This window comes from Triturus cristatus, chromosome 6 (genome assembly GCF_964204655.1).
Source record: "Triturus cristatus chromosome 6, aTriCri1.1, whole genome shotgun sequence".
Lineage (NCBI taxonomy): Eukaryota > Metazoa > Chordata > Amphibia > Caudata > Salamandridae > Triturus > Triturus cristatus.
In genome coordinates, this window is record NC_140589.1 from 1,064,389,563 (window position 1) to 1,064,461,651 (window position 72,089).

General features: G+C 44.6%; 1 protein-coding gene across 1 annotated transcript; it reads right to left on the minus strand.

Moving 5' to 3' along the window:
- Nucleotides 1-14,988: 14,988 nt before the first annotated feature.
- On the minus strand, nucleotides 14,989-53,985 carry LOC146820990 (N-acetylglucosamine transporter UNC93A-like). The gene is made up of 9 exons (XM_085611900.1): nucleotides 53,873-53,985; nucleotides 51,985-52,169; nucleotides 35,422-35,603; nucleotides 28,734-28,957; nucleotides 21,903-22,025; nucleotides 20,238-20,449; nucleotides 18,555-18,690; nucleotides 17,187-17,318; nucleotides 14,989-16,442 (listed from the first exon to the last, which is right to left on the minus strand). Exons 2-9 carry the CDS (start codon nucleotides 52,072-52,074, stop codon nucleotides 16,177-16,179), a joined length of 1,365 nt encoding a protein of 454 aa, XP_085468026.1. The 5' UTR covers nucleotides 52,075-52,169; nucleotides 53,873-53,985; the 3' UTR covers nucleotides 14,989-16,176.
- Between the last annotated feature and the right edge of the window lie 18,104 nt (nucleotides 53,986-72,089).

Sequence of the window (72,089 nt, forward strand, 5' to 3'; positions counted from 1 at the left end):
ATACAATCACCCTCAACATCTTTTGGTCTTGTTCCGACCCAACAGACCCTTCTGGCAAATAAGATTTTCCCATCCAGACCAGTGTGGATAGGTCTGTTTTTATTTAGCCAGAAGGTCACTTTATTTTTAAGTTCAGGGTAGGATTCAGATTTGTCGTCTTTTAATTCCGGGACACCAGTTAATACTGCTACGTAAGGGAGAGAAGCTGGGGGAAGATGGATGTGAACATTTGGAGGTTTCGCTAGATCAATGTGAGTTGAACTGCTGGGTCCTGCCTTCACACCCCTGCTTATCCTAATAGGATTCTCCGCAATGTCGTTACCCCCAAGTTTGCTTCTAGTAAGACTTGTCCGTAGTTTAGAGTGACAGGTATGAGCCGGGGCAATAAGTGGGTCAGTCCCTAACCTATCACTGATGGTTACAACAGGGTCAGCAGCAGGGATAGTAATGGTATTTGTTATGGGTGCTGCCATAGCTACCTGGTTAGAGTTAGGATTATCTCTCTCTCGCGTAGCAAGTTTGATGACATTTTTTAAGGAGCAGAAATTGTCAAGCATCGTCTGCTCGAGGCGTTCAACTTTTGTATTAATCAGTTTGACCCTCTCAACCAAAGGGAGTAATAATGAGCGTACTATCTGCTCGATTTGGAAGGTCAGCTCATCAGATTTCAGCTGGTCAAGGGAGTTCTTATTTCCCACATTGTTAGTTTCACAATCCCTCACAGGTGAAGTGCAGGAGACATTTTTTGGATTGGCACTCTTTTTAGGGAATTTCGGCTGCCTCCCACCTTGAATATCCTCAGCTCTTTTCCTTTTAGGATTAGTCGTACTTTTAGATTTGGGTTTCTTACTAGCTCGAGTCTGAGGATATATTATATTGGGTCTAATAGAATTTTCATCTACAGAAGCGACCTCACCGGAGGCCTCAGAAATCCTTATACTGTTATGGTTCATAATGGGACTTGCCTCGAGATCCTCGAGCTGAGACGGATTATCCACCACAGGCCCGTCTGGTCTAATAGGAGATCTAGCTACTGCTAAAGGCCCAATAGATGAGCGTCTTGTCAGTGCTGGTTCGGTAGAGAGTCGCCGCTCAGTAATGGCAATTTCATGCTCTAAGACTGAGACGGCTCGCGTTATAAACTGGTCAAGGGTGCCGGTAATTGTCCCGCCCCCCCCCGTGCGTTTACCCTTTCCTGCCATTACCCTATCTGCAGTAAAAATAAATGTAAATGTATGTGTCTTGTAAATACGAATCGAAGAACTACACTAAAATATTAGACTATGATGGAGAAAGGTAATATAAACTAATTTAAACAAAGAATATAAACATTTATATAACCATAATAATAAATTTATGGATACATCCGTGTACGCTAATTTTAGAACCCAGAGAATTCACAAAATGTACTTTACAATTAGAGTTTGGTATGTGAGACAAGCATACGGCCTCAAAAGGTTTCGTACACCAGTGAAACACAATCCCAGAGTCACAGCAAATGGGGATAACACACCCCGTATTAGTCACAGTACCTTTAAGGATGGAACTCAGGTCAAAGAGGGGGGGCCCAGCCCAGCCTCTTCCTGGCGATGACGGGCGCGAGACGGGTCCGCCCTTGGCCCGGGCTTCGCCCAGGCGCGGCCCGCGCGCGTCCCGCGCTGCGGTTCTGGCGAGGAGCTTAAATCCCCTCCCCGGCGCCGATTGATGACACTGCTGCAAGGTGCCCGGGGCTGGGGATTCTGGGTAATGGAGTCCGTCGGAGCCTCGTACCTCTCACCAAATGCTGGTGGACAGAACCTCTTGGGAGGGATTCCCCCTTCAAAAGCAGCCAATTCCCTTGTGGCAGCACAGAGCACAGGAACCTTCGCAAGTAAGTAAATATCAGAGCGCGTCCCGCGCTTTGGTTCTGGCGAGGAGCTTAAATCCCCTCCCCGGCGCCGATTGATGACACTGCTGCAAGGCGCCCGGGGCTGGGGTTTCTGGGTAATGGAGTCCGTCGGATCCTCGTACCTCTCACCAAATGCTGGTGGACAGAACCTCTTGGGAGGGATTCCCCCTTCAAAAGCAGCCAATTCCCTTGTGGCAGCACAGAGCACAGGAACCTTCGCAAGTAAGTAAATATCAGAGCGCGTTCTTAACAATAAGAAGCAGCGCAATATCACACTATAGGGCAATACAATACAGCGGGACGCCGCAAACAAGTCTTACTTGGGTGTCTCACAGCCGATAGACAAGAGGGGTAGCCCAGCCCGGCCTCTGTCGGCCTTGGACGGCCGTAGACGGCCCGCCCTTTGCCCGGGCTAAGCCCGGCGCGTCCCGCGCCGCGGGAGGCGCGAGGTGCTCTTGAGTCCGCTGCCCGAGGGAGGGGCTGCTGCAGGTGTCACTCTGCCCCCAGGGTCTGCTGGTACGAGTAGTTCTCAGGGCTCTGCCAACAAGTGAGGTAGCACTCCGTGCGCTGCGCGTCCCCAATGGCTCTAACATTGACTGACTTTTTATCTAAATCTGTAAATATTTTTTTTGTTTTATCTGGGTTTCAGTTTTTAAATTCGTTTTTACATACTGTATGTTTTGGCAATGTTCTTTTATAGTCCACGGACCAAAATAAAGAAAGATTGGATTGGATTGGAAAATGATTACTTTTGTTTGAACTTTCAGCAAAAGATGCTGCCATAATCTTGTTTGTCCAGCGAACCCCATGTTGTGTAAAATAAAGACTTTAATGTTTCCAGAAGAAGAGGTTATTATGTGAAAAATGAGCTTTTTGTAAAATGGTGTAAAGCCATAAGTCTTTGAAGCATATCTTTAGAAGCAGCAAGTGCCCATTCGGAGACCTGGGTTTACCAGGCGAGAGAGGAAGGGACAGTAGGTAATATGATATGGTTGATTTCTACAATAGCCAGTTTCCAACAGTATTATTAAATACTAAAACCTTGTTATTTGTTTCATGGAAGCGAAAAGGCCAAGACAACACAGAAGGCCTAATTCATAAGTGGTAAGTGTCTAACATTACAGTCTTCTGTAATGTATACACATTTACCTCTGAAAAGAATAATTTATTTTATTGTTTTAAATAACTTGGTGCAAATATTTGCATATTGATGCAGAGAAGTTCTCACCTTATCCTACAGTGAAAGTGCTAACTGCTTCACTCACGTAAGGAAACTTTCAAAGGAGACCCTTAACTGCAGATTTATTTTCTTGTATCCATGAATCGGGTACAAGCCATAGCAGGGTTTTCCAAAGTCAGTCCTGGATGGCCGTATGAATGCCAGATATTTAAGATAACTACATTTATCTCAATAGGGAAATGCTCAAAATCTGCCGTGGCTCTGGCCCTCCAGGACCGACTTTGGAGAACCCTGGACTATAGTCACCCTGGCCGTTTTGGCCCTACCATTAACCCCTTGGCTGCGGCGGGAATTCCGCCGCAGCGCTGGGGGGGGTTTGGGGGCAGCGCGGTGGCGCTGTGCTCATGACGGAGCCACTCCGTCATGAGCCACGGTTGAGCTGTGCTCATGACGGAGTGGTTCCATCATGACTCCGCCCACTGCGCTAATCGCCCGCACAGGTGGGGAATCAGCGCAGCGTGGGAGGAGCGGCGGCCAACGGCCGCAGAATGACGGAACCACTCCATCATGAGCACACGGCACCCGTGGCTCATGACGGAGTGGTTCCGTCATGAGCGCTGAAAGGGTTAAACACATAAAGATTACTGCTACTAAAGACCATTACCTCCTCCTCCATCTTCCCGGATACAATCCTAACCTGTGAGATTCCATCTCTGTCCTGCAGCGCCTGTTTCCTAGCTAATCTGTAAATCCTCCCAATGTGGCTGCTATTACCCAGGAGTCAGCAGAAAAGTGAGTTTTACCAACATCACTTCCTGTGATTTCATTTCTGTGTCCTGTTACCCTAGCTGATGCAGGAAAGTATTAGTTTGTTTTTATGTTCATATTATTGGTATGAAAGCTTGCTTTTGCAGCTTTATTAGCCGTTTGATGTTCTGCCCAACAATGCCTCACTCCAGCAGGTGGGGTAGACATGTCATGTTACACATGCCGGAAACCTGCTTTAGCAGCTTTTCAGGTCTGGTGCACTGGGCTGTGTGTGAGCGGCATGAGGCTGGGTTTCATATGCGCTTAGTGGACTAATCTATCATGGGGCATCTAAGTACCCTGGAATACTCTGGTGGGATCCACTGTTGCTTAGTAATCAGCTGAAAACAGGAAGTTTCAGTCAGGTTTAAAGCTGTGGTGGCACCTGGCTTTGGCTGGCGTTTTGTGGTGTAACTCCAACATTTGGCACAATGGAGAAAGAGGTTGAGAAGGCTCTAGGATCCTCACCAGGTCCCCCATCGTTGGCTGCCATACAGTTAATGATTGAGCAAACCATTGAAGCGGCATTCAGGGCCAGGAAGGGTACTCCACCAGCAAGGTGCCTCATTTACAGGCAATGGTTGACCCTGATGGTTTTACAGAGGAAGACCAAAAAAGAGGCTGGTTTATTCAAGGGTTGAACTTTCTGATTTATTGCAGCACAAAAGAGATAATATTGACCGTACTGCATCTTAGCCTGTGGTTGGAGAAGAGGATTTTCTTATTCAATACATACCCCCTGAATCTGATGCATGCAGCTGTCATGCATGTATTAGAGCATGAAGAGAGAGATATGGAGGAATCCTTTTTGCCCCATTTCCTGGCAGGGCGAGACACATTGGATACATTTGCTGAAGATTTTTCAACTGTGGTTAAAGTGGACAACCTCAATGCGAGAATATGCTCACATGGAAATATTTTGGTCGAAGATGCCTCTCATCTGGAGCTGGTCGATAATAAGGATGGAGGGGGTGGTCAACTGAGATACAGTCTCTAATTTTTCCCTCAGACTAAATACCTATACTACTTATACGGTGCAGTCCCTCCTGAAAGATGTTCATCACTTGGCTGACCATATGTTTGAGGGAGCAGACTGTTCATCTCTCATGAGTGTAATGGAACAAGTTTGTTTTTTATTAGATTTATTGTTCAATAATCTTTATGCTTCCGCTGTGGTTCCAGGGGCAGCAGTTTCAGCACGCCATCATCACCTATGAATAAAAAGATGGAAAGCTCTCTCTTTTTTACATTTTATTATTATTCATAGGAATGGAAGGCTTGTAGTTAAAAGACAGGCACTAGCTGATTACCTTGATAGCATCATAGGAAAAAGATGGGAGGCTAGTAAACTAGCTCATTATGAATATTGAGAAGGATGTGGGAAGCTCTTGGCTTGGAAGACTCGCATTAATCAGAACAAGAATTTAATCAAGGAAATTGTTGACGTTGAATCAGGGGAGGTCTGGATGGAGAATTCTAAAATAGATTCAGCCTTTGAGTCCTTCTTCCAAGCTTTGTATACAGAGGACCAGGTAGTGTCGGACCCCCAGATAAAAGAGTATACCGATAGCATAACAATACCATCACTGACGGTTGAGCAAGCTTTAGGGCTAAATCAAAGCATTACTTTAGAAGAATTAGAGACCACCACGAAACGCCTAAAAAGAAGTAATGGAGCAGGGTTAGATGGTATTCCCAATGAGCTTTAAATTTCGCTTGCTGAGGAAATTGCTCCGGTTCTGGTGAGGCTGTTTAACGGTATTTTTTTGGATGGCCTCCCAATTCCTAAATAATGGGTTGAGGCTGCTATCAGCTTCATCTTGAAGCCCAGCAAAGATCCTAAAAAATGTGAGTCTTATAGGCCCATCTCCTTGCTGAATTGCGACTATAAAATATACCCACAAATTTTAGCTGGGAGATTAAATCACGTAATGGGCTCCCTGATTCAACCTGATCAGAAGGGGTTGTTAAGGGTGGTCAACTTCATGATTTAACTCATGAGTTGATCGGTGCTATTGATATTGCCTCCTTAGAAAAGCTACCTCTTACCATCTTGCGTTTGATGCAGCTAAAGCCTTTGACAGGGTGCACTGGCCTTTTTTACACCATAAGATTCACATTTATGGGCTATAGGACACATTCACTAGGGCTGTCACTAACATCTATAAAAAACCCACAGCGAGGATAGTGGTTAATGGGAATTTAACCAAGTCAATCGAATTGGAGCGGGGAACTAGACAAGGTTGTCCACTTTCCCCGTTACTCTTTGACTTGTATATCCAACCCTCAGTATATAGTATTAGGGCCAGTCAGATCTTCGCTCCGTTTGAATGAAATGAGTAGGTAATAAAACTAGCCCTTTATGCTGATGATTTGATGATTTTTACGAGGGAGAGTCCCAGTATCCTACCGAGTTTAGAGCAGTAGTTGATGGAGTTCGGGAAGGTTTCTGGTTATTTAATTAGCCCCCAGACAACTGAAATTATGTCCTGGAATTTGCACGCAAACATTCCATTGGTCAAACAACAAATTAGATACCTGGGTGTACAGATAATACATGACATTACTAGGTTAGCTCAGATAAATCTTGAATCAAAAATAAAAGAGGCAGGAACACTATTAAGATCTTGGAGTAGCCTTCCACTTTCCATATTGGGCCTTTCTAATTTGGTTAAAATGGCTATCCTGCCTAAATTCACTTTTATTTTTGATATGATCCCTTTATCCTTTAACTATAAATTTTTTAAATCAATACAGAGTGGCATATCTAGCTTTCTCTGGGCTAATAAAGTGGTGACGATCTCTTGGAGGAAATTGCGGAACACTAAGTTAGATGGGGGTATAGCAAGTTCTGATTGTCGTTTCTATTTCTGGGCCTTCCAATTAAAAAATTTAAGATCTCTCCTGTTTGATTCCTCTTGTTTTCCCCCCTTCCTTCAGGCTTTGTCCAGAAATGTACCTTTGGTTGGAGATGGGTTTCTTTTAAAGTTCGGCCATCCCAAATTTCAGGTCGGGAAAACTCTTAAGATCCCGTACTTCATTGCTGGCGCCCCTATTTGGAACTCTCCTGGTACGCCTTTGTGTCTTAAGGATAGTTTGTCAAACCCATTACTGGAAGAAGGCATTAAGAAATGGGGCCAATTGTTGCAAAACAATAAATTATTATCTTGGGACTACTTAAATAACATCTCAAACCAGAGGTTATCCAGATTCAAATTCTACTAACTGTCTAGTTGGGCTGCAAAGATCGGGACGGAAGGGGATGGGGATGATGAACATGAACATGAAAATGTCCTCTTGGGTCCGCTACACCAACGTAAAGAAGTTTCCAAATGGTACTGGTTGCTAACGAAAGGGGAGCCCTCTCCAACACCGATGGAGGAACCCTAGAGAAGAGACCTGCCTTCGATCGACATAGCAACTTTACGGCAAGTCTTGATGTGCACTTTATGGAGTATTGTTAAAGCTGCTCCCCTAAGAGGAAATCATTTGTTTACACCCCACAGGGCATACAGGACCCCCAAGAGATTGGCAAAGCTGGGAGGTGAAGGTGTAAAGCTCTGTTTGTGTGGTCGGTAAAATGTGGACGATCTGCATATGTTTCGGCAGTGTTCTCAGATTCAGGGCTTCTGGCACAATGTTGGTAAGACCTTGTCAGAGATTTTGGGCCAAGAAATTGAGGTAAGCCCGGTTTTGGTTATTTTTGGAGTTCTCTTAGAGGGGAGTACAAGTAGTAAGTTTTCTAAACTCCAATCCTCGCTGCTATTTATTTTAATCCTTCTGGTAAGGAGAAAAATTTCCTTAAAATGGGTTTCTCCTCAACCTCCAGTATTTTTTTATTGGGTTGCTTCTGTTAAAAGGGTATATAAGTTGGATCATTGCTGTTTTTCGAAAAAAAGAACTAGATTTTTGGTGGCCTGGGTTTACTGGCTTAGTAAGTTTGACAATTTATTATCTCAATAAACCACAATGATTATTAAATAAGTGAGATTATGGGAAGAAGGTCGAATTGGGGGAAGTGGATTTAAACTCAATCCTCCTCTAACTAATAGTCTTGCGGTTGGCCATTCTAGGAACCCAGGAGGTGACAAGGATACCGGTGAGACCGTGGCCTTCCTCTGAGGGAAGCAGGAAGGAGCCTATATCCGTTTAAGGACAATCTGCTTATTTATAAATGAGGACAAAAAAAATATAAAAAATAAAAAAAAGATGGAAGGCTGATTCGTTCAAAAATCCATCTTCCTGAAGTTACCATTTGATTTTACCAAAAGACTTCTGAAAATCAAAGCTGGTTACTCCAGTCAAGACCTTTTCTTAAGGAAGGGGTTTTGCTTACAAGAGGGAGTTCCCTTCAACTGCAGCTACAGGGGGCAAACAGCCCTTTCAAGGATGGGGTCGTGGCCAGGGGACTCCATATCCTGACAAATCCTGATCCCAAAATTATTCTTCCTCCTCCGGCTTTACAGCTCCTTCTAAGAAATGACTATCAAGGAAAACAACCAGTGGGGGGTCATGTGTCTTATTTCAAGGGCTTTTGGACTCAATTATGGACCATAGGGCAATCAGTCTGGTAGTAAAAGGGCATCATTTGAGTTCACAGATCTGCCTTCAGACCATTTTCAGTTTACCACACTTCCAAGTGATCGACAGAGAAAACTTGCTTTCTTGCTTGTGAAAAATGCCATTTGCCCGGTCTCACCCCTCTAGCAGAGCAAGGGGTATTACTCAATACTCTTTTTGATACAGAAGCCTTTAGGCGAGTCTTGCCCTGTGCCCAATCTCAAATGTCTCAGCAGCTTCAGTATGTTCAAGATGACCTCACTGCTGGGGATATTTCCACACCTCTCACAAGGAGATTACCTGGTGTCCTTGGACATGAAAGATGCTTACCTCCATCTTCACATTTTTACGCTTCATCAAAGGTTTCTGCAATTTGCTGTGGGCCAACAGCATTATCAGTTGCAGGTCCTTCTATTTGGGTTAACCATAGTCCTAAGAGATTTACAAACCTCTTAGCTCCGTTGCTGGGTATTTTACAATCTAAAGGTATCCAGGTTTTTCCCTACCTTGATGACTGGTTAATTGATTCTTCTTCAGAACTAGGGTTTTTCCATCAATTTTCGAGAATCCACAACTCATTCCGACTCACTCTTCAGCTCATCAGCGCCCCATTGGGCCATCATGTCTTGGCCCATTGGAATCCAGTATCTCAGAACTACAAAGCACAGATTCAGCTACGCCACAGGTAAGATTGGTTCTTCAGTGGTGTCTCTGTCTAAAGGAATCTTCACACAGGACACCAGTTAAGACAGTCCTCTCCAGTGGTCATTTCAACGGACGCCAGAAAGATAGGAAGGGTGGGAGTTCAGGGGTCCTCCACAGCCCAGTGCAGATGGATGTGTCAGAAGTCTCAATGTTGGTTCAGTTGGAGGGAATTGATGGCTGTCAGTGCAGCTCTGTGGTTCTTTCTCGCTCAGATCAGGCAGCAAATGGTTTGCATTCAATCGAGCAGTCAGGTGTTGGTAGCCTATGTTACCATCAGAGGGAATGATCCTTTCTATTTATCCTCTCTCCAGGGAGATATGTACTTGGAAAGAGTCCAATCTCCCTTCTCTGAAGGCAGTATTTCTTCCAGGTAAGGAGAACGGCCTGCCGATCACCTGAGCAGACTTTTTCCATCCTCGGTGTCCCTTTGTCTCTCTCATGCAATACTTCTGGAAATTTGTCGCTGATTTGGTTCTTCGCGGTTGGACCTATTTGGCACTAAGGAGAATGCTCTTCTTCCTCACTTTTGCTCTCGGATACTGGCCAGGGAGACATGGGCAATAAATGCGTTGTCTGTAAAATTGCCTCTGGCTCTTCTATACTGCTTCATCCTATTGCTCTGATACCTCAGGTTTTGTAGAAGATTCAGAAAGATCGGGCTCAGGTCCTTCTGGTGGTGCCAGGGTGGTCATGAAGGCTGTGGTTTCCAGTATTGATACAAATGTCAACAGTTTCTCCATAGGTGTTTCCTTTACAGCCATCCCTCTTTTGTCAGCCACAATCATCTCAGGAAGCTCTCAGACATTTGAATATGGATGCATTGGAGGCTGAACAGGAGCTCTTAATAATAAAAGGTTACTCTTCAGAGGTAGCAGAAGCTATTCAGCAATCAAGACGCCCATCTACTCGGATATCTCAGAATTGCCATTGGCATATTTTGAAAAACTGTGTCTTTCTAAGTGCTTACAAGCTAGGTTTTGTGATTCAATTAAGATTCTTGATTTTTTACAGGATGGGTTTAGCAGTCTCAATCATCAGAGAAGGGGTTGCCCCTTTAGCCTCATGTCTTTTACACCGATTTTTTTTTTATCCAGCCAGTTTTTGCGCATTCACCAATTCCACTATGGGATCTTCCTGTAGTTTAAACTCATCCTCCTTTTGATCCCCTTGGTTCAGTTGATCTCAAACTTTTGGCACTAAAGGTGTTGTTTTTGATTGCCATATGTTCTGGAAGGCAAGTGGGAGAGTTGTGGGCCTTGTTTTCAGTCTTCCCTTCCACTTGTTTTTTTTCTAGACAAGGTGGTTCTTTGTCCCAGTCTATCCTTTTTACCAAATGTTCTTTATACTTTTCACTGTTCTCAGGATATTGTCCTCCCAGTTTTCTTGCTGAGCCCTCCTCAGCTTGTGAAAAGGTTACTTTATACTTTAGACTTATGAAGTCTGTTATTTTCAGAGATTGGCTGCATTTCACAAATTCAATGCATTATTTGTCACTGATTACTAAATGAGGGCTCTTGTCCCTCCACATTGACCCAGTTTAGATAGATTAAATCCACTATTATTATGTGTTATGAGTTGACTCAGGTTCCTCTCTCTTCAGTTTTTAAGAGTAGGTCCATTAGGGGTTTCTTAGGATCATGGGCCACTAATATGGGAACATACTTGCAGGACTTTTTCTGTGCTGCCACAAGGCAATCTCCACATACGTTCCTTTCCCAATATTGATTTCAGTTGGGGGGGGGGGGCTTTTCTTCTTCTGTTAGGGATTGTGTATTGTCTGCGGTGTTAAACTTATCATTTGCATGTTTTGATCTTTGTGGAGATGTTATCCTGTATTAAATAATTAATTTGCATCCATCAAGTATTGGTGTGGCTGTTTGCTGCACAATCAATCTACAGCTGCTTGGGTGTTATCTCGCAGGTAATGACTATATTGGGGAAAATGGATAAGGAAGTAATGACCTGGCTACTTTCTGATAATTTTCATACCTCCTGGTCCAAATCTTCCCTGAAACAGTCATGTATTAGGGAGGTGGGATTTATTATATTATGGAGGTTTGGTTTTGTATGTAGCTTGTAAAATGGACCAGATGTGATATCAGTGATCATCCTTTTCTACTGACTACTGGGTAATAGCCATATTGGGAAGATTTTCGGGTCAGTTAAGGAACAGGTTCTGCAGAAAGGAGATGGAATCACACAGGTAAGGACTGTATCGGGAAAGACTCGAAGTGATGAAGATTACCCGTAAGTAACTGGGACATGTGTTTGATGACTGAAGAAACGTTCTGTCCCTATTACTGTTTGTTTTCCAAATGTGTTGTATAAAGTATTGCAATTTAATGACCCTTTGCTTTTGGAGCAGTACAATTTAGGCTCCACCTTTCTGTGACACAGAAATTAATGATATACTTATAACTGACATTATATTCACTGCGTGCCTTCACTTCATTAATGTGTGTGAAGCATGCATTAATGAAATGTAGTTATTATAGGGATTAGAAATGTATACACATAGACACTAATGTTAAATTTAAGATGTAAGCATGAATTCTTTATTCACTTTCTTATGCTTATACTTCAAGTTATGTGTTCATATGTAAAAATGTATTTATTTATTTACGTGTCTTATAGAGTGCCCAAATCACCCCCAAAAAGGGGTATCTCCACGCTATGGAAGTGCTATTAGGTCAGCATAGGGATACTGAAGAAGAGTTAACAAGTCGACGAGGGAATCTGGAAAAGTTTGGTTTTGAGAGACCGATGGAATTGCAAATAGTTAGTGCATTCACGAAGATGAAGAGGAAGTTGATTCCAGTATGAGGGGGCCAAGTGGTAAAAGGTTCCGACCCCCCCCGAGTGATTTCTTTATCCGAGGGACCACGAGAAGTGATTTAGTTCCGGATCGGAGTGTTCTAGAAGGCTGATACCATATAAGTCTGTCGCTGAGGTAGCTGGGAGCATAGCCGTTAAGTGCCTTATGTACCATACAGTAAATTTTAAAACAAATCCGCTTACGAACAGGCAGCCAATGTAGTCCCTGGAGTAGGGGCAAGGAAGCGGTTCTGGCTAGAGAGTTGGAGACCAATCGGGCGGCAGTATTTTGAACCACCTGGAGTCTGCTGAGTGATGCTTATTTGGCTGAGATTAGGAGGGCATTACAGTAGTCAAGGCGACTAACTACAAGAGCCTGTAGCAAGGTTTTCCTGACTGTCAAACTGAGGAAAGGAAAAACCTTCCTCAGGAGACTTAATATATAGAAACAAGAGCTCACGGTGGCTGTAACTTGCTCTTTCATAGGGAATTTCTGGTCTAAGTATACACCTAGATTTTTCACCACTGCTTTTGCAGTAGGAGCGGGCCTAAGTTGTTAGGCCACCAATCTGGGGACCAGAGTAAGGGTGCCTCTCTGAAGAGCATAATTTCCGTTTTACTGGCATTTAGCTGGAGAAAGTTGTTTCTCATCCATTTCGAAATTCAAGTTATACCTTCAGAGAAGGCCGACTGAGTATTGAAGGAATTTCTGTCAAATGCCATTAGGAGCTGGGTGTCATCCACATAAGAAACAGGAATGAAGCCCAGGTTCCTAAGAAGATATGAAAGAGGGGCCACATAAATGTTAAACAATGTGGGACTTAAGCAAGATCCCTGGGGTACGCCTTTGGTCAACTTTGCTGTGGGTGATTGGAAAGTGCCCAGATTAACAATTTAAGTGTGGTTATTTAGAAATGTTGACAGCCACTGGTAAGCTAGATTTTGGATACCAACATTTCTTAATCTAGATAATAAAATGGGATGGTATTTTGTGTCAAACCCTGCTGACAGATCTAGCAGCACTAACAGTACTGCCTGTCCATTATCTAGGAAATGTCTACGGTTATCTGTGACTGCAATTAATGCTGTCTCCGTACTGAATATGAGACGAAAACCAGACTAGGAAGGATCAAAGCCTCCTGTTGCTTCCATAAAGTCTGAAAGATGTTTGTTTACATATTTCTCCAGGAGTTTACTCAAGAAGGGTAGCAAAGAAATAGGGTGGTAATTAGATAGATCTTCCGGAGGTGCATTCGTTTTTTTCCTGATTGGAATTATTTGGGCAGCTTTCCATTAGGAAGGTAGTATGCCCATGGTCAGGGAGGTATTAAGGATAGGGCCGATCAGGGGAGGCAACTGCTTATGAAGCAACGAGGATACCTTAGTGGGTAGAGCATCCTGAGGTGAGCCAGATTTTACGGTTTTCATGAGGGATGCCACTATCTATTGTAAGTGGGGGAAAGAAATCCAAAGTATTGCAGAGTGAGGATGTGATGGATAAGAGGCAATATTGTTTTGCTGGGGGTCCTTATCTTTAGTGATGCTGGCATATATGCTCTCAATCTTCTGGGTAAATTGGCTAGCCAGTTTATCACAGAGGTCCTGTGATGGTGTTACTTCATTATGGCATGCCTTTGGGTTTGTGAAAGAGTTGAGAATACAATATAGAGCTCCTTGGAGGATTTTCCTGCCTGATTCAGTTGGGACCAGATATGAGTCCCTTTTTGCATTTATTCTTATAGTTGTATGTGTGAATGTATAACCATGCATTCAAAGTGCTAATTAAATGCTTATTTTAACTTAGCCTGACTACAGGCCTCAATAGAAATGTATTTTGCTTTCCCAACATGTTCTTTTTTTATTTGCACTTGTATTATCATGATTCTCATTAGCCAGAGAAAGGCTTATTGTTTGTAATAGACTGCTGATAGTCAGGCCCGGAGGGAACAACTTGGCAGAGAACATGGAAAATTAATGGTTGAAAGAGGACGTCTGTTCATCATGTGCCAGGATGGAAAGATGTTCAAGTTTGAGAACTGCAGTCCTAGTTCAATGCAATGGGAAACTGAAAAAATGTTGCATTTGCACTCGAGTAACAATTTGATTGGTCCCTGGTGTTGTAAAAGGAGATAAGGACGTTTCTGAATCTTCTGTTACTTTTAATATGGTGTTCTCACAGTTGGGAGACACAGAAATTCCCTTTAGACTTTGAGAGGGCTTTGCTTGCCTTATTCTTGCAAGCATGAAGTTTTATTCTAACTAAACATTAATTGAATTAGGGACCCTTGGTGGGTGATACTATATTTGCTCTATGTTTAGGAGAAAGAAGTGAAGTTTCTTTATGGAATACCTGTTTAATGTTATTTGTTTCTTTATTGTTGTGGCTATCACAATTCTGCATCTCATTCTATTGCTCCTCAACTTAATGAGATATTTTAGCTTATCTGCTGTATTGCTGTATTTTCTAAACTTATTATTGGTTTGCATATAAACTGGGTTCATTGGTAATCCAAAATAAAACCTTTTAATCATATTTGGTGATTCCTGGTCCTTATTTTGGAGTCACATTGGCTTCACAAGTTAGAAATGCACTGTTGATGTCTTCTCCCTTTCAGTCCTTCATGTCAACCAACAAAGGCCCATATGACCAAAGGGGAAAGATCTTTAACACCTTTGACTAAGAGATTGCGTTTTAAGGCCCAAGTCTCTTTTGCTGCAAACACTAGATGCACCCGCTCCCAAATTCACTTGTACAACTGAGCAACTGCAAAGGTTAAAATGCAATTTCTGTATATCTTAAACAATTACCTGAAGAGATGCAGGTTAACATCAACACAGAGAGGTCTGCCTCTGCATATGTTATAAATTGATAGAGGAATCATACCACCTGGGTCTCTGATTTCTAAAAACCTATCAATTTTTCAAATGACATTGTCTAAATGAAATCTAATAATTCCGAGATGGTGGACAGGTGGAATATAGAAACAATACTTTTTGTTCATATATGGTTTTAAATCATTGATCAACATTATTTGTAAAAAGGATTTATTTAATTAATCTTGGGCAATAAATACATAAACAAATATATACAAAAAACATTAGAGCAAAATAGGTAAATGCAAAGGCAACATGCTACACTCACTGGTATGTAAATACAAAATAGGTTACAGCTTCGATATATCTTTGATCTAGAAAGAAATGAAAACGTACCCAGTGACACTGGGCTAAGTTGGGAAACGTCACCCTTCAAGAACACAAGCAAAGTTGAACTTCACCCAAACCTATTTCGTGTGGTCAGATACCCTGCCCAAGACAGATGGGGCTATAGGCTCCAGAACTGTTTTCTCTACTGTCAGCTAATGGTGGCGCTAGCTCTGTGTTTCAGCACAGAAACACATGGCTGTTTCCCTTTGCATTTGCTAGAAGTTCCACCCCGAGCCTTCCAACGGCAGGGAGTGGAAGGAAGTACTTGGTTTGAATGTTGGGATCCCAAAGACATATGAAGAGATTGCTGTGCAGCACTCTCATGACCTTGAGCTGAAACATTACCAACGTCGTGCAAAGCTAATTTTCTGCTCTTTTTTGAAAGGTTTGTCAACTTTGAATGTGGTGAAGCTGACCAAGGTTTTGACAATATATACACGTAACACTCATTATTTTTAACCTTAAATATTAAACAGATACCTTGTGAGAACAAAAAACACAAATCTACAACAACAAAATTCCAACAATTAGATGTGGAGTAACTAAATAACAAGTTATCTGAGTTGCAGCAGTATTAGTGTTTTAAGCAGGTACCACTACAGAAAGAAAAGGACCACTAGGAAAATACAGTGGAGTCCCACCATGTGGGCAACATGGTCCTTCAAGTTACAAAGGCCAAGTGAAATCACGTGGCCACAGACCACATAACCTACACAATCCTGGATACCTTCTCAGATTTGCCATCCTTTTGATGTACTCCCTACCCCAAACCTATGCACTCTAGATACAAAGGATATATGTAAAGTGCTTTTTTGTGGCTGGTGTGCTTCATTATACATGATGCGGATGTCTGCACTATCTTGAGGGTTTGAGATATGCTTTGGTAGTACTGAAGTACGGACACACATACCTTGCGTTCCTTTTCAAAAATATAAATAAAGTCTCAAATAAGTTAATTGAAATATTAAGATAACGCAAAATAAATATATGGATAAATGTCTGTTTGTTGTGGCATTCATCATGTAGAAGGGATCTCAACTGTGGTAACTTGGTTTTGGTTGCTTTCGGCAGCAGCAATGATTGATGCTTTCTTCAATTCCAGGTACTCAACGATGCCATAGAGCAGCATTGCAAGCACCAGGACGCACAGGAGTATGTAGAGCTTCACAGCGACGCACAGGTAGGAGCCATATCCGAAGGCAGCAACGAAACCCACGGACTCCCAAAGGCAACAGTTTGAGAAGGCGGCTGCCTTGTTCTTTTCGAATAAGACTCCATAGAGCGCTAGAAAATAGGGAAATACACGTTATGAGAAGACGGTGTCCAAATAATTGCATTTTTAAAAATACAATGGGGCATATCAACAAGGGCTTTATCTCTGCTTTTTTGGCTTTAAAAGCCAAAAAAGCAGAGATGAAACTAGCACCCTATCAACAACAGGGTGCTAACATGCAAATTCGCATGTTAGCACCCTTTTACTCTACGCTTCCCCTTGCATCTCTAATGAGATGCAAAGGGGGCGTTCCAGAGTAAAATAATAGGAGAAATGTCGCTAAACGACATTTCTCCTATTATCAAGAATGTCGCTAACCCTGTTAGAGACAAAAAAAGCAGCGCTAACCGCGGTTAACGCTGCTTTTTTACATCTGGTATTTTTCTGACTTAGCCATGATATCCTATGGAAGGAGGATATCATGGCTAAATTTGTCTGTCCCTATCAACAAGCTAACGTGAGATTATCGCTGGCTTTCCAGCGATAATCTCATGTTAGCCACTTAGCACCAGGATTTTTATCGCTATTGAGATAAGCGTTGCTAATAGCACGCTATCTCAGCGATAAAAATCGGCGCTAGCCGGCGATAATTATCCTGGCGCTAAGTGCGCTCAGCGATAATTATCGCCGGTTGTTGTTGATATGCCCCAATATTTGTAATTTGTTCTTTTGGTATGCTGATAGAAAATATCTCCGTTTTTCTCTGCTGCATATACTCTGTTTAGGCAGCATAAAAAGACCTATTTGGGACTCACCACTTGTCCGAGCCTGCCAGACAGCATCAGCAACTCCCCAAAGGCCGGAAATCACAAAGAATACTGCAAACTGGTGCTTGTGAGGATTCCAGAGCAGCAGGGCAATAATGCAGCCGATTTGTACAGCTGCACCTGGAAACAGAAAAGGAACATAATTTATAAGCTTCTCTGAACAACAGTGTCCCTTTGTGTACAAAGTATTCGAAAACCAAATGTGTTCAACTCATTTGAAGCGAGAAAAACAACATCAAAGGTATGTTATTTAAAAATACAGCCAATAATACACAGAAGAGGAGGGCAGAGAAAGAGATCAAACGTGAAAAGATGTTATGCTTGCTCAAGTGAACGAAAGTAATGCAGAGAGGGGAAAGAGAGAAAAAGGGGAGACAAAGAGGTTCAGTGACGGAGAGAGAACCTGAAAGAGAAAGAGAGAGAGAAACCGAGAGTGAGAAAGAGAAAAATAGTGAACAAAAGCGAGAAAGAAAGCACAGAGAGGCGAGAAAGGAAGCGAAGAGGAAAGGAAGGGAGTTGAAGGGAGCAATAAGAGGCAAAGAAAGGGAGAGGGGAAAACTGAGTGAGATTGTGAAAGAGATCGGCGAGATATCTGATTATGTTTCATCACTGCTTCCTAAATTATTTGGTATCCTGTTTATCTTGGGTTTCTGTTCGCTTAGCGAGTGTTCCATGAGAGAAGCACCACTATTCACAGCCAACCATTGACCATTCCCTGTGAAATCACTACACAATGGACTGCGAACCCAGTTTAATTGTGTGCTATGATCCTCATCAGACCTCAACAAATAAAACACTCATAAATAACAAATTATTATTTGTAAAAAAGGAACACTGCGCCAAAAACAATGAAATAACACTAAGTATTTATGAATATTTATCTCAGACAATTACTTTACAAACTATTGTATTGTACTTTGTATTTTCAAAAATGCTAATAAAAAATATCAACACAAAAAAAGAAATAACACTAAACAGACATGCTTGAAGCCTTGTGCGTTCTACGGTCTTTGACACAGAATGCCATCCCGTTATTGCGTAGTGGTTGATGACACGATTAATAATATACTGACCGCTCGGTTAAAAGTGAAAAGGGCTCCGCTCCCTCCCACATTCCTCTATAAATATACCAAGCACGCTCTCTAGAACAAACCTGCCCGGCTGGGTCATAGCTCTCCTTGAAATAGTACATCATATGGCTCTGGGACGCGGCGTGGGGGCAGGCTCCTGGTAGAGTCTGGGCACAGCATGGTGTGAGAACTACTGAAGCTTATGAGCCCCTATACCTTCACATGAATGCCAGCTAACCTAGGCTAGTAATATCTGTTCAATGTTTACAGCTCAGGTCGCACTTACCCAAGACAAAGAGAAGGATCCTTCCTGTGTACCGGGAGATCTTTCCAACCAGCAGGCAGCAGATTGCGTTGGAGGCTCCAAAGCAGATCATCACATATCCCACAAACTTCAGCCCCAGGACACAGGTTACGTACGACTAAACGGAAAATAAACAAGCAGGTTAATACCCACGCAGATGTTAACATTGGTCAAATAATACTCTACTTAGGATGCAAAATGATTCTTCCTGGTACATACCACGATCTCTTCAAGCACATGCCTGATTTGAAAGCAATATGCAAGACTTTGACCTACATGCGTGGAGAAAGGTCACTGGCACTGGATCCATGATGCTGCTGCTAGGTGCAATGGGGGTTTGAGGGGCAGCCTAATGAAGGAAGGTCTGACACCCCCCGAATGGATTGTGAGGGGCACGTTGCATGTCGGGGGTCAGCCATTTTGTAAATGTTTGGGCTGTGTATATGTAACGCAATAGTAGCCCAAGGGTAGAAAGGTTAGCTAGTTGGGCTCCCAGCCACCATTAAAGGATTGTGACCTGGTGGCTGGGAGTGGAAAGTAGGAGTAGAAAATAGCCCCCCCACCTCCGGTCCCAAAATGTTTAATTGGATTTTATGGGGTATTGTTTTATGCAAGGTTTTTTCTGGGTTAGCTTTGATTGGGACAGGTGTACAAGGGGTTAATTTGTACTGTCGCTTGGAACAGGTGCTTGGAGGGGTTTGAAAAGTTGGCCAGGGTTGGCAGAAGTTTTTGGTTAGTGTTGGAAGTTGGGAACATGGGCAGGGAAAGGGTAGGCAGGTAGTTTAGGTTTTAGTTGTAGACATTTGGTTATTTACAGCTTCAGAAAGGCAGGTATAGGATGTTGGTTTAATAGAAGTGTATATTTTCACTGCAATACCATATAATGTTATATGTTAATGGCAGGGTGGGGGTATGTTGAGGGGATCATAGGGGCGGGGGCAGGTGCCAGTTATTGATGTATAGCGAGGTTTTAGTTTTGTAAGGCAGTTGCCAGGTATGATATTGTAATGTGCAACTGTTTCAATAAAGCGGCCTTTTTCACACACAAAATGGTTTCTGATCTGGTCTGCCCTCCTCTCTCCCAAAACCGGTGAGAGAGGGTGGAAGTTTGTTCATGCTATTTCTGTGCAGCGCGATCGTGTTCACAGCATTGCATCGTGAAGCACATGCAGCACAACCGTTTAAAGTGTCCTGGCGTTTGGCCTGATTCTCACATATTTTTGTGTTCCTAGCTTATCATAAATGTCACAAAAATCTTTTGCGAGGGTGCATTTCCAATCCTTCATTCCAGAATTCGGACTGGCAGAATTTTACTCTACACCCATGTTGAATATTGATGTATCCTGGCCCCATTATCCGCTAGAAATATTTATTTGTGTCTGTAACGTTTTATTCCCAGAATACAACTATGGTGTTAAAAACATATTCGGTAATATTGGTTAGTTATATTTGATGGGCAACGTGTAATGCATTCAAAAACTGTGATGCATGTATAAAGCGCAGCCTGTTAGCAGAACTTAAGAGCCAAAGAGTAACACGTCTTAATTATACGGTGCTATTTTAGCACCTCAGAATTATGCCTGAGTGAATCTCGCAATTAGTCTTCAAATAGAGACACTGCTTAAAAACGGAGGCTAATGCCACTCCACATATACTGACACTGACCTTTGTGTAGTCACTGGCGAGGAACCCCTGCTCGAGCCCACTGAACATTGTGAGCGGGATGAGGAGCCACTGGCGCTTGTCCCCAAGCTGTCTGAAGGTAGATAGGAAGGCTGAGAAGAAGGACTGCGTGTTCTCTTCCATTTCCTGTCCTTCTTTGTTATTGACTTGATCCAAAAAGATGATGATGAGTGTGACACCCAGAACTCCGCACCCTGTGAGAGAAGCAGACACAGTGAGGCCAGGCTGAGGGCGTGAAACCGCTGACGCTCGAGTGCTACGGGAGGCATTTCTCACCCCAAGGCAGAGTAACACATCAGGAACATTCTTGGTGGACTGTTTCTGCTCCAACCTCTGGCCGGCACCACAATCTCAACAAGATCAACAAAGGAAATGTTCCTTTTTGGAGGGGACGCTACTTTGTTTCAGCCCCATCATAAACTACGCATACAAGCAGGCTTTCAGAGACAGGCATAGTTCCATTATAGGCACAAGACCCCACCCACACCGCAGCAGAATAGGCATGCATGAATAAATACACAACACAACTTTTGTTTGGAGAAAATTTTGCTGCAGGTTTATTCCATACAAAAGTATGCAAATACGGTGGGTTATTTTACGGGTGATCCAAGGCAGGCAGCTGTACCAACCTATGCTGCCCTGCCTGCCTGATGAGCCAAGCACTGTGGAAAACCCAATCAGCGCTACCCTTATAGGGGTGATCCCCTTACTGGATCACGTGACACCTTGGTCCCTTATTACTCACGCCCCTTTCAGGGAAGAGCGTAGCAAGGCAAGCCCCCGGTTGTTCAGGCCCACAACAGCCCGAAGGACTAACGGGGCGCCGACGTCATTGAGTGTATTTATTGCTGCCAACCTGTTCAATCCCAACCAATACCTCACATGTGAAATATACCTTTTACACATTAAAACAATGATGACTAATATCCCCAAACATTCCAAGCTTGGAAAATTGAGTCTTCCATACTCTCATCTCCTGTCTATGTTTCTTAGGCTCATATTAGGCCACGGTTTTTGTCCCAATGACTTGAGGTGTCCTCAATTTAATTTTCAGATACACTTTATACTTCCTCAACCATCTAACTTCAATATTGATCTCTCTTATTCGGCCCATGTAGCAACACTAGCCATAAAATGGATGTAGTTCATTCCTCATCTCAGTCTTAGGATGTCCAGAGGTATCAAACCTCGGATTATTTTACTAACTTTTTATCTGAATCTCAGACAAACACTATATATACTAAATATAATACATATTTATACATATACACACAAATATATACACACTTGTGTGTGTATATATATTTTTTTCTTTTCTTGTTTTTGAAATCCATATTTACTTTATAACAGCACTGTTGTCCTTCTGAATGTTATGCTTAATTTTTACCACTCTAAAGTCTGTACTACATAATGTTTGTTCTTGGTTGAAACGAATTCCCATATGATTTTCATGATTTACTATTTTTAACGTGCCTATTGACTAAATATTTGTTATTCGTTCAATAAAGCATTTTGGAACACAAAAAACAGTCATGGCATTTATGTTAATGTACACACACACACACGCACGCGCGTCATGGCTTTATAAATGTATCTTTATTTGTGCACACACACATATTTAAAATGGCCCCTGGCCTCTAAACCTACCAGTGTATGAGCCCAACAGAGTGTAGATGACAGTGTTCGACGGATGATGGGATTTTATGTCTTCCGAGCCTGGACAGTCATTTGCGCCACAGTGAGTACCATTCAAAAAATGGAGTCTTGGACCTGGAAAGCGACGGGCACACACTTCTTAGAATACATATTCATATGAAACGGCTTATCTAGAAGTCAGATGTTAGTGCGCTTTTTGAGACTATCATTCCTAACTTGTACATCGTAATCCTCAAACAGAGTATGGTCAACGTTGTCTCTGGATGATTAGCAACAAAACCGGACTATGCAAATAGCTTCTTGTGGCTTGAAACACAAAAAATCTCTTAAAAAGAATAAGTTCCGTCATTGACTTGAGTAGATGAAAAATGAGTTTGAGTTGGTATGTGGTATGGAAAATGGTGCATAAACAAAACTCAGTAGGACATTACACTCTTAATGAATGGAAGAAGGAGCTCTATATATGAAGGTGGTGCATTCCAGAAGGGAGAAGCCTTTGCCACGCAGCCTTTCCCACACATACATGCTTTACCTACCAGGAGCCGAATTGTGCCCCGTATTAGGGGGAATGCTCTGCCCCCAGGGCAGCCGCAAATTCGTGCTGCCCTGGAGGCAGCGCATTCACGTGAAATAGGGAGCGCCTACTTTGAACCCACTCTGTGTTTCACTGTGCAGGCGGCAACACACCTGCACTTTTAAAGGGGATAAGAGATCCCCTTGAAGGCGAGTGCAGTCAGTGACTGCACCCCCACACAAGGGGAAATCTGGGTGGTGCATAGGACCCCCTTTCCCCCCTCCAGAGGGCTGCCATCAGGGGGCGCACTGACAGTGTGCCAACTCTTAGATGGCGCACTTTCAGTGAGCCTCCTGAAGACTTCTTTGCCTCTGCGCCTGATTGGTATTACGGCACGGGCGCAGAAAGAAAGGGATTCCTTCATTTGCATGGGGCACTACCCCATGCAAATGAGGGAACGTCCCCTTGAAGATAGCGATGGTGCTTTAGGAACTATTGGTATTACAGAACAAGCCACACAAGCGTCTGCAACCCCTTCTGTAATACCAAAGTGCCCCAGGGGCGTGCAAACGCCCATTGCACCCCCAGGGCTCTTTATGTAATGCGGCCCCTGGTGTAATCTGTTCAGTAGTTGCTGAGCAATTAAAGCCCAAATTAAATATGTATTTCACGCCGTAGAGGATCTGCAGGGCCGGCAGTTCCCATGGTAAGTTCTGATTGGCTGCTACCACATCAACAAAGATGTGGCAGCAATCATTTTAGGACTCAGTACCGAATCTTAAGAATAAGGTTAAAAAAAGATATAAGGGGGCCAGGCAGAGGGACACCTTGACCACCTAGGCCTAAAATTATAGTTTAAAAAAAATTGCAGTGAATTCACACAGAATCGACAAATCAGTGGCAAAATAAAAAAAGCACAGGCTTCTGCCCTATTAACAAAATAAAAAACTGTGTGGGCCAGAGCCCGGCGGGTGTCACAAAATACTGTTTTAGGAGAGAAAGACGCTTAGCCCCGCTTACCGAGCCTCGAGGCGAGCAGAATGTCATTAATAAGGGGAGTGTGGCAGGGTCAGATTGCGACCAAAAATAGGCCCGGGCATCCCCAAAAGAGTGGCCCACATTAGAGAAGTGCAACTTAAAAAAAACATTGATTGGCTAGTATCAGGAGGCTAATTTTGGGAGAAATGTGTGGTACATTAATGATTTTAAAGCTTGTAGGGTCAATTGCATTGGTAAAGACTGTAAACACTGTAGCTGTGAAAACTGAACACTTATTCCAGTCTCAATGCCTTGTAAAATGTTGCAAGAGTCTCTCTCTCAATCAAGTAGATCCTCAACCCTGATTATAACATTAATGAAAAATGTAGTACAAAGCTAAGGGGCAAAAGAGATTATATCAGGATCCCGGTGAAAATAACCTACAATGACAAAAGAAAGAGAAAAAGCGTCTCTGAAATTCTTCCTCTTGATGGTTCACAACCTGTCATTTTCAGTGGTGGCCACTTGTTTCTGCCCCCTTTTTTTTAATAATACCTGTAATTAATAAAAAACAATTATTCACTAGTATAATAACAAATATGCCCAACCTTGCTGCCACCTGAGGCAGTAAATAAGTCTGATGACTGGCAAAGGCATACAGAGGCACCTGCAACTGACATCAGCGGGATTGACCAGGACTAGCAAAGTCTTTGCTTTAGCCTCTGGTTCCTGCCAGGCCTTAAGACCGCCCCTTTAGTGACATTCGTAGTGTCACTGGTACAGGTAGCTCTGTAGGCTTTTGATGTAATTTTTACTGTGCCCAGGGCTACTCATCAGTCATGCTGTCTGCTCTTTCTCTCCCATCTCTTCATGGGGGAGAGGGGTTGGCAAGAACCTCACTCACTGCACCCTACCTTATGACAAGATGAGGTGAAAAGGCAAGAAACTGACAGCTGGAACCCATGCATCACTGCGCAGACTCCAAGTTTGTGCTTCAGCTCCCGAGGCTGGCAGAAGCTGTGTACCTGCCCTGAGAGTCTGCCAGTACCATCAGCCGAAGAACAACATGTCAGCTATCTGAAGGGTAAGTATAATAAAACCCTGTGAAATGTCGTGTAAGAGTGTGTGTGTATGTGTGTGTATGAGTGGTAGTGTAACTAAGTGAGACTGAGTGAGTCAGAGGGAGTGGGAATAAGTGAGACTAAGTTAGAATTAGAGTAAGTAAAACTGAGTGCAAATGAGTGTGAGCTAGAGAGAATGAGTGGGTGAGAATGAAGATGAGTGAATGAGATAATCCTTGGTATATGATGTACCCGGACAAAATGCAGGCATATAAACTGTAATTCTGGGCATATGGGACACCTGTGTCAACATGCTGGTGTTGACACATTGGGCATAATTCGTGGTACAAGGGGAACCTATGGCAAAATGCAAGCACTGTCGTATTAGAGGTAATTCTTGGCATATTGGATGGGACACCCATGGCAAAATGCTTGTGCTTGCACAATATAGGTAATCAGCTTACTATGGGGTGTCCTTGGTAAAATGCTGGCACTGGCATTAGGGAGGACAACCATGGCATATAGGGCGAGGGACGCAGGCAACACAACAAAATTCTGACCTTGACATGCTATTGGTAATGGGTCACCCATCATGTGTCTATATATATATATATATATATATATATATTTCCTGGGCAGTAAAAACAATTGAATTACATTCACCCTGGAGTGCGAGTCCTTCTTTCCTATCCAAGTGAGGAGCTCAGAGAACGGGATATTTCGCAAATACTCAGCCGGGATCTGACACCCGGGACTCGCCACCGACACCGAGTGGAGAGGAGCCGGTCTTTGGTCGGAGACTATATATATATATATATATATATATATATATATATATATATATATATATATGTATATATATATATATATACACACAAATACATACATACATAGAGTGCCCATGGCATTTGGGACCTAACCAAAGTGCTAGCAGCAGCACATGAAGGTAATTGTTAACATACAGGGGCACCCACATTTTGAATTAAATGGGGTTAACTCTTGGGAGTGTCTGTCTTCATTGACTTGGCATGCCTTTAAAGTACTTCAGTACGTAATAAGTGCATTTTGGGAGACAGTTGATTTTGAGCAAGTTTATATGAAAATTCTGCTCTAAAATACAATATTTTACCCCGATTTTTAAAAATAAATGTAGGGAGAGACACCCCATGGAGCCTTCCTAGAAGTTGAGCGTGCTCCCTTTGCTTTCTCACTGGAAATCAGAACAAGTATACACCACTCCACTTTCAATACAGCTTTTTGACTTCAACCGTTTATGTAAGGGTCAGGCATAATAAAAAAAAAAAATTCATTTCTTTTACAGCAGTATGTGCCAGTGTAGGGTGTAATAGCGATTACGCAGGAAGAGAAATATATGTCTGCTCCCACCTGGCATGAGCATTTTTTAAACTTCTGTCTAGTGGAGACAGATATGCCTTCCCTGAGCACAGGAATGCGGGCAGAGGAGACAAATCTGCTTCCACTTGGTGGAAAATTAAAAATTGCTCCCACCAGGTGGTTGCAGTCTTTTGTTTCCCTGCCCCTGCTTTTACCGGCAGAGAAACGCACATTGTAACTGTCTGGCAGAAGCATGCAAAAACAACCTCCCACTTGGCGTGGAGCAATGCTGGCTTTTGTAAAACCCAGGATGGGGTCTGTGGGGCCACTATTCGCTCAAGGAGGGGGCCTTGCGCCCATTCCTCTTCCCCTTAAAGGCCCATGGGATGTGGTGCCTGGGCCCCTTGTGGCTCAGGGAGGGGAGCCATGCATCCCCCTCCCTTTACAAATATCTCTTGGCCCTGAGGGATGAGGTCCAATGGTCCACTATTGGCTCGGGGTACAGTGATGTGCTCCCCACTTCTCATAATTTTTTTTAAAAAGAACCAGGGGATGGGATCCCCAGGGTCCGAAGAAGCCAGAGGAGGGACGCTGCATGCCCCCTCCCATTTAAAAAATAAAAGGCTTTGGGGATGGGGTTCTGGGGCCCAAAGTGGCCTGGGGAGGTGAGCTGCACCAGTGTGTTGGATGCAGGGTCTGGCCACAGGCCCTGCGGCCATCAACAAGCTGTGAAAGCCATAGGGTTGTTTGGCTGACCACAGGGTCTGCTGTCAGCAGGGGGGGGGGGTGAGCTTGCAGCTATGATCACATTAGAAGAAGGAGAATATATTACCATGATCACGCAGAGCTTACATGGATTGAAATACTATACATTTTAATTTAGTAGACAAGAAAAACGTATCCACAATTCACAGATAACAGAGTCGCTACATAAAGTATCACGAAATCACTTGTATCAAGTGTCAGGCCTTAATGACCTGACTTTGCCCTGCACCTGTGAGCAGAAGCATTCAAATCATGTCAGCTCTCACACGGCATATTGTCAAGATTGAAATCGTTTTTGCGATCACAGGAGTACATATTGCTCATTTTAAGTTTATCATGCCACTATTTTTTATGATTTGATATTACTCAAGCATCACACCAATGGGCAACATATTAGCATATATATATATATATATATATATATATATATATATATATATATATATATATATATATATATATATATTATCTACTGGCGGTCGCCAGTAGATAGTTATAGTTAGGACCATGTTTCCATAGGAAATCCGCAACATTCTATTTGGAATAACTTTGGCGCCGGTCGACGAATCCTCGCAAAATTTTCAAAACTAATGGGGCGCTACGCTCCGCTCCTACCCTGAAAGTCTCCTGGGGATTCGTCAAGCGGGGGCTGAGAAAAAAGGGGGGTCCCAAAACGCGTTTTCCCCATGCATTTTTCCATAGGACCTTTAGACACAGCTACAGCCCGAACGGCTGAACAGAATTACTTGAAATTTGGCAGAGAGGTAGCCATAAGGTCAAGGGAGTGCCTTTTGTAGGTCTGGTGTAAATCTGTTCAGTAGGTCCTGAGAAAATAGCATTTAAATCAATATATATATCTGTAAGCGCGCTCCGTGCGCTTACCGTAAGCTTACCGTACGCGTACGGTGACGTGCGCGAGCTCAATTCTGATTGGTGGTTACATGACTGTAAACATTCGAATCGGTCAAAATCAGGAAGTGTCGGCTGCCATTTTCTGTCTCTCGCACTGAGAAACAAAGGTGGAGAACGTGAAACGGGGGCAACGAAGAGAGTTGCAGACCCCCTAGTGTTTGTCAGGGGGTCCAAGAAGGACCCAAAAGTCAGAAAAATAAATTTAAGATTTTTTTTTAAAAATCGCGGGGTACGCGTACGGTAAGCTTACCGTACGCGCACGGCAAAAAAAAAAAAAAAAAAAAATAAAGAAGTAACAATCACATTTATTAAATAAATTAAAGGACCCACAAGGGAGAAAAAAACAAATGTTACTGCGTAAAAAAAGGCGAGGCGCGCACGGCATGGACTGCGCAACGTGGGCGCTCGGTGTGCGATGCGCACCGAGCGCCCACAGCGCGCGCAAGGAGCGCGAAGCGCACCGTGCGAGCAGGGTGTGCGCATAGTGAAAAACCAGAAAAAAAAATAAAAAATAAATACATAACTTAGCATTTCAAAAACTGTACAAATTCACTGAAAAAACCATAGGTTTCACACACGTTATAGTTAGGAATTATCATTTACAAAACCTTGCAAATTCACTTAAAAAACCATAGGTTTCACACATTTTATAGTTAGCAGTACATTTCACTCGTAAAAAACCAATGAAATTCCACGTTATAGTTAGATCAGGTAACTATAACTTGCGCGACCGCAATCCACAATGTGTAATTTCAGATGTCATCATTGATGTCATGAGTGATGTCCCTGACCATGTCATGAGTGATGTACTATGTGACGTCATCAGCAGTTTATTGTGGGCGCGCAAGTTATAGTTACCTGATCTAACTATAACGTGGAATTTAATTGTTTTTTTACGAGTGAAATGTACAGCTAACTATAACATGTGTGAAACCTATGGTTTTTTAAGTGAATATATATATATATATATTCATACACATACACACACTCCAAAGGAAAATGTTAAAGGCATGCGTGGTACCAGCATGTGTGGTGAAGGCTGCATTGTAAATGTGTGCCTGTTAAAGGCATGCGTTGTAATCCCATACATCCTTTCCTGAACTGCACATAAATGAACCCCAACATGTGGTAGAGATTACTTTCTAGTGATCATAATAGCAGGTGGCTCTCTAGGGGTAAGTATGACCTAACCATACAAGGGGAGCAAAAAGCAGGATCTCTGCTACAGATGTTTTCTGTTATTTTGCATTGGTTTACCTCGAGAAAGGTCCAGAATCAGGGAAGAAATAAGGTTTCCCCAAATGCGACATGTCTGTAGAATTAGGAAGAATGTTCCAAAGTATTCGTTGATAACTTCCTCTGCTGCTCTCTGCGTCAATGCTGCCTGCTTGCTTCCACACACTGTTATGTAGGTACTTTTGGCTGCCCAGAGGGCTCCTCCTCCTAAGCCCAGAAGCACAGAGGAGGTGATCAGAGTGTACCTGCGAAACAAAAAAGCCTGCTTCAGTTCATTGGCTTGACAGTGAGAAAAAGAGTTATTTACTGTTTTGCATTGTTATGCTGCTTAGAAAATACACAGACCAAAATCATGTATCATTACTACTATTTTATGCAGTCTCTTTGATATAGCCCAAAAGATTTTTTTCCTGTTTTGATGGATGATTAATTAAGTATTATAACTTATTAGACAATCAAATGCTAAATGAACAGAGGCACTGTTCTCTTACTTTGGTTTTCATTCATAAATTATTTTATTCCAGAATGATCTAAAGGTTTGAAATATATAACATCTGAATGCCTCTATCTTACTTTTGAACGCCAATAAACTAAAAAGATTAAGACAAAAAGTGAAAAAGTAGAGCAGTGCATTTTTTTCAGCACGAAATGACGAAGGGTGTGGCCAAGAATGACACTGTCACGTTTAGGCGTTCACAGCGGGGGTAATACAGTGCACGCAACAGAATGAGTGATAGTGGATGAAAGGGTATTCAAGGCGTAGAACTACATGTCCCACAATGCCAAGGAGCAGTCACTTTCCCACTTCCTGCCTCTGCTTAAGCAAACGCCTGCTGGCCGCCCAGGGCATGACACCTGTGAATAGTCGTCACTTAGGGAAGGCGGCTACCAGACTCCTTGGAATTCTCTGCAGTAGAGCAGTTCTGATCTTTTCCTCGTGCTGGAGCGCAATTGACATTCCCCTTGCTGCCAGAGCCATTCTGCCGACTTGCTCTAAAAGGCGAGCACACAGGCAGAGAGTGGCTGTCAGTCACCTCGCGCTGAAGCGCGTCCATGTTTCCCTGCTGCCAGAGCTGTTCTGACAACTAGCGCTGAAGCGCGTACACGGGCAGAGAGTGGCTCGCATTTAGTTTCTGGAACTCATCGATTTCATCGCGCTGGACCACAATTGACTATTTGCCTTTTTTCAGAAGCGTTCTGTCAACATGCGCTGAAGCGCATAATCAGGCAGAGAAGGCTTGTATTGTCTCCCCTAAAACTCAACAGTTTCTACGCGCCAGAGCGCATTTGACAAGCATCCTCTGGATCTAGCCCAGTTTTCTTTTATGCATAAGAGGTTCTTCACCGAGTAGAACGGACAGCTTCGTCCAGAGCCCAGCTAAGTACATTATCTGTTACTCTTTACAGGAAACTATAGAACTGTGCCTTGCTTCTATGGTTTATAATAACTGGAAAACGTGATGGAGGATATGTTTGTTTGTACCAGAACCAGTAAAGCAGTGGATGGTAAGGTGCTGACATCAGGCCCTGTGCGTTTTCACACTCAGTGGATCCTGATGCAAATTGGGACGAACCATTACGATCAAATTTGTTTCGACCTTATAGATGCCCCCCACTTTAAACTCATCAATCAATCAATTAAAACTTTATTCGGATACAAATTTTGTGTCCATAAAAGCATACAAAAGTTTAAAAACAAATCTTTAAAATCAAGAGAATTCATGTAGATCATGAAAAGGTTCTTATACGCGGATTGTACCAACAAGTAGTATATAACACATTATTTCTTTCAGTCTTAATCACAATTACAATCTAGCGATTTAAGAAGGGTCATGGTTTGCACGATATTTAACACAAGCTTTTAAAAAACTGGCTGTTGGTAAGATGCTGTACTCAGTGTCCAAACATTGTAAAGCAAGGAGGGCCGGGCGACACTGGCGTAGGCCTATGAATTTTAATAGAGGTAAAATCCATTTTTGGCGTGGAAATTCATAGTAACTACAGAAGAGGACTACGTGCAATAGCGATTGTTCTGATTGCCCATCACATGGACAAGGAGTTAGTTTACTAGACCAATCTTTTGTCTTCGGGAAAGTTAACAACCGATGAAAAGTATTAAACCTGAATTGTCTTAAAAGATATTTTTCATAATGATTAGCACTAGATAGTAAATATGGCTGAATCCCAAATGAGACTTGTACCGTGGCAAGATGGAAATTTGTAGGCTTTAGAATCTCAGATGTTAAGCGAAGCTCACGTAAATGGGATAGGCACGCGGTTTTCAGCTTTTTGCGTGAAATATCTGCTAAGGACTCAGGGAGCATGAAAAGAGATTCCAGGTTTACATCTCTCAGGAATTTATAGACATACAGCAGCCATGGGATGTTTTTCCAACCTTCCAGTGTGAGACAGTCAGAAATAAGCAAACGAGTCAGTTTACACTCTAAAGTAACCCATAGTCGATGCCATAAAAGGATTGATTGGATTGCAATAAGATCAGAGATATAATCCTCCCCCAACTCCATATGGCAACCATAAGTTGGCGAACTATTAGGAGCGGCCAAAAGGTACCGCAAAAAAGCATTTTCTATTTTTTGGATAATTTCCGAATTAACGTGACCCCAAACCCCGGCCCCATACATTGCCACTGGGCGGCACTTGGCCCTGTAGATCTGAATCAACTCCCGGGAGGGGCGCTGGCCTAGTTTTTGCGCAAATGTGACCAAAGCTGTTGTAGTTCTGAGGAGCCCCAGCTTTCTGGCCCGGAGGGTAGAACCCCAACTAGAGGTATTATCTATCTGAATACCTAAATAGGGGTATGAAGTTGCGGTCTCCAGAGTGGTATTATTTATCCGGATACTGCCAGAATGTCTAAAGCGTTTCCCCAGATGCATGGCAAACGTTTTCTTTATGTTTACTTTTAGATCAAGGGCTGCCATGAAGTCACAATATCTATCGAGGAGAAGTTGGAGTTGGCGAAGGGTCCTGGCCATGATCACCGCGTCATCCGCGTAAAGCAACGTGGGTATTGGACGGTGATCAATCATGGGCAGGTCCTGACTACCAACCAACATCGCAGCCTCTAAGCCATTGGTGTATAAATTAAAAAGAAAGGGTGCCAGTACGCATCCCTGTCTGACACCCTTAAGTACTGGGAATGATGTTGTAAGTTCCCCCCCCCGAACCATACCGTACTTTTGCTGAGGCCCCTGTATAAAGATTCCGAATAAAGCTCACCAAGGGAGGATCAACCCCCATAGCCAAAAGTAGTTTCCATAATTTACTATGGGAGACGCAATCAAAAGCCGCCGATAAATCGACGTAGGCTAAGTGCAACCTCCCCTTTTTGGCCCCTACGTATTTACCTATCAATAAAGAAAGGTTTAATGCCTGCTCCACCGTCCCAAGTCCCTCTCGGAAGCCATACTGAAGGTCAGAAACCACTTGATTACTTTCAGCCCAATCCTGAAGTCTTTTAAGAAGTAACCGACCCATCACCTTCCCAGTAGAGTCCAAGAGGGAGATGGGACGGTAACAGGCAGGACTATCACGGTCACCCTTCTTAAAAATAGGAGGAAGAATGGAAGTTGTCCAGGACTCTGGTGGGCCGATTTTAGTGGCTGCTTCGAAGACCTTAGTGAGAATAGGGGACCATAATTCTAAGTTATTTTTAAATATGTCCACGGGAACCCCATCAGGGCCTGGGGCTTTACCACATTTGGAAGCCTGCAGTGCCATAAGTACCTCATCATGATCAAAATAAAGGTTAAAATTAGGGGAGAGGGGTGGTCTACTATAGTTTTGGGTAGTTGACATCCCTATACTATCTGAAGGGGGCTCTGACATAGAATCCTCCGAAATACCAAAAATCCTTGAAAAATGACCAACCCAAGCTGCCTCATTTTGGGCATGCCTTGGCTCACACTACATGACCCCCTAATTCAATGGGCAGTCCGCACCGTCAATATGAACTCGTCATATTGTACTGAACATTGCACATGAGAAAAAGCCCAAAATTCGTCTCAGGGGGAGAATCCTGCTGTACTGCTTGCTAGCAGTTGTACGACACAGAGTGTTTGCTGTGTCTCCACATTGCTGGAAGAGTATCAACAGTTCGGTGCCATATTTAACGAACAAGAAGCAGGCAAGCTTCCTCGGCACAGGGAATATGACTGTGTGATTGAGCTGGAGCCTGGGACCAGCATACCGTGCAGTCGTATATACACCCTTACGGAGGCTGAAACTACCTACCTGCAACAATATCTGGATAAGATGCTGACTTCTGGCTTCATCCGACCCTCATCCTCCCCTGCTTCCTCTCCGTTATTCTTCATTCCGAAACGTGAAGGGGGTTTAAGGGCTTGCATCGATTACCGGGCAATCAACAGAGTGACCAAAAAGAATAGGTATCCTCTGCCATTGATATCAGTGCTATTGGACCAATTGAAGGGAGCCAAAGTCTTCACCAAACTGGACCTCCGGGGAGCTTACCATCCGGTACGGGTGCGGCATGGAGACGAGTGGAAGACAGCTTTCTGGACTAAGTTTGGGCTATATGAGTACCAAGTAATGCCCTTCGGCCTCTGTAATGCTCCCGCCGCATTCCAGTTCTTTATGGACGAAGTCCTAAGGGGACTGTTGGGTGTATCATGTATAGTGTATATCGATGATATCTTGATATACTCTGCGTCCTTAGAAGAACACATCCCTCATGTGTTGGCAGCATTGGAGCGGTTACAATGGTATGCTCTCTACGCCAAGCTGGAGAAGAGTTTGTTCCATGCCTCCGAGGTGGAGTTTTTAGGGTATGTTATTGGGGCCAATGGTCTTTGTATGGACAAGAAAAAGATACAAGCCATCATCCAGTGGGAGTCACCCTAAAGTGTAAAGACCTTGCAAAGTTTCTTGGGCTTTGCAAACTATTACAGGAGGTTTATTAAAGGATTCTCCTGCATTATTCAATTGTTAACACACCTACATAAGGGAGCAGCCTTTCTCTGGACTGCAGCTACCGAAAAGGCTTGCCTGATGTTAAAACATTGCTTTACCAGCGCCCCTGTGTTATGTCATCCTGATGCCAATCAGCCGTTTGTGGTAGAGACAGCTTCGTCTAGAGCCCAGCTAAGAACATTATCTGTTACTCTTTACAGGATACTATAGAACTGTGCCTTGCTTCTATGGTTTATAATCTCTGGAAAACGTGATGGAGGATATGTTTGTTTTCTTTTCTTTATTTTTCGATTTTGTGCCCTTTTTGTATGAAGAGTAGTATGGTAGTATTAATCGTAAGTGCATCCACATATTATATATTATATGTTGTGGTGATTGAGGGTTGTGCCTTCATGTGTACTGTATTGTGTCTCACTTACAGGAGAACACGGGGCTGCAGTAGGAGTGAAGTCCCAACTCCAGAACAACCCCTCCTTGAGTGTTTTCGCAGCTGCATCGTTATTGTTTTGTTTATCCCTTTTTTCCCTTTCCCCTAAGCTGGTATTGTCTATGGAGTGGATACACAGCACTCATAGGTAGTTCCATATAGGGGGTAGGGTTATCTGGCATCTATCCTCGCTCCCGCTGTATCTGGCTTCTGAGGTTAGTGGTTAACCATTCTGTGAACTGACAGACACCCACAAAGAAGACAGTCGCAAACTGGACTGCATACTTGAGGGCTAAATGAGAGTGCCCAAGCAGACCTAGTGGCAGATGCCAAGCCTGTACCCACGAGGCTGGTAAGCTTGTCATTGGAGCAGGTCAAAACAGGGCGGGTGTTTTCACTGCACCCAGAGAGTTTTATTGCCGGTAACTGGTGCTACAGTGACAGCTCTGTGCTGGTGATAGAATGTGTTTGTGTTGGAAGTCCAAAGGAGGTGCCTTAGAGCACACACACAGCAGGGCCTGCACCGAGATCTCCAGAAGAACCACGTGTCAGCACCATGAACACTTGTAGCATATATCTGACTATGGAAAAAGCACATAGTTACTTAAAACCTTCAGAGAGTCCATGAACTGGAGTGAGTAGTTATCACTTCATGGAATAGGTTCATCCTAGATACCATCTAATGCAGGTAAACTGGAGTATGTGGTGGGCTCTCAGAGGTCTTGTAACAGAGCAGCTTGAGCTACACCATTTAATTAAGAAGGGGCTCTGATCGTCGACAAAATCTTTTGACTAATCCCTCCTGAGTTATTTTTGGCTCTCAGTCAGAATACAGTGCATGGTAAAAATACATCCAGTGCATGGAGCACCTTTACAATTAAAGGAACAACAATATCTCACCTCACAAGAGCTCCGTTGAAGAGGCAGGATTGTGGACATGAGAGCAAAAGTGATTATCAGAGGATGTACAGAGGAGGCACAGAAGTTTTGAGGATTCAATATAATTAACACTTCTACCAAAACTGATGCTTGCACATAGCTTTTCTACAGCTGGTTTCAGAGTTTAGCCAGATCTATTCTGAGAATTTCTGACTATGGAGGAAACGAAAAAAGGAGGAAGGTGATGTATCCCCAATTTAAATATCAAAATTATTGAGCTAAACATACAAACATTTTATAGTAAAGGCCTAAATTCCCTCACACATTTTTATTATAGCATTGGATTTGGTTGTGGCAGCTAGTTAATCATCTCAAAATACATTTCTGTATGGAACACTACAATCTGCAGTCCAGCATTTAACAAAGTCAAGTAGTCAAGTAAATGGAGCTTACCACTTTGGGTAAAAGTTGGCTAGGGTGTAGGTGATGTAGCAGCACATGGAGACGACAATGGTCCACTTGCAGCCAAATCTCCTCATCACAACAGGACCGAGGAACAGACAAGAGAAACAGAAGGCTCCATACATCACACTCAAAGAGACAACTCCCATGTTCTCTTCCTGGTTCAGACTGCTCTGTGGAAAGATCACACACAAACTGTTATTTGTTGCAGAATAAAGTCATGTGCCCGAAAAACGGGCTGTTCCATGGAGTGGAACGAACCAAAGGTCCCCTAACCCATTCAGTCCTGAAAACAGCCCACAATTTGCCCATCTCTCTAGGAGTTTGCTTTGCGTTCTGTGTGACCAGTTCAGCTCTGAAAGCTGTCATTTTTCAGTCAAAACATCGAAGCTCGAGCGACTCAGGAAAGTCAATGATCGCCATTATAGAGGACGTAGTCTTGCGAGCTCAGTGAACTGTTCAGTGGTGGATTACACACTTGAAGGTCAGAGATGAATGATGGGAAGGATGGTATCAGTGTACTGTTGGCATAGGGTAGCTATCTTAAACCAAAGAAATTGATGAAACTGCCATGGAAGTGGTGCAGATGGAAATTATGATGCAATCAAGAATAGAGTCTTGGGTGTCTCCAGTGCTTTAAATGGGGGGGGGGAAGTGCAGGTGCTCATTTAATTGTGGCGAGTGGTCGGGGATTGGGGCGGGGCTTAGGGGAGAGACATGTGTTGTAAATAAAGACACTTGGACTCACCTGCTCTGGAGTCTGCATTTCTTTCAAGATTATTACAACATGCTTCTTGACTTATATACTACTTGCAGCACATACCAAAACAAATGAGAAATGTCTTTCAATAAACAAAGAAGGTTTGTTTATTCATTACACACCGAAATCCAAACGTGGTTATATTTTCACATTTCCTTGCTTTGTAATATTGGCAACATCACTCCTGTTAATTGCTGTTGCTTGGCACAATACCATATATTCTTGAGCGACACAGAAAGAAACAAGCAGACGTGCATACACAAGCATTCCACACTTTTCCTCCTTCCAATTGTGGCTATTCTCTCCCCCTTTCTCTCGTATTTCTCTCACACAAAAACAATCACAGGCAAGCAGACAAACATAAGCAGGCTCCTACACAAAAGAATCAGGTGGGATTAAAGTCATTTGAACCTGGCTACCTCCCTCGGCTTTCTGAATAGCTTTGTCACCGGGCTGCCTCGATTTCTGTGTTTGCAACACAGCATGATGGTGAACACCCGGACGGTTCGCAAATGAGCCCACGCTGAATAGTTCAGCGGGGGCTCGGCTCAGGCCTACAGAAGTGCCTTGCCTGTCAGAGACAGTCCGCCAGCACCAGCGCTTCATGAGTACCAGTACTCTCCTTGGCAGTAGAGAAGTGCCGGTACTAAGAGTGATAAAACTAAGAAGTGCCGATACTCAGTACCGGTGAGTACTGGCCCATTTAAAGCACTGGACCGTGTCTCACATATGTAGGGTGAGGAGGGTGCGGATATAGAGTGATTGTAAAGATTTCTGGCACTGGGATGGCCATCTCTGCTGAAAGCTGCAGAGAGGGTAAGGAGAATAATGATAGAGCAAAGGGCACCATAATGATCCCAGCAGTCACTTAAGACAAACATGTTAGTAAGCAGTGGTCCCAGTGAAATCAAATATCTCCTCACAATCCATAATACGACCTGCATTTCACCACATGTGTGGTTAGAATCACAATAAGTATTTGGGTCTCTGGGATGGACACCGAAAGGTGTCTTTGAGCTCACTGTATCGTTTCCATGACTTAGTGGGACCAATAACATTATGAGCCAAATGTCTGTGTCTGTCTACATAAAATGTATTGTCAAAGTCTTTTCAGTATCAAAGAATAGCACAAATTAATCCATTTTCGAGCTGTTAAAAATAATTGACTGTTGTAATTCATAATCTTGGGAGATTATAAAAATAGAAAGTGGTGAATCATGTTTGTAAGATCTAAGTTTTCATTTACATAAAAAGAAAGGTGTGGCAAGATAAATATAAGCTTTCAGCTGGTAATTGGGTGTGCACTGTGCAGTCGGGCAATTGCGTAAATTGCAACCTGCACGTGTGATGCCAGCACATTGACGTAGCCGCATACAGAGGGTGGGAATGCTATGCCGCATGGCCTCGGAGCTCCAGGTGCTGGCTTCTAGCTTCGCAGGGACTTGTCTGCCCTCGCAGACTGTTGTGATCTGTACACAGACACTGCCGAAGCATTCGACTGTGTTTGATCACAGAATTCATACTGTCAAGTTCACATAGCACTGCATCAATTCTCCCTCGTCAATGGCGCATTCAGTAGAATTGAACGCCCTCACAAATGACCAGAACGTTGCGCGTGCAAAACTCAAGTTTGCAAACTAGGAAGAAGAGGAAAATTTGATGTGCAGGTCGTAAAGGATTGCGTCATCACAGTAAATGTATCACATGATCCAGAACAAATAAAAACATCTGCTTTAATACGTCTTAGATGTCGAAGCCTAGACCCTCGAGAAAACAAAATCAGTTTAGAGAGAGCGTCATTTCAGGTAGAAAAGAAAACATAATAATGTTTTACTGCTCCCCCTTAAAATGTTCCTCATGTATCAAGCTTCCAAGATGGCTGTCATGTAGGTCACTCTAACTTGAGCAGCTTACCCTGCCTAAATATCTAGAGCACCCCTCCTCAACCCACTGCCATCAACCCTCACCAAACACATGAGGCAGGCCTCTTCTCCGGCACCTCTCTCAGAAGGTTCCTCTTTGCCCTGGAATCACAAGTTATTCACCAGTCCTGAGGGGGTGGTCAGAGGCCTAAATGTATCAAGCTTCCAAGATGGCTGTCATGTAGGTCACTCTAACTTGAGCAGCTTACCCTGCCTAAATATCTAGCGCACCCCTCCTCAACCCACTGCCATCAACCCTCACCAAACACATGAGGCAGGCCTCTTCTCCGGCACCTCTCTCAGAAGGATCCACTTTGCCCTGGAATCACAAGTTATTCACCAGTCCTGAGGGGGTGGTCAGAGGCCTAAATGTATCAAGCTTCCAAGATGGCTGTCATGTAGGTCACTCTAACTTGAGCAGCTTACCCTGCCTAAATATCTAGAGCACCCCTCCTCAACCCACTGCCATCAACCCTCATCAAACACATGAGGCAGGCCTCTTCTCCGGCACCTCTCTCAGAAGGTTCCTCTTTGCCCTGGAATCACAAGTGATTCACCAGTCCTGAGGGGGTGGTCAGAGGCCTAAATGTATCAAGCTTCCAAGATGGCTGTCATGTAGGTCACTCTAACTTGAGCAGCTTACCCTGCCTAAATATCTAGAGCACCCCTCCTCAACCCACTGCCATCAACCCTCACCAAACACATGAGGCAGGCCTCTTCTCCGGCACCTCTCTCAGAAGGTTCCTCTTTGCCCTGGAATCACAAGTGATTCACCAGTCCTGAGGGGGTGGTCAGAGGCCTAAATGTATCAAGCTTCCAAGATGGCTGTCATGTAGGTCACTCTAACTTGAGCAGCTTACCCTGCCTAAATATCTAGAGCACCCCTCCTCAACCCACTGCCATCAACCCTCACCAAACACATGAGGCAGGCCTCTTCTCCACTTTGCCCTGGAATCACAAGTTATTCACCAGTCCTGAGGGGGTGGTCAGAGGCCTAAATGTATCAAGCTTCCAAGATGGCTGTCATGTAGGTCACTCTAACTTGAGCAGCTTACCCTGCCTAAATATCTAGCGCACCCCTCCTCAACCCACTGCCATCAACCCTCACCAAACACATGAGGCAGGCCTCTTCTCCGGCACCTCTCTCAGAAGGATCCACTTTGCCCTGGAATCACAAGTTATTCACCAGTCCTGAGGGGGTGGTCAGAGGCCTAAATGTATCAAGCTTCCAAGATGGCTGTCATGTAGGTCACTCTAACTTGAGCAGCTTACCCTGCCTAAATATCTAGAGCACCCCTCCTCAACCCACTGCCATCAACCCTCATCAAACACATGAGGCAGGCCTCTTCTCCGGCACCTCTCTCAGAAGGTTCCTCTTTGCCCTGGAATCACAAGTGATTCACCAGTCCTGAGGGGGTGGTCAGAGGCCTAAATGTATCAAGCTTCCAAGATGGCTGTCATGTAGGTCACTCTAACTTGAGCAGCTTACCCTGCCTAAATATCTAGAGCACCCCTCCTCAACCCACTGCCATCAACCCTCACCAAACACATGAGGCAGGCCTCTTCTCCGGCACCTCTCTCAGAAGGTTCCTCTTTGCCCTGGAATCACAAGTGATTCACCAGTCCTGAGGGGGTGGTCAGAGGCCTAAATGTATCAAGCTTCCAAGATGGCTGTCATGTAGGTCACTCTAACTTGAGCAGCTTACCCTGCCTAAATATCTAGAGCACCCCTCCTCAACCCACTGCCATCAACCCTCACCAAACACATGAGGCAGGCCTCTTCTCCACTTTGCCCTGGAATCACAAGTTATTCACCAGTCCTGAGGGGGTGGTCAGAGGCCTAAATGTATCAAGCTTCCAAGATGGCTGTCATGTAGGTCACTCTAACTTGAGCAGCTTACCCTGCCTAAATATCTAGAGCACCCCTCCTCAACCCACTGCCATCAACCCTCACCAAACTCATAAGGCAGGCCTCTTCTCCGGCACCTCTCTCAGAAGGATCCACTATGCCCTGGAATCACAAGTTATTCACCAGTCCTGAGGGGGTGGTCAGAGGCCTGAACTGATGAGATGACATTGTCTCTCATCAGATGACAGTCCAGCATCTGCTGATGTTGCTTTCAGGACCTCCACAATCAATCCACAATTCTCTTTTCCATTGCCCTTTCTCTCTGTGCGACCCACTGCTACACTTCCACCTAGCTTTGCATGCATTCCTAGACAGGCAGCTGCTCTGACTTCTCCTCTTCCACCTTGTCCTGTGGCATCAATTCAGAGCTCCTCCAACTACCCATCTTCCCCATCAGGTCTCAGTAGCCTTCCCTCTCCAGATCCTATGATTTCTGGAGGAGATGCATGTCTGTGGTAGACCAGTATTCCCATGCTCTGGTTTCCATCGCTGGTGGGATGGGCCTCTTTCTGTATGTTGTATTGTGCACCCACCCCTGCCTTTCGTAGGCAGCATGCCCTGCGTCCCCCCCAGCTCTTGTATACCACTGGCACCTCGCATTTAGAAGGGAATGGCATAGTTCACCGTAGTCCTCCTTGCCAAGAGGCAGAAAGATGGCAGTCTGATGGGCTACTGTGAGTTTTCTGCTTGCTGAGTTTGGAGGGGGCTGTGATATTCCAGTCTTTTCACGTCTCTCCTCCAGCAACCCTCCCATGCGCCTTATCCTTTGCTCTCACAACTCTACATGCAACACCTGATCTGATGCCCCTTTCACTCAAACATTGGCATGTTTTATTTGCACACCTATTTCCAACACAGCGCAGGTATCCATCTTAGCCAGCAACACCATTTGTCCATTAACCCTAATTGCATAGAAGCAGGCATTCCACCAAACTAAGAGATCCGCAGGTAAATCGTGAAGCCCTCTGGCTACATATTCCCAGCACTGGAATAACACGCCGCCACTTTATGAATGAAACATTGCTACTCAATCGTTTGCTATAGCCACACATGGCTATGCATGAAAATAAAAACCAAAGGAAATGATGGACGGAGTGTTGAACACTGCAAGCACTCACCCCCAGTCAACTGATCTGGGTTTAATCCATCACCGTTCTTTAGCCCACTCTGCCACCCCAGTTCAGACATGGCCATATGCAAATCAGCCTGACCCCGTGCATGAAAATAGCAATGATTCAGCACTGGAGTACGAGACAGTGTCTGGGGGCCTGTGGCTGCTCCTTTTTAGGTCTCGCCTGACCAGCGCTTTAGCGCTGCTCTGGCGAGACTTATAGTAAGCGCGTTTTGGAAGTGCAAACAGTGGCTTTGCAGGCCTCCAACTACAGTGCATGTGACCCGTCCGGGCGCGCGCACCATTTGGAGTCCTGCAACCACTTGTTTGCTTTCACTTTAGCCGTAATTCATCGCACCATTTGGCAGCCTGCGTGCCCGCCCCCACTCCCCCTCCCCCTCCCACTCCGTCAGCTTCAGTGCGCGCTTGTTTTCTTTCTTCCTCTTTAACTTTGCATCTTCTTTCCCCGTTCTCTTTTTGTATCTTACTCCATCCTCTTTCCGTTATATTCCACTTTCTCTATTTCTTTCCTTTCTCCGTCTCACGCTTTCTCTTCATTTTGACCCCTATATTTCTTTCTTCGCTGGTATTCGTTGTTTTTCTCTTTGGTTGTATTTCACTTTCTCCATTTTACTCTTTCTTCGCTCTCTGTCTCACACTCTTTCCTTTTTCTTTGAGCTCTATATTTGTCTTACTTCCCTTGTTCTTTTTCTCCCATTCTTTTTGCATGCCTCGCTCGTTTTTTTCTCTCTTTTCACCTCCCCTTTCTACCTTGCTTTGTTTCTCTCTCTGCCCTTCTCTGTTTAACCCATCCAGGCCCCCGTTGCCTCCATCTAAGCCTCTCTCTTCCTATTTTTTAAGTTGTGCGTCGTTGCAGTATCTGACTTCTCCCACACTCGGATACATCGCCAGGTAGGAGGCAGCACGCGCCTCCCGAGGACGTCTCGTGACCATCTCTTTGTTCCATGATATAGTTGAAATTGATATGCCTACAACAGGCTTCCTGGAAATAGCATATATTTCCAAATCTTCCTGAAATAAGACGGCATCCGCCTAGGCGCTGCATTGAACTGCATTAAAATTACAGTTATGTAGCGCTTGGCACCCCTGACGAGAGGCGGCAGCGCTATATGTTGTGTTAAGTAAATGAAGCACGTGCCGTGCTGATCAGTGTTGATCAAGGTGGGATAATGGCATTTTAATGGCAGCTGGTGTGTGACAAGTGTATGACCGGTCTCAGTTTGTTACAAACACCGATGTCGTGGTCCAGGTATATCCACACAGTGCGCACAGCCCGGCTGCCCGGGGGAGGGGTGAGGAGGGGGTGTGCTGAGCACGGCTCTGCAGCTGAGTTCTCCGTCTCACATTATCAGGTACAACATTAAACTAGGGGAAACCGTACATTAGTGCAGCCTACCAGCTGTCCTTAATCACGTGCGCCCCCTACGTGCAACAATTCACTGTCCCCCCCCCCCCCCCCCCCCCGCCCCACTGCCCTCGCGAAAAATATTTCGGAGTAAAAACCTAGCACAGTGGTCAGATTTCTATCCTTGTGATATAGATTTGCCCACGTTTAATGCACACACGAGTGAACTTTTCTTACTGACTCCTGTGGGTACGTGTAGTTTCTTCCTTCTTATGTAATCACCTCACGTGCAATATTGTATATATCTTGTTTCACATATGTTATTGGGGTATCTGTCTATTAGGAAACAACTGATTCATAAAATGATAATTTATTTTTCACTGAAACATTTTAAGTGTATTAATGAGAAGAACTAATTAACAGATATAAAAACACTCTGTGTAAGATCTAGGCAAACGCAGGCGCAGAACAAAACTCTCAGCAACACCCAGGCTTCAGACAAGTCCATACCTTTTTTTGGAGAAAACCACTCCATCCCTAAAGGTTGCACTTTCTTCCTCAGTTCCATATCTGTTCTTTTCCCCTGTCTCTGTTCCTCTGTTTCATTTCGCCTGTCCCTCCTGAAGGCTTTGAGTTAATCTTACAGAGTGCATAAAGTGCTGGGCAAACATTCAGCATAACTTAACTAAACACACACACACGCAATCACTCTCTCTTTTCGCTCCCTCCCTCCATCTTCCCTCTCTCTCTCTCGCCCTAACTCTCTCTCTCTTCTTCTTCTTGTTCTCTCTTTCTCCCTGCCTCTTCCCCCTCTCTCTCCCTCTTCCCACCTCTCTCCCGCCTCTCTCCCTCCCCCCCCTCTCCCACTCCCCCTCCCACTGCACGCCTCACACTGCTGCATGCCGCACACTGCTGCACACCGCACGCTGCTGCACGCCGCACACTGCTACACACCACACACTGCTGCATGCCACACACTGCTGCACGCCACACACTGCTGCATGCCGCTGCACGCCACACACTGCTGCACGCCACACACTGCTGCACGCCACACACTGCTGCACGCCGCACACTGCTGCACGCCGCACACTGCTGCACGCTGCAAACTGCTACGCCACACACTGCTGCACGCCACACACTGCTGCATGCCACACACTGCTGCACGCCACACACTGCTGCACGCCGCACAATGCTACACGAAACACTGTTGCACGCCACACACTGCTGCACGGCACACACTGCTGCATGCTGCACACTGCTGCATGCCACACACTGCTGCACACTGCTGAATTACTCACTGCTGCATGCTGCACAACACTGCTGCACGCAGCACACTGCTGCAGCCGCACACTGCTGCACGCTGCACACTGCTGCACGCCGCTGCATGCCACACAGTGCTGCATGCCTCACACTGCTACACAAAACACTGCTGCACGCCACACACTGCTGCACGCAGCACACTGCTGCACGCCGCACACTGCTGCATGCCGCACACTGCTACACGAAACACTGCTGCACGCCACGCACTGTTGCACGCCACACACTGCTGCACGCCACACACTGCTGCACGCCACACAATGCTACACGATACACTGCTGCATGCCACACACTGCTGCACTGCACACACTGCTGCATGCCGCACACTGCTGCACGCCACACACTGCTGCACGCCACACACTGCTGCATTACTCACTGCTGCATGCTGCACGACACTGCTGCACGCAGCACACTGCTGCACGCCGCACACTGCTGCATGCCACACACTGCTGCACGCCGCTGCACGCCACACAGTGCTGCATGCCTCACACTGCTTCACGAAACACTGCTGCACGCCACACACTGCTGCATGCCACACACTGCTGCACGCCACACACTGCTGCACGCCACACACTTCTGCACACCGCACACTGCTGCATGCCGCACACTGCTGCATGCCTCACACTGCTGCACGCCTCACACTGCTGCACGCCACACACTGCTGCACGCCGCACACTGCTGCACGCCGCACACTGCTGCACACCGCACACTGCTGCACGCCGCACACTGCTTTTATGCAAGTTTATGCTACTGACATAAATGACAATGCCTTTTATTTGTTTTAAAACCAAAACATAAATAAAAGGCATTGTAATTTTACAATGCCAATAGCTCAAACTCTTATAAATGCGAGACCTATTGCATTGCAAATGCTTGTTATCCAGAGACTCTGTTACATGCAGAGGAGAGCCGTAGCAGCACTTCACCACTGCTGCCGCCGCTGGGGACTCAGAATCCCATAATCCCCTGCCCAATACACCTGTGCCGGATTTCGTGGCATTAAGAGACACGCTGCTGTCCAGCGACGCGGGACGCGCCCGGGCCAAGGACGGTCCCGTCTATGCCCGTCGTGGCCGGTTGAGACTGGACGACCCCCTGCCCCCTCATGGAATGTCAGCGTGTTCATTCCTTGAGTGTGTCCCAGGTGATACACCCTGGTCAAAAGGAAAGCTAGCCCTGTCGAGCAGAGCTCTCTGCAAAGGACGGTCCAGCGCCTAGAAAAGTGTTATCTTACCTATCTTCAGCTGTGGGAGCGCTGTCTGAACAAATCGTTAATGTAGGTGGGGAGTTGGCTGGCCTCTCATGCACAAGCTCATGCCAGTGCATCGATACACGAATGGGGTGTTACCTCTGGAACTGGCCTTGTGGAAACTGGACCTCAAGTAGCTTGGGATAAAATTACAGAGTCATGTATCAAGGGCCCTGCACAGTTACAAGTAGAGATGCACCAGCGCCCGCAGACTCCCGAGCAGCCTTACAAACTGGTAAAAGAAAACGCAAGGAGAAAACTGGGCCCAAACTGCGCACTCTTACATCTCATAAGGAAGTGACGTGTCCTCCTAATGACGTGAATCCAAATGGAGGGTCTGGTGATTGGCTCTTCCCCCAAGAATTTCAGAGGATCGAAAAGTGATAGTTGATCTTTTGGAGCCTAGCTCTTCCAGGTCGGATACGATGGAACAGCTACTCACAGGACAAACAAGGCCTGCTTGTTAAATTCCCGTAGCTCGCAGAGAATCAATTACCCCAGAGGGAACGCTTGACAAGCTGGCTGTTCACACGTTATTGGTGGGGGGAGAGGGGGATGCATTTAAGTAAGGACCCACGGTCCGTGATAGCATGCCCATAATCCACGGCCTAACCCAGCACCTGACGAGGCGGGAGGGCCTCTTGTTATGGAAAGGAAGAATGGCGCACCGCCACATCAGCACGGCCCTCGAGGCAACTCGTTACCTTGTGGCAGTAGGTGACGCCCCTCAGTTGGCACCTAACTTCACTGAAAACTATCTAAAACACAAGGGGCCATATGTAGGTAGCCCAATACCGGTCGGTAACGGCCGATTTTCGGTAAATATACCGTTACCGACCGGTATTTAGGCTTTTGAGATGTGGGGGATAATTTCTGTATTCGGTAATTTACCGAATCGGTAAAATTACCGACTCGGTAATTTTACCGATTCGGTAAATACCGAATACAGAAATGAGATGTAGGGGGAGTGTGCGGTGGGTGTGGGGATTCGTTATTTACCACCAACTGAAAGTTGGTGGTAAATGACGAATGTCTCTGTGAATGCATTATTTGGCCCTTAGATGTGTGCAATGTGGCAGACACACATGCCCTCAAGGCATGTATGTGTGCCACATGTGCACACATGCAGGAATCAGGGGTGCAACAGGGTGTCAATGTGACACCCTGCCACCCTTGATTGAGCTCCCCCCATTACCGATTCGGTATTTACCGATTCGGTAATGGTAACTGGCTTCCCATTGATTCCTATGGGCCTCCTGGCCCATAGGAATCAATGAGATACAGGTTACCATTACCGAATCGGTAAATACCGAATCGGTAAATACCGATTCTAAAATACCGACACTTACCGAATCGGTATTTTTTTACCTACATTACATTTACCGATTCAGAAATACCGATTCGGTAAAATTCGGTATTTAAGAATCGGTAAATGTAATTTACCTACATAAGGCCCAAGGTGACGACTGGTTCAAGGACTATACAACTATGGGGCCGCATCTTGGGACTCAGATTGATAGTGAGACGTGTACATTGGATGGGTAGCACCCGAAACCCGTTCACGGGAGACTGTGTAATAATTAGAGCTGGCATCGCAGGCGTGTCCTCACCTTGATTAGTTCACCGAGGAGTACAGTAATCGCAGCCTTTCCCTTGGGAAATTTTTTATAGGGCACATCATGCGTTTCAAATCTTGGGCCTTGGGCATTCCCGACTCCATAGGAACCAAAATTCCGTGCCGCCGGCACTATTTATGTTGAACACATCAAATCGCTTTCCGTCACTAAATTCCCTGGGACATGTGATAGACTGACTGTACCTGAACCTGCTATGGGTCTCTCACCGGGGACATGTACCCCACTCGTTGCGGCTTCATCAGAGCAGGTCCCCAGAGGTTTTTGGAATATAAATTGGAACATTGTGGGTCTTGGATCCAAAGTGTGTGACCCAGTGTGGGTTAATTAAGCGACACAATTTGATATTATCTGTTTACAGGAAACAAGGGCATTGCCTAGCATTCATTAGGGGGGATTCAAGTCTTATTTCACCGCAGCACGCGAATCTCAAATAGGAAGGCCAAAGGTGGCTTTATTGTTTTTATTTCAGTAACGGGTAAAGGTGTTTTTAAGATCTTCGGTGCTGGATCCCCTAACATACAAACACTCCTACTTTCGGTTGAAAGGGCACTAAAAGCCCTGTTGATTAACTTTTATAAGGCCAAAGGTTCATCTTATGACTTAGAAAACTTATATAATCTGGATTCCTTTGTTGGCCTGCTGGAGGTGTCCAAATAGGAACCCACTAATTTATGCTAGTGGGGGATTTTAACTACCATTTATGCGAGGCCCCTTTTTCCTTGCCGCAGGAGTCCATGCACTGTCACCAAATTGAGGGTTTATATCTGGTTCATTCGCCGCAAAGGGAACCTATTAAATTCTATCCTTGAGAAACATGCTCTAGCTTGTAGTTTGGATAAATGTGTCCATCCAGGGGGCCTGGTTCCAACCTTTACAGGCAGAGGCTGTGCCTCCTTTATAGATTTTATTTTTGTTTCGCCACCCATCTTTTCCCAGCTCTTAGAGGTCAAAAAATGAGTGTATCCCCTACAGGGACCATAACCCTAACTGTATTTCTCTCAACAGGGGTGATTCCATGAGACCTGGAAGTCCTGGGGGGATACTGAAGCTCACTAGCCAGGGAAGAAGGCTAAGGTGGTCCCAAGCATCCCCTAAACAGAGTAGGCATATACTTTTTACCTCATGTTCTATCGACTTGGCATTGTGCTCCAGCGTCTCTCCTTGCACCTGTAAGATCCTGGATGCCTTCGCCTATATTGCCTGTGCTATTTCTGAAAGCCTTAGTCACCCCATGGGATCCAGGGGCTGCACTGGACCGAAATGATTTGACAAAGGTCGCTCACTGGCCTTGGAAGAGTTGAAAAGGTCCCTTAGGCCATCCCCCAGGGCTGCCTTTGATGTTGTTTGCGGTCGATGCAAATATAAAGCTGAAATATGCAGGTGTAAGAATGAAATTAGGGACGGAGCATGGAATAACCGACTTGACCCATGTAGCTTAAAGAATAGTGCCAAGTTTTGGGCCACGAACAATCAGCCTTTTTTTGCTCAGGTTGATGCTCCAGCTCTAGTACACCACATTATGGCAGATATCTAACCTTCACATTTCACAGATGTATATAATGGGGGGCTAAGCCCAGTTAATCATGAGCAGATGGAACCACTGGCAGGGGTACCCCATTTAGTGGTCACAGAGGCTGAAGTAAAGAAGGGACCTTTGGGTTAATCTAAATACAAGGTGCCAGGACCTGTATTTGGCCCCCAGAATTGTATGTGCGTGACACTGATACATGAGCCCCCATGTTAACCAAGGTTTAAAATGCTGCTGCGAAGGAAGGCGCTCTATCATGGGCTACGGTCTCGAAATTGCAAGACTTAGAGCTATTGCCGCTGTAAACATAAAAGCGGACGAGTGCTGAAACATAAAGCACAGCACCAGTGTTGAAAAAATGAAAACAGGCACTGTGCTGAAATATAAAGAGTGGCGCTTGAGTACATAAAAGTTCTGCACATGGTGGCCCATGAAGCGGTCACTATGCTGATAAAAAATAAACATGAAAGCGGGCGTTGTGCTTAACCATGAAGCGCAGCGCACATGCACATAAACGTTATGCGCATGCCAGCCCATGAAGCATGCGCCATGGTGATAAAAAATAAACATGAAAGTGTGCGCCATGCTAAAACATGAATGTGGCATCCATGTACAGTAAAGTTATGCGCGCTGTGGACCCCGAAGTGGGCACCGTGGTGATAAAATATCACTAACAGGAAATAAAAGAAGTAGTCCCTAAATGAAACACAAACACCTACAACATGAGTAAACTGTAATTTGCCAGTGCTCCTTGGCATAAAACGGAAGTGATGTATCAGGAGCGCCAACATATAAGGAGCCAGGAAAGAAGAGCAAACTGTAATTGGCCAGTGATCCTCTGCATAAAATGGAAGTGATGTATTGGGAGCACCCACCAATAAGGAGCCAGGAAAGAAGAGCAACGCAGGAGTGAACCAATGGCAAGCAGCAGGTGGGATTACACTCCGTATACTGATTACAGTAGGTCATGCAGAGAGTGCATGCACGCTTCCTAGGCTTGACCTAAAAATGGGGATAGAGTCCATCTATTTCCCTCCTTGATTAGGTTGTCAAAGTTCTGGGGGGGGGCTCTTGCTGGATAGATTATCAACTTGGTCCCAGGATTATAATATCTTTATCAATATGGTTTCCAAACCGGAATATGAACTATTGGCCAACGTTTGAAACTTTACTTAATCCAGAACAAATACACAGTGGCACGGGATCTGTCCAGTTAGACTCCATGGATTTGACAGCAGATTTTGAACGGATTAACCAGGATAAACTTTGGAGAATCATTTTGGACATGGGCGTAGACCATAATATAGTGTATTTCTTGAAGGATATCCTTGCCCACATGACTGCCTCGGTTAGGTACACACCTGATTGTCAGTGCACAGACTATCTTTACACCAAGCATGGAGTCAGGTAGGGGTGCATCATGGCCCGCTTCTTATTCACCATATATATTAATAAACTTGAACAAATGTTGGTTGAAAGGGGAGATGATTGTCCAAAAGTAAAAAAACGTCCCTTGCCCATCCTGCTTTATGCAGGTGACTCTGTTCTCATGGCTAAAATGACCAGGGGTCTCCAAACTCTTGCCATCTCATTTGTAAGTTTTATGGAAGAACTGGACCTTAGCACCAATGTTAGTATGTTTCACGTGACGGTAGTCGGCCCAGGAAAACAAAATCTAGACTTTTTATGATAGGCACACAGACTCTCACAAGGGTGAAAGTTATCCAGTATCTGGGTGTCTTGCTTGATGACGATTTATGATGGAACCCTTTATCCATTAAGCAGTTGGATCTTGTCCGGACCAATATAGCCACCTGAAAGTTGCTTCCAGATTGGACAGGTAACCAATTCACCCACTGCTACAAGTTTATCTAGCCAAAAGTGTGTCTAAAGTTTGGTGTGGGAGTGCCATATGGGGTTATAGATCACATGACCCCCTTCAGGTGGTAGAAAATGTAGTTTTGAGAAGTCTTCTTGGCGTTCCTCGGAGCACCCATTCTTACATAATACATGAAGAGCTGGGAGTAAGCTACCTCTCTGATATTATAGCCCTTCACGCTCTTTTATGTGGGATTGACACTTGGACGAAAGGAACCCATTTCAATAGAGTGATATTGCAGGAATGTCTATCTCTCGACATTGCCCTATAAATTCCGTGGCTAAAGTATATCAAGATAGCCCTTCCGAACTTGGGAAGGGGGGACCTGTTTCTTTTCCCAGATAAGATTGTAAAGGCAGATCGAGGCTGGGTCAGTTGCAATTTTGTGAGGCATGCACTACATGAGAGAGTCTCTGACCCTACTGGAAAGTTCGGGAAAGGATATGTGCTGTTGAAAAGCAATTTAGGCATAGAACCTTATTTGACTAGTGTTACTGCTAGCTACGTGCACATTTTGTTGACTACATTCAGCCTTAATTTTTTACCGCAAATACTTGCTTTCCCTCAGGGTTGGCATGATCCATCTTCTTTGGCACCCTGCAGCTGTGATCAGGTGTCTCCACAGGACACCATGCATTTTACAATGTTTAGCATGTTTTATTAGTTCCTGGGAAATACTTCTTTGGTCCCTCTTTTTAAAGCTCGTGATTTTAAACAAGTACGGCCAGCTCTTCTGTTTTACAAATGCTCTCTGAGGACATTGTTTTTAATGTTGATAGTTTTTTAAAGGCTGTTGTCAGATCAAGAATATCGATGTGGGATTGATTGTACCCTGGTACAGCGGTATGAATTGATCATAAATGTCATTTTTTGTATGACTTTTATTTCATTGTATACTTGTTGTAGGCTTTTGTTTTTATTTCATTTTAACCGAATAATTCTTATTAATCAATCAATCAACTATCATACTTCTTATTACACAACATAAACAACATAGTTCTCTTGATAGTTCTTAAGACAATGTACAAACTCTACTTCGTATGATGACTCAGTCCCTGGTCTGCAATGAAACTCTAGAGCAATCAAAATACAATGTGCAAGTACCAAGTTCATAATAATGGGTGTTCGCTATACAAATGCTTATAACACAAAACAACATCAAATATGGAAATGCTAGGTATTTTCATACCATCTATTCAAAGATGATGTATGAGGGATGATATAAAGAGATGACTATAAAATATATGTTTCATGAAGGATACTTTTACCGCACTTTTAGAAAACATTTGGAATAATCTGCCTGGTTTATCAGAGTCGTCCTGGAAAATATATATTTGTAAATGAATGTTCAAACCTCTCATGAAAATGTGTAACTGTGCAAAATAGTTCTGGTAATAGTGCATCAAATAGAGCACTTTGAACAAAACACATTTCAGTTACCAGTAGGGCGACATAACTGGCTTTCTTTTCAACAACCTCAGAAAGAGGATGGTGCTGAATCGAGTTTGCCAGGGGCTGTAGTCATCACAGATCACAATACCAATCCCCAAAATAGTAGACTACAGCGATATCGTGACCATAGCATCGACTCCCAATATATCGAGGAAAGTGTAGATTTGGTATTATGAAGTATTCCATGACAACAGAATCAATGTTATGACCTCAATATATGTGTTGGTTGATATTTTGATCACAATATAGTGGAGCGACAAGCTATGGCCTACATATATGCCACAATGGTACCTCATAGATAGATTACTGATTTGTGCTATCGGAAGAACTATCCAATGTACATACAGGACTGAGCAAGGGAGAAGGAAGTGGGATAATTACAAATTTAAAAAAGTGAAATTGAAGCATCACGTTTATGATTTACCTGCAAAATCTGAAGTCCTATATAGGCTATATAGAGAAATAGCAGTCCAAAGGACAGGATCAATATATTCTTGAGGTGTGCAATTCCCATTTTTATTACTCTTGTGATCAGCTCCGCACACTGTAATGTTTTGCTTTGTGGCCCCTTCGAGTTGGCGTTGATTCTCACACAAGGATCAATTTACTCTGCAGAAAAAGGAACAGAAATATGCGCTGTTATGAAAGTCACATCGCCTTTGTCACCATTTTAATTACAGTATTTATTGTAGGTTGATGAATAAGGGCAGTAATATCTGTTTTACGTGCTATCTTTCTATCGGATACATTATTAATTTAGGAAAACGATTATGATAATTAGAAAAGAGCTGCACAAAGAAATGCATGCTGATCTGTTAATGCAGGCATCGTGTCACAATGGAAAACATATGTGCCACTGTAATGACCATGATCCGAACTGGCAGTTTTAATTTAGAAACATACGCCTTGAATACGAGATAGTCAATGTAGGATTCAAATCAATGAACCAAACCGCATTTGCACGTGTTTTCTCGCACATCGGCGAGGAGCAGATGACTTTATCAGGATGTTAAAGTGCACATCTTGTGCACACAGGCAGGCAGTGTTCTCAAACGGAACCTGCTCACCAAGGGAGGACTCGGATGGCCGTAGACTGGCTGCTCAGCAAGTTGGGGTCAGTCCTTCCTTGAATACTAATAGAGCAAGCGTCCACTCACGCCTTCAGTTTTCGCTGGTTCCCAGCAGAGCATCAGATCCGCAGCCCTCCAGACAATTGGGCCACAGAATACATATTCCTCTATGTGCCTTAAAATATCTATTTGTATAAAACGTCTTGCTGTATACAGATTGCACGCTTACATAAACTTTAGTGCAGAGCAGGCTACAAAGCGGGATACTTTTGCCCCCCCCCCCCCCATTAAAACTGCATATTTTTATAGCTCGAACTCGACCCGAAGGTATTGTAGCGCTTCACACGAGCACCGTATTTACATTACACATTCAGGCACGGGGAGATTAAGTGATTTGCCCAGAATCACAGGCTGTGCACGCGACCCCGAGGCTCGAACCCTGGCTTCCATCACCAAAGTCGCCCGTTTAGCAGACGGACCACATCCTCTCCCCATTGCACTGGTGGGACCGGTGCGATAATCTTTTGGCTGTGCCCCCCTCCACCATACCAAACTCGTGGACGGGGCGGTGTACCATTTGTGAATGCACTCTGAAACTTCCAATGGCGCGTGCTTTAAGACAGCATGCTCAAAGGCGCCCCCCTGTGATTGGTGCCCGGTACAGCGGCACCGCCTGCAGCATCCTAGCAGGAGAAGGAAAACAGGGAGTAGAAAAAGCACCTGCGGCACACCTTCATGGATGAGAATACACTTGGATCAACAACTGCCACATTCCTGGACCAAAGCCAGTCTTCGGGACAGGGCCAAATGTCATGTGCACCTCTAATTGTTCGCACGTTCTGTCCATTTTGTGCACATGCAAATTTGTTTGCGAATTCCACCATGCACTAATTACTAACTACACAGAAAACAAGTGTTAGGAATCGGGCCCACAGCGAAATGAAACGCTGCATTTCTTGGTTTAAAATCTCAGGGGAAACCATTCGCAGTTACTGAGAGCACTTATTTGGAAATCAACAGATAGTAAAACAAATCTAATTGGCTGATACTAGCAAGCGAGCAGCTGATTGGAAGCAATGCAATCTAAGCACGTTATATTTTAAGAATGAGGGATTTATAATGACAATTGCCCTTTACTGAAGAAACAGATTACGGTTCAGATTAGGATTATGAAGAAACGTGTGCCGTTCCTATGAGAGAACGCACACCAATTTATCTTGTTATAATAAAAATTTAACTTACATTTCTGTGAAGATGTGTCCCCTCAGTTTATCAGACGATAGTCTTGTGCAGGTTAAAAAGAATGGACGTGCAAGGGAAGGTGTTCACGCAGATTGAGTCCTTATCACAGTCTTGCTAAAAGCTAGTAAGCCTCCTTTATATCAAGTCATGCAGCACACACCCTAACATTAAAGACACATTAAAAATAGAAAATGTTGGATGGCTACGCCTTCATCCATGTTTCGCCTGCATTGGGAAGTTTTATTTCATCATCAATTACATACATTATGCTCTGTCAACTTCCTATTTCATAAAACGTGTTTTGTAATATAGCACTTTTCCTGTTGCACTGCAAACATCTATTTTTAGCACACGGTTCAACAGTAAGACAAAACCGAAAAAAATGAAAGAAAATATGTTTACACTACAGAATTACAGGTGGTCTGTATTCAAGAATCTACGTATTGTATTCAAATTATCATTGCCTTTAATGCCCTCTAATAATTTGTCAAATTTCAAAGCTGTTTAAAAGTTATATGTGATAGGTCCACATCTCTAAACCAGGGTTTGGAATGAAGACTTCCCAAGCCTTACTTTGAGAGTGCTTTTCGAAGTTTGATCTCAAGAATCGAATAATATTGCCTGCTACTAGCTCTAGTCTAAGACCATACCACTTCTGTGAAAACATTTACCCCAAATCAATTGGCACTCAGCATTCTACCAGCAAAAAAAGTGTTCTAGTATTCCATTTCCCACACCTTCAATAACTGTTTTCTTTAAACAAAGTCTAGGGAGGTGAGGCCAAGATGGCAGAGGAAAATGATGTAACTCGCAGACCACAGCACGGGCCTCCTATGATTATAGCCATCTTTCGAATAACACGCCAGTGCCAGAAATAACTACTGGAGAAGAGTAGTTTGTGCCCTCCTTTGAACTTACCATAGGAGTACGTCATAATCATGGTACATTTGCAATCACTTATTCTCTGTGTGACTAATATATGAAAAAAGATGGAGGAAGACAAGATGATTACATATCCTCTTGATTAACCAGACTTTCATGTATACATTAGAAATGTACTGACAAGGGGGGAATCAGTATTGTGTGTACGAATAGCAAAGTACATGTGTTTATTGATTACTTTAACATTTCCCCCATACTCCTTAGTATTTTAAGACTTTCCACTTATAACTGTTTAAATGTGCTGAAAGTATTCTTAGCCGTTCATAGAAAATGTGCAGGTAATGTAAACCGTGTGTAGTGGAGAGGTGTGGCTCACTAGTTAGAGGTGGCAGACCCGTAAGCAGAGAATCCACCCGACGCGGCAGGGTCGTGGACCAGGGTCAAAACGGACTCAATAATTCTCGCCTCGGTACCTATTCTAACCAGGAACACACTCGGCATCTCTGGGCATTAAGCTTGCCTCATCTCTACAACGGCCCCCCACAGACGCCGGGGATGCCTGGTTTCACCTTGGAGATACCCAGAAAGGGACCATCTCACAGGGATAGCCAGGACGGGTTCCCCAGCGGTCTACAGCGCCGGGACGCCCCGTTGCTGGGGTAGCTGTGCGCTTTACAAGTCTACAACATTTACATTTACATTGTTAATTTAGTTTAACTGTAGGCCTGAATTGCAATTCCAATTTGCTTCCCAGCTAACATTTGAATTCTTATTTTTCCTGCATTGTGGAATGTTGCATGCTTCTTCTGGTCCTGCTGCAGGTGGACAAGGATTCATTAGTTTGAGAGAAAGAATTATTGTTCTTAGTAGACAGAGAGGCCTAAGAAGGAGAAAATAATAACGGATGAAGGACAAGTTCTCGTGGGAGAAGGAGATGGCGCCAAGGACGTGTAAAATATTTCACCGTATGAACATGGAGGCAGAGAAAGGAAGCCAGAGAATGGTGGAGATGGAATTTTACCAGAGTCCCGATGGGAGGTGCCTTAATATGGCGACTGCGTATGTTATATTAGAACATTGGAATGTTGGGAGCTCCATTGAAAACAATGCAGTGGCTCCAGGCATATAATGGCCGGCATAAGCCCGGAGCTCCAACATTCCAATGTTTCTAAGGCTTCAGGGAGCCAGAGGGGATTTCAATCCCCTTGCTTTCCCTGAAGCCTTTATTTTATTTGTTAGAACATTCTGCCCTCTAGTGGCAGAATGTTCTACTAGCCTTATAGCCCTTCGTAGCTGGGTTATACCGGCTATTAAAGTCCCGCTCCCTTGTTAAAGGCCCTCTCTTTCGACTCGGGCCTTTAACGCTGGAGCAAGCCTTTAATAGCCGGTATAGCCCACTATGGCGGGCGATAAGGCTATAATGTAGTTAGGGACAGCTGACACTGCTTTAGGACACCTTGAGGTACAGACCTCACCTTTGACTTTGTGGTTTTATGCTACTTGACACTGGTTGGAGTTGCTTCTTAGGAAGACTCTAACAGCGGACACCTTTTTTGTTCCTTTCCATAGCCTGCCCTAAATTAAGATTCCAATTTTAAGGTAGTGTAGGGATAGTTAGGGATTTTGTAGGGTTTTCCATGAAACTCGATGCAATCCAAAGTACATTTTCGTCTTTTGATAACCTACGTTGCAGTGATCGAGCTAGTTGTTTTCTTTATGCTGTGCCGCCTCAATCAGTTTCGGAAATTTAACTTCATTCTGTTTACTTTGTATTTTTACACCATAATGCTTCGATTGGTGTATATTAACCTGTTTCAAGACTTGAAGTAAACAAACTAACTTGAATTTTGTTGTCAACCTGGATTATTTCCTGTAATTGTGGAAACCATAACTCTAGAGATTCAAAAGGAGTTTTATCTTTACTTCTCATGCTGCATAAAAAAAACATCTGTCTATAGAATTTAGGAGCATGGGTTCCAGGTCTCTCGCTACACAGTGTAGTCATGACCCACTGCATTCATGGGCTATGACACCGGATGGAGGCAGACAACTGTCTGCACATCGCCACTTAAATCTAATAAGGGCATGGGGTAATTAAGATGGGGGCCAGTACTTCAGAGCCTGATAGGAAAGACAAGTATGGTTCTAACATAGAAGTGCCCTAGACCTCGACCGGGAGGTTCTCTAAAAAGCAGGCATTAACCAGTCAATTCCTCCGATATGCGAAAATGGCAACAACACCCTGTGGAATTTGTCCCTCATTCCCAGAGCCCCCCCCCCCCCACCCCGGAATCCCAGACTCATTTAGCTCTGCTTAGTCAAGCCCAGGCATTGAGGGAGGCCCAAACACAGGTGGAACTCCCAGTACATGCCAAATGGCTTGAAGTGCTGGTAGTGCCCCTATCAGCAAAGGAATGAGAGGGAATCCACGAGGGGGGTGAAGCACACATCTTTAATCGCTAGATTTAAGTTAATCCCATTCAATATAGTTCACCAGGTTAACCTCACCCATACCGCCCTACATGCACTATACCCTAGACGTCCCTCTTCTTGCCCCGTTGCTCTGTGCTGGATGCAGTCTTTACACATATATGGGGTTGCCCCAGGATAGACAAGTATTGGGAAACAGTGCTCAAATCCCTGCATGCAACCATAGGTTGGTCCACACCCAGAGAAGTGGGACAATGTCTGTTAGGTCAGATTCCTGTGGAAAAAAAAGAAGTGCCTACATGCCCCTAGACAATCTTGATGTCGGGTGCTAGTATAGAGGGCATTGACATCCATTGTGACTAAAACATAATTGTTTTCCCCTGTAATGTCTTGTAATCATTTTATGAAGTCTTTGGTACCCTAATGTAAGCAGGTAAAGATTTCACAAACAGGCAAAAGAAAATAGTCAATGTATTCTGAAGTGTGTTCTAAATGACTGACTCTAGCTCAAATTATAGGTCTGCCTGAGGAAATTCTTAACACACTTGCATAGCTGCGGTAGACGATACAACGTAGGGGTTATCAGTGACTCATTTTTTCAAAAAACAATTCTCATCCCACAACAGCAAGCCTCTATCCTTCCTACCTGTTTACAGTTCAAAAAAATCTGTTTATGAGATTAATGTAGTAATATTTAGGAAATTTCTCATAACACTGGGTGTCATTGAGTTGTCTCAAACCTACGCCTATGTATTATTCCCTGGGCCAGATGATGACATTCCCTCAATATCTGAAGGGTTGATCACAATACTAGTGTCATTTTGTAATGCTGCAATAGCGTCTCCTTGTTGTAGCATCAAGTTAGGTGAGTGTCTAAAAAGTTTCAGCGCTCTGTCAATTATCTCTCTATGTTTGCTTTGTTCGCTCACTTTGCCACTAGATTCTAGCTAGCCTGGCGGATGAAGGGTGTTACCCAGAAACCGGTCCCAGGATGCTTGTTTCCGGTTCAGGGAGGACCTGGCATGGCATATTGGGCTGGACTGTTCCGATGAGGCCCAGGGTTAAGACTGATTTGCATATAGCTGAGTCTGAACTGAAGTGGCGAAGTGAGCTAAAGAATTATGATGGATTCAACCCAGATCTGTGACTGGGGGTGAGTGTCTGAAATGTTTCGGCGCTCCGTCCATTATCTCTTTGTGTTTGCTTTGTTCGCTTTAAGTTGGCAGGGTATGCCCAAACGTGGGTCCCTTGCTCACTTTGCCACTGGATTCAAGCTAACCTGGCTGATGAATGGTGTTACCCAGAAACCGGTCCCAGGATGCTTGTTTCCGGTTCAGGGAATACCTGGCTTGGCAGTTCAGGCTGGACTGTTCTCATGAGGCACAGGGTCCAGGCTGATTTGCATATAGCTGGGTCTGAACTGAGGTGGCGAAGTGAGCTAAAGAATGATGATGGATTCAACCCAGATCTGTGACTGGGGGTGAGTGTCTGAAAAGTTTCAGCGCTCCGTTCATTATCTCTTTGTGTTTGCGTAGCATCAAGTTATACACTATTTGATAACATTTATGTCCCGGGACCTGCAAGTCCCTAGGCACCTTCTCACATATATTGCTTACGTTATCTCTTGCAGTTTGGGGGATTAATCTCAGTTCGGAAGTAAGGTGTGTTTCCGGGGCATAATCAGTACTGATACCAAAATGTTTCACTGTTTGCACACTTGCTTTCAATCCTAAGGGGCCAGTGCTTTCAGTAGTGTCCTCAACAATACATTGCAAATCATGCAACAAATCCAATACCTCTATATCTGAGAACAACTGATTAGTGGTATCTTTATGTCTGACAGGCCCACTTATAGATATGTCCTTCTTGTTCTTTTAACTGTGAATTTTGCTTGATGTCAATTTTCTGCCAAGCTTAAAACATGTTTACAATTGATAATGCAGTTTAATGGTCTGGCTGGGTGAAAGGATAATCCCAAAGAAAGAAGCTGTAGCTCCTGCCGTAAATTTATAATTTACACTCTACCTTCAAATTTTTATAACTTGCACACCTCCATACAAAGTGTAGTGAACTCGGTAGCCACACTAAATTAACTATAAATCGCCACTCTACCATTTACTGTGTTCTGAATGGCTCGAGTTATAGTTAATGTAGTGTGGCTACCGAGTTCACTACACAGTGTATGGAGGTGCATGAGTTATAATAATTTGAAGGTGGTGCGTAAATTATACATTTAATGTATAACAAAAACTTTAAAATTTCAAATGTTGTGTTGCTGAAGTTTGGTTTCTACTGAAATAATAAATACAGTGAGAGTAATGTAAAGGTTGTTCATAAATTATAAATGTACGGTATAACTATAACTAGAATTTCTAATGTTTGGGTACTTTAAGTGTGGCTTGTATAGAAAGAATAAATAAAGATTTCCTAACTATAACAAAGGTTTAGCTTTTGTTTTTTTGATTGAATTTCAATGGTTTTTATTTTGTAATAAAAAAATGTTTCAGATCGTAGTGTACTGTCGTCGAGTAAAGTGTTGTTAAGTGGCATGTTATAGAGTACAGTGGAGGACAGTGTTGTACAGTGTAGTGTCGTAGAGTGGAGTAGAGTGGCATGGAGTACAGTGGAGTGGCGTAAAGTGGAGTAGTAAAGAATGGAGTGGAGTAGAGTGGTGTAGAGTGAAGTGGCATGCAGTGGAGTAGCGTAGAATGGAATGGCATTCAGTAGAGTAGTATAGAGTGGAGTGGCATGGAGTAGAGTGGCATACAGTGGAGTGGTGTAGACTGGAGTGGCGTATAGTGGAATTGCATTGAGTAAAGTTGCGTTCAGTTGAGTGGAGTATAGTGAAATATCATACAGTGGAGTGGAACAGGGTGGAATGTAGTGGAGTGGCATACATTGAAGTGGCATAAAGTAGAATGACATAGATTAGGATAGCGTAGAGTGAAGTGGTGTAGAGTGGTGTAAAATCAAGTGGTGTAGAGTGCAATAGCATAGAGTGGAGTGGCATAGAGTGGAGCAGCTTACAGGGTGGTGGCAAACAGCGGATTGACAGAGAGTGGAATAGCATAGAGTGGATGCGTAGAGTGGATTGGCATAAAGTTGGGAGGCATAGAATGGATTGGCATAGGGTGGGATGGTGTAGAGTAGAGCAGTGAATACTGGAGTGGCATACAGTGGAATACCATACGCTGGAGTGGCATACAGTGGGGTATACTCGAGTGGCATACAGTGGAATAGTGTAACGTGGAGTGGTTTAGGGTGGAGTTGGGTACAGTGGAGTGGAGTGGCATAGAGTTTAGTGGTGTACAGCAGAGTAGTGTAAAGTGGAGTGGCGTAAAGCACAATGGCGTAGAGTCCAGTGGCATACTGAGGAACAGCATAGAGTGGAGTAGCGTAGGGTGAAGTGGCATAGAGTGGAGTGGCGTATAGTGGAGTAGCATAAAGGGGACTGGCAAACAGTGGGATGAATAGAGTGGAGTCCTATAGATTGAAGTGGCATAGAGTGGAGTGCTGTAGAGAGGAATAGCGTAAGTAGAATGGCATACAGTGGAGGAGCATACAATGGTGTGGCTTAGAGTGGAGTGCTGTTGAGAGGAGTGCCGTTGAGTGGAGTTTTGGACACTGAGTAGAGTGGCGTCTATTGGAGTGTCTTAGAGTGCAGTGCCGTAGAGTGGATGTAGAGTAGCATATTGTTGTGTGGAATGACATAGACTGGAGTAGCCCACAGTGGAATGGGCAAGAGTGGAGTTGCATAGAGTGGAGTGCCTTAGAGTGGGGTGGCATAGAGTGGAATAGCATACAGTGTTGTGGCATACAGTGGAGTGGCGTAGAGTGAAGTGCTGCAGAGCGGATACAGATAAGAATATCACAGTGTGGAGTGGTGTAGAGTGAAATAGTGTAGAACGTAGTAGCATGAAGTGGCAGACATTGGAGTGGCGTAGAGTGGAGTGGCGAAGAGTGGAGTGGCGTAGAGTAGAGTAGAGCGGCAAACAGTGGAATTGCGTGCAGTTGAATAGGATAGCGTAGAGTGGTGTAGAGAGTAGTAGCAAACAGTGTAGCGGTGTAGACTGGTGTGGCGTGTGGTGTACTAGAGTGCAGTTTAAAGTGATGTGTGAAACTGGCCGAACTGATGTAGATTAAATGTGGCAGGAATATATATTACAGGGTGGAAAGGGTACTTTTTGATATTAGATGTAAATTGGTGAAGTACTATTAAAGGTATAAGTGACTAACTACTTAGGGCCTCATTACAATGTTGGTCGGAAAGTATTCTGACCGACTCGGTATCGGAATGGTTTCAGACCAAATCGGATTCGGGGAGTCCGACTGACCAATTCCGAAGTGTGCGAACACCGTTCGGTCGGACTCCTACTGACTTTAATGGAAGCCTGTGTTCCGAACAACAACACAGGCTTTCATTGAAAAAAGGGGTGGTTGCAGATAACTGTGCACCCTGTGGCTGGTATCCCTTGGTGCCTGCCACACCATGCATAGTTGGAAAGAGGGGACCCATAGGTACCCCCTCAGGCCCCAACTGGAGGCCTCTGGGTGAAGGGGGCCTGCTATGGGCCCCCAAAGTCAGATTCCGACAGCCAAGCCGTGTCGGACAGACCAATTTGGAACGGTTGTCCGAATCCGACATCGTAATCGCTCGGTCAGAAACGGAGTCCGTAGAGACACATGAGTTGGTTCCGACTGACTCAGTGTCTCTGAATGCTGTTCGGATGCGAGTCGGAACCGAGTTGGACAGTCCAAACAGATTCCGACATCGTAATCAGTCCGTCTGGTATATTTCCAAGTTGGTTGTAAACAAGGCTTTCGACATTATTCGGATGAACCGAATGCTGTTTGGAGCCTTTCTGACCGACATCGTAATCGGCCTCTTAGTTCTTTATTGGCCCATGGCATACTGCTGTAACTGCGAGGTATACCATAGTGCAAACTAATCACAAGGCGGTGACTAATGTCTCCGTTTGCAAATGTAAAAGGAAGCCATATAGTTTTCACCTCTTTGGCTGTGTTCAGGGTTAGGGCCTTATATATCGGTAAGGGATACGTTATATTGTTGTTCCCTATTTATTTCCACTTTTTTTTAAAGTGGTAATAGGTAGGGAAATGTATTAATACTTTGCTTTATATTTTGTAAAATGTTTACATAGTACCGTGCTAGTACCTGCAAAGTACAGCAGTAGTTACAGAACAATTTTTAAAATAAATTGTACAAAATTAAAAAAACACTGTAATACACTAGGTTTGTAAAATATAGTGTATCACAGTGTATTTTAATTGCAAATCTATATTTTTCATCTTTTTCTAAATAGCACAGTACTTTCTATGCAGTACCCCGGTACTGCATAAATAAAATACATTTTTAGAAAATATGTTAAAAAAAAAAAGAAAATATAGGGGTCTATTATGATGGCGGGCGGACAAAGTGGGACTGCCCGCTAAGGGTGCGGCGGTCCCACATGGGCAATTTGGATGCGCCCGCTACACTGGCGGGCGCAACCCGCATTTTTTGCATTGCGGCGGGGGGTGCTGTCAGCATCACCCGCCGCAATACAAAAAAGGCATGTGCACATTTGCATGCGCAATGTGGCAGGCACCGCGCGGTGCCTGCCACGTCGTTCATGCAAATGCAGGGGGGTTCCATGTGCCCCCCCACACCTCCAACATCCTGGGGGTCTGCAACGGGCCCCCAACTGAGGAAACCACATGCCTTTCCGCTGCCATCATAATATAGATGGCAGTGTCTAGCAGACACCGCCACCATATCAGGCCCCTCTTCCGCCCGGTCTCCTGTGTCCGCCGGGGTCCCCCCGCCATACTAATATGGAGGGGGGAAATGGCATGCGGGTGGAGGAGAATGTTGGGCGGATTGCTGCCGCCATGCGCGTGGTGGCGATTCGCCCGACATTCTAATAGACCCCATAGAGTATTATACTACATTTGTGAAATATAGTGCAGTGCAGAGTATTTTGAACCTTTTTACATATTATTTAATAATTGTTATAATTTTTTTTTAAATGCCACAGTACTTCCTAGCTGGTACTGAGGAACTCCGTGACCTTTTTAAAAAAAATATATAGAACTTTATGAATAATTTTCCCTCCCTATTGCCACTTTAATAAAGTGATAATAGTTAGAAAAAAATATAAAAACTACTACATCTTATATCTAAGACTCTAACTCAGAACACAGCCAAAGTGTGGGTAAAACAACAAGGCTGCCTTTTACTTTTGTTAAGGCAGCCATTACCCAATCGTATACTGTCTTGTCATCGGCATGTACCACAATATGCCACTGTAATTTTGCAGTTTTTTGTGATATCTCATGGTATTTTGCAGCCTCAGATATCAATACGTCTAAATTCCTATAACTTTTAAAATACTTACCCTACTTACATTTACTACCATAAATGATCATCTGCACACCATTATTTTTTATTATTATGTGTGTTTTATAAAACACTTGGCTAACTAAACAAGGTTTCCCTGAGCTAGGCTCATTGTGAATAATGGGTCAGCCCAGAATGCTGTCTAAGGAGAAGGAAGATTAAGAAAGATCAGGGATTGAAACATCTAGGTTTTAAGCAATTTGCAAAATGAGGAGAGTGAGTGACACTCTCTCAAAGTTTGCAGCAGATTGTTCCAGAGCTTTAGTCCAAGTAAAAATAACGCTTACCCCCCTGGTGGGATTTTCAAATTCTGGGGGTTATAACCAGCATAAGATGGCTTGAACGCAGCAAGTGTTTGGGTGAGTACCGGGACACCAAGGAACTGAGATAGAGTGGTCCAGTGTTTGATAGGCATTTGTGCATATAGCAAAGAGCCTTAAATTGAACGTGCCATTCAATAGGCAACCAGTGTAATTCGCAAAACATACTGGCTGTAGAGGTGAACTTGGGAGGGTGAAGCAGAAGACATGCAGGAGCGTTTTGTACATTTTGCAGGTGCTTGAGTAGTGGTTTTGCCACCACCAGATAAAGGTCATTCCCCTAGTCATGCCTAGAAATAACTAGGGCCTGGACATATCATTCTCCGGGCAGAGGTAGGGAGGCAGTTGAGAATCTTCCTGAGCCAATTCAAGATGTCAAAGCAAGTGTCTTCCACCTTGTTGATCTGATGGTTCATAGTAAGTTTGTCATCCAGCCAAACTCTGAGATTATTTGCAAATGGTACTGCGCTGGGGGAACTGCCCATGGTCATAGACCACATGTGAGGTCCCCAAAGGATAGGGAGATGGACCACCATAAGAACCTCCATCTTGTCCCAATTTAATTTCAGTAATTTGGTGTTCATCCATGATGAGACTAAGGAAAGACAAGTGTTGAGGGCCTATGCATTCTGATTGTCCTGGGAGGAAAATATACCACAATTTGTTTATCATCTGCATAAGAGAAAGATGTGAGGCCACATTTTTCCAATATCTCTGCTAATGGTCTTACATATTAGGTAAAGAGAAGTGGACTCAAAGTAGATCCCTGAGGCACACCTGAGCCTAAGGGATGAGAGTTTGATGTGCGTTGGTGTGTATGACCCTGAAAGGTACGCTCATGCAGGAAGCATTTTAGCCAGGATAGGGCAGTGTCCCAAACTCTCATTACCTCTCATCTTTGTTGGAGTGTGGTGTGATTTACAGTGTCAAATGCTGAACTGAGGTCTAATAGGATCAGTACAGCAACCCCACCTTGATCTAACCAGTGCCTCAGGAATTCCTTAACACTGAGGAGGGCCGATTAGGTGCTACGGCTTGTTCGAAACCGAGATTGTGAAGGGTGGAATAGGCCATTAAGTTCTGTGTGAGCTGTGAATTGCTGGATCATGTGTTTCTCCAACACTTTGGCCAAAATGGGTAAAAGAGATATGGGCCTGTAATTTGATCAGGTAAATGGATCCAGATTGGATTTTTTCAATAGACGGGTAACCAGCCTCTGGGTGATGTCATCAGTGATGGCATCAGTGATGTCATTTGAGATGTCACCATTGATGTCATCATTGATGTCATTGACCATGTCATGAGTGATGTCATATGTGAGGTCATAAGCAGTGCATTTTGGGAGCCAAGGTAAAGTTAGGTCAGCTAATATAACTGCTCAATTTCAGTGGTTTTGCATGAGTGAAACCTGCACCTAACTATAACGTCCCTATAACCTTTGTTTTTTCAGTAACTTTCAAAGTTTTTTTAAATGTATTTCTTATTTATTTATTAAGGAGTTTTATATAGCGCTGGCCAGACCCGAGGGTATCAGAGCGCTTTACAACAGATTTAAAGCAGAAAACACATAAAAAGGCAAAGGCAAACGTAAAAGTTCGAAAGACTCAGTGTGCTGTGCGTCATTGAGGTAGAGAGGTCCTGAGATAGCATCGATGAGTGCACAATGTCTTGGGCTAAACCTCCTTCCTGGAAGAGGAAACAAGGAGGGGGTAGGGAAGCGGGGATGAAATGGGTAGTGGCAGAACATTGTCAAGGGGTTGTAAAGTGCAGAAAGAGGTAGGTTGTGGAGGAACATTGTCAGGTGACTGCAGACTTCAGGCTTGTGCATTTCGGCGGCGATTCTCGGTTCAGGAAAGCACGGTCGAGGTAGAGGTCTTTTAGGAGTTTTTTTGAATTTTATAAAGGAAGGGATAGTCCTGATTTTAACTGGGATGGAGTTCCAGATTTTGGGTGCGTTTCCAGCGAAGGATCGTGCAGCGTTTTTTTGTTTGCGTGTTTTCATAGAGATGTGTAAGAGGGTGTTGGAGCTCCTGAGGTTTCTTTTCTGGCCAGCTTTCTTGAGTTTGGAGGCCAGGTATTCTGGTTTCCCTGTGTGCAGGGCATTTTGTGTGATGCAGGCAGTTCTAAAGCTGGCATGCATTTCGACAGCCATTTTAGTTCTCTGAGTGCGGGAGATAAGTGGTCATATTTCTTAACTCCGATGACCTTTCTGGCAGCTGCATTAAGAATTGTTTAGAGTGACTCTAGGTGGGATTGAGCTGTACCGGTGAGGACTGCGTTCCCGTAGTCAAGTCTAGATAGCACCAATGATTGGGTGGCTTGTTTGAGGTCCTTGGACGGGATGGAGGGCTTAATTTTGTTGAGAAGCTTCAAATTGAGGAAGGCACTCTTCGCGGAGATCTTAATGTGTTTGTTCATGTTCAGTTTTGGGTCGAGGGTGATTCCTAGAGACTTTACCGAGTTAGCCAGGGTGAGATTACCATTGAGAGCATCGATTGCTTTCAGCCACTCTACGATTTGAGGGTTTTCTTCTTTGTTGGAGATGAGGAGGATTTCGGTTTTGTCTTGATTGAGTTTAAGGTGGTTTGTTGCTAGCCACTGTTGAACTTCTCTAAGAGTGTTGTTGAGTCTTAGGATGTTGTTATTGGAGGAGGTTTCCAAGTAGATCTGGGTGTCATCTACATATAGGTGAAAGGGGGTGTTGGCTTTTTGAGAAGGGTGGTGAGGGGTTCCATGTATATGTTGAACAGTTGAGGGGAAAGAACTGAGCCTTGGGGGACACCTCTGTTGACGGGGTGTAGGTCGGACGTAAAGGTTCTGATTTTTATCCTTTGGGGCGGTTGTGTAAGAAGGAGGAGAACCATTGTAGGACCACCTCATCCGCACCTACTCTGTCATGAAGAGCCTTGATGAGTAGATTGTGATCAACCGTGTCAAAGGCTGCCGATAGGTCCAGGAGGATGAGTAGGCAGCATTTGTCAGTATCAAGAGTCTTGTGGATGTCATCCATAATGTTAAGGATCGTGGTTTCAGCGCTACAGCCTTTTCTGAAGCCCGATTGGTGGTGATCTAGCACGTTGATGTTGTCTATGTGCTGAGTCAGTTGTAGGAGAATGCACTTTTCAAGGATTTTGGATAGGAAAGGGAGGTTGGAAACAGGTCTGAAGTTGTTCAGATCAGTGTTGTCTAGGCCTGGCTTTTTCAATAGTGGCATGACTTGGCCAACTCTGAGGCAGTCTGGTATGATGCCGGTTTTCAGGGAGCTGTTTATGATTTAGCTCCAGAGTAGGGCGAGTGAGAGTTTCAGCTTTTTGGTCAATTGGGTGGGTATAGGATCAAGGATGTGGGATGCGGGCTTGGAGGAAGAGATCAGTTTAAGAATCTCAGCTTCAGGTACAGGGTCGAAGGATTTCCAGGCTTTCGTGGGGAGCTTGCTCGTGGTGGTTTCGATTGTTGGGGTTGGGTTTTTGCAGGAGGGATAGAGGTTGATGTCAAGAGATAACTCAATCTTGGTGATTTTGTCATTGAAGTAGTTGGCGAAGTTGTCACACAGGTCTTTGGACACCTGGACTGGGGTTGCAGAGGTCTTGGAAGTTTGTTGCCTGATGATTTTACAGAGTTCTTTGGGCCTGTTTTTCGCGTTGTCAAGGGTGGTGCAGAAAAAGTTGTTTTTTTCATTGTTGGTATATTTTTTGTAATTCCTTTGGGCTGCTTTGAGTTGCTCGCAGAGGCTTGTGGAGGTATTGTTTCTCCATATACGTTCTGTAGCTCTAAGTTGTCTCCTTTCAGCGTTAATGTCAGTGTTGAACCAGGATCTGGAAGGAATATTCCTAGTTTTTTTCAGTTTCGGGGGAGCCAGTTGGTCTAAGATGGACGACATAGTTGTGTTGTAATGGGATGTGAGTTCTGTTGTGGAGAGACCATCTGGGGAGATGGGCAGGAGCGCGCTTATCTTTTCTTCTAGGTCAACCATGTTGATCTGTGATAGGTTTCTCGTCCATGGGGGGGTTTTGGATGGGAGGTTGATACATGATCGGTTGCGTGATATGGAATAGGATTTAGTGGTGGTCTGACCAGTCGACCAGTATGATGTGGTCTATTGTGATTGCATCATGTTGGGCAATGATGGCATCCAGGATTTCCCCTTTTATGGTTAGCTCTGAGCAGTGCTGGGTAAGGTTGTTGCTTTGTAATAGCTCGTTCAGGTTTTGTATTGGTGAGCTGTTTTTATCATTCCAGTGCAAGTTAAGGTCACCCAGAATTAGGTTGTTGTTGTCTCGGAGTGAGCAGTGTGCAACCAGGTCTGACAAGTGTTCAGTGAATGTGGTGGTGTTGTCTGGGGGATGGTATAGGAGATGGCAGGATGTATGACGTAACAACGCGTGTGTTTACAACGCGTGCAGTTACATCGCGGTTTTTACAACGAACCGATGTAACCACGCGATGCCATTACAACGCAAGTCTTTACATCGACTTGCGCTAGATGGCGTGCTAACATTAGAAAAGCATAATTTACTATTCCAACTCCAGTCCACTTAACAGTAGGGAAGGTGTTGGGATAGTAAACTACACTATTTGTAATGTTAGCACTCCATCTAGCGCAAGTCGATGTAAAGACTTGCGTTGTAATGGCATCGCGTGGTTACATCGTGTTTGTTGTAAAATCCGCGATGTAACTGCACGCGTTGTCAAAGTTTCGTTGTAAAGGTTGTTCCCCATCTATTTCGGTCACGGACAAGTTATGAACGATTGCTAAACCCGCACCTCTTTGGTCTTTTCGGTCTTTGTTGATGATTGAGAAGCCTGGGGGTACAAGGGTATCCATGATTGGAGGCGAGATGTTGTTAAACCAGGTCTCGGTGATGAAGGCTATGTCTATGTCATGGGTGAGGATGGATCCTGCTAGCTCTGTGGAATGTTTGGTGGCTGATCTGCAGTTTATGAGCATGCAGTTTGTAGGTGGTGTCTCTTTTTTTTCTTGTGGGTGCAATTGGGATGTTGATGATAGAGGCTGGGGGTCTAGGGGGTTTCAGAGTGGAGTGATCTTTTCTGAATCCAGTGATTACCTGAATCATGGATGGAGGAATGGAAGCAACAGGTGTGTCATAAGAGGAGACCAGATCAGCCGCTTCATCCGAGGACATAACCACCTTAGTTCATTTGGGCCTCAGTGTATGACTCGAGAAGGGGGGTGAGGTCCAACTGGGTCGTGTAGCTTTGCGGAGCCTTTGGTGTGTAGGGTTGGAGACGGTGGGAGTACAGTGGGGTTTTTGAAAGGCTTGTGAAGTGTAGTGAGGTTGTTTAGGATTTTGTTAAAGCCCTGTATTATAATAGTCAATTGGCTTTTAAGCAGGGAGAGCCGGCACCCCGTCTCATCTTGGGTGGGGGTGGGTGGATTCTGAGTGGGTATGGGAAGGTGGTTGGAAGTCTTAGACTGTACATTGAGGACGATCGGTTTTGCTTGAGGAAGGTTATAAGCGGGGGGCTGTTCGTGGGGACGAACTGGTGGGGGAGGGGGGTCTTGTTCTTGGTGCCAGAGGTGCTGGTGGTGTCTCGAGTTGGAGAGCGGGAGAGCTGGAGCTTATGATAGCGCGCGCAGGAATGGTGTGGGTGTTCATTTGGGGGGTCTGTATGTCTGGGTAGAAGGGGTGGGTTGGGTGGGGGAGATGAGTGTGAGCGGAGGCAGTCCTAAGTGAGGGGAAGAGGGAGTCAAATCCCTCAAGGTTGTCATTGTTAGCTTGAATCAGGACTGTGCTGTTGGAGTAGATGGTCACAGACGTGTTCCCGCTTCTCCTCGTACGGTTAGGGATAGAGAATGATAGTTTGCAGCTATGGGGTGTATTGGTAGTTTTGGTAATGTGGAGTTGAGATCTGAGGATGGAGTTCCACTTTTCGGGTCTTTCTGTGTGAAAAATGAGGTCCATTTTTACTTGGCCTTTGTAGGAGCAGTGGTATATGTCGGCAAATAGTGATTCTAGTTATTGCCTGATCAGTTTATTTTTGAGGTTTTTTTCTCGCTTTGGGTGAGAGATTGGGGGGGTGCCTAATCGAGAAGGAGTTCGGGACGTTCGGTTTTACGTAGCTCGACATGAGGCGGTTGGCGAAGGTTGGCGGGATAGAAGGCATTTTAACTAAGCTGGGGTGGGGCTAGTTCCTTTAGGGCTAGGTGTGCTACGCTATCACAGGGGTCGGGTGGGTTGTAGTGGTGGACGGGACTGGTAGCGTGGTCAAGCAGCTTCTTTAGGGGTTGCCTACCAGCCTGCGGTCACTGGGGGCAGGGAGAGTGTATGGGCGGTGGGGGCGTTGAGGTGCGGCTCGTGTGGTATTGTTTCAGGTATGGTGCGGGTAGTTGCTGTTGTCTTGCCAATGAATTTCGAGTTCCGAGACCCCTCGGGGTTCAGGTTTCAAGTTCCGTGACCCCCCGGAGTTTCTATTGGGGGAGCCACCTGGTGGTCAGTCAGTATGGGTCTGGCAGTGTGTGGATAGGTGCAGCAAGACAGGGATGTGTTATTAGAGATTAATGAGTCTGGACGCAGAGTTGGCTGGACCAGCCCCTTTTTTCGAGTTTGTCAGTGACTCGTTGGAGGGGCTAAGTAGATAGAAGTAGAGTTGGGGTATCTAAGTAGATAGAAGTAGAGCAGAGGCGAGCCAGCGTTGCATTATAGAGTGACTCTCTCTAAGGAGCAGGGGGCTTTGCAGTCTCTATGTTGCAAGAGCCTTTTTGGCTGCCATTTTAGGGTCAGGTCCTGAGTGCTTTTGGTTTGGGGAGGTGGTAGGCTCTGTGATGCAGGGGGCTTCGTTGCTTATTCTAGTCGAGGCCGGCAGGAACAGAGTGTATAGGGAACATTTAGGGTGAAAGGGGACTCACCGGAGCAGTCGGTTCATCGGTCAGAAGTACTACTTCTGTGCGGCCATCTTGAGGTCAGGCGTTGCAGAGCCCCTTGATTGCTCGCAAATTGATTGGCCAATGGCGGTTAGTTTGATTTTCCAGAGGTTATTTGTTTTGTGCTTCAGTACTGGATCGCTCTAGGTGATCCGCTTTCCGAAGTTCCTCAGTTTGAAGATCGTTACGGGCCTTAGCTGTCAGGGCTCTCTTGTGTCCACTGTGTGGTGCCTTTATGTCGCGAGCAGTCTATTGCTCATGCTGGGTTACCATTGTTGGATCCACGCCGGGGTGGCCATTTTGGGGACAGGCACTGCGGAGCTCAGCAGTAGCTCGCAGACAGCTAACTGAAGTCCCCCCAGTGCCAGTTTGATGATCACTGCAGGTCGGTACTCTTGCGTGTTCACTTTAGGGTGTCTTTGAACTGCTTGCAGTCCGCTAACCAAGCCTGGTTCCCTTTACTGCTACAACATCTTGTGCGGCCATTTTTGGGTCAGGCGTTGCGGAGCTCAGCAGTAGCTCATGCTCCATTTTCTCCAGGTTCGTTAAGGACGTTAACTGTCAGGGCTCTCTTGTGTCCATTGTGGGGAGCTTTTGTGTAGCGAGCAGTCTATTGCACAAGCCGGGTTACCTTTATCAGATCCATGTCGGGCGGCCATTTTGGGGACAGGTGCTGCGGAGCTCAGCAGTGACTCATAGTCAGCTATCTGAGGTCCTCCCAGTGCCAGTTTGGTGATCGCTGCGGGTCGGGACTTTCGTGTGACCACTTTAGAGTGTCTGAATTACTTGCAGTCCGCTAACGGAGCCTGGTTTCCTTTACTCCTACAACATCTTGTGCGGCCATTTTGAGATCAGGCATTGCAGAGCTCAGCAGCAGCTCACGTTCCGTTTTCTGAAAATTCTGCCCGTGCCAGCTCTGTGACAGCAGCACTTCGGGTCCGGGGCAGTCGGGACTCTCGCGAGTCCGAGATGGGGTGTCCTTAGATCGAGAGAGGTCTCTTAGCCGGCGATCACCTTTGAGGCATCAGTTTCACTCCTGGAGATGTCGGGGCTCAGATCCTTATATCTTCGGTTCCAGCTGATGGTGGGAGCTCGATTCAGGCGTATCCACCTTTGGGTTATTGCGGTGAGTCCTCATTCTCGGGTTGCGGAGATGGTGGGGGGCAGCATGGGTTCTCCCTGCAACGGTGATCCCAGTGCCTGGGAGCTCGATTTCAGTGCTCTCTTCCCGCGGCCATCTTGCTTACCTTTTAATTCTATTTCCTATCTATAACGTTCCTATAACCTATGTAATTTTTTAGT

Bases quoted from the DNA above. Each gene is read 5' to 3' on its own strand.
- LOC146820990 (XM_085611900.1), bottom strand. From the start codon at position 52,074: ATGGGAATTGCACACCTCAAGAATATATTGATCCTGTCCTTTGGACTG. The intron at 28,958-35,421 runs GTAAGCTCCATT...TTTGTTTCGCAG, and splicing joins GCCAACTTTTACCCAAAGTG to GTACACTCTGATCACCTCCT. The intron at 16,443-17,186 runs GTGAGTCCCAAA...CCTATTTTCTAG, and splicing joins CTGGCAGGCTCGGACAAGTG to CGCTCTATGGAGTCTTATTC.